This window comes from Lycium barbarum, chromosome 10, assembly GCF_019175385.1.
Source record: "Lycium barbarum isolate Lr01 chromosome 10, ASM1917538v2, whole genome shotgun sequence".
NCBI classification, from domain to species: domain Eukaryota; kingdom Viridiplantae; phylum Streptophyta; class Magnoliopsida; order Solanales; family Solanaceae; genus Lycium; species Lycium barbarum.
The window spans coordinates 69627076-69699164 of NC_083346.1; the positions used below are offsets into that span (position 1 = coordinate 69627076).

Here is a 72089-nt window from a genome sequence, read left to right on the forward strand (position 1 = left end):
TATACGAACCGTATGTATGGCCGTATGTTTGGTCCAGTAGCTGGTGGCCTTCTTGTCCAATTATACGGTCCAACATACGGCTGGTACAATTTATACGGTCCGTAGGTTGGGCCGTATAATGCCCAGTGATTTCGTTTTCGTTCTCGTCGTCTCGTTTGATCTACGATCCTTATATAACCTTCTTGGCACTTGTTTAACATCTCAATATCAATCTTAGGGGTGTTATTACTCTTCTCTAAGACATCATTATGCCATCATAGACTTGTTGCTCGAAATTCTTATCCATCACACCACATATAATTCGCTTTCCTTGGCAACTTTCCTTCCTTGCATTGTATGCATTTAAAATCTCATTGAGGGTCATCTAATACTCTTTCTAACTCGTCAAAAAATCGCATATGCTATGTCCTCCGTTAGCCTATTCACTGTGCATGTACGGGGGATTTTCCAAGGTGTAACACATAACCTGCTGACGGAGTCCTTCAACATTAAGAACACATAATCTAACTCGATACCTGAGTACTCCATCACCTGTAATCACAAAAGGTGTCTTTTCTTTATGAGGTGCTGTATCTCGGTAATGAACTAGGATAGGGTCTTCGTACTGACGTTCTTTTATTTCTGCTACCAGAGAGGGCACTGTTGTGTCTTGAACAGTAACTCCTCCATCACCTGAATCTATCAATCGAACTCCGGGGCTAGCTAATCGATGAACTTCACGGACCATTTCTCTTATCCCCGGCGGCACATGTGACAAGCTACCCATAGATTTATGACTGATGGCATCGACTACTATGTTAGCTTTCCCCGGATGGTACAGAATATCCACATCATAGTCTTTCAACCACTTTAACCATCGACTCTGATGCAAATTCAAGTCTTTATGCTTTAAGATGTACTGGAGACTCTTATGATTAGTATAGATATCAACATGAACACCATATAAGTAGTGCCTCCATATTTTCAAAGCATGAATCACCGCCGCTAGCTTAAGGTCATGGGTTGGATAATTCTTCTCGTGCTTCTTCAGTTGTCTAGAAGCATAAGCGACAACCTTACCGTGTTGCATTAACACACTGCCCAATCCCATGCCTGAAGTATCGTAATATACCACACCGCCATCTGCTCCTTCTGGAAGAGTCAAAATAGGTGCTGAAGTCAACTTATCCTTCAATGTCTGAAAACTCTGCTAACAAGCATTTGTCCATTGGAACTTAGCAGATTTCTAAGTCAACTTAGTCAACGGGGCTGAAAGAGAGGAAAACCCTTCTACGAACCTTCTATAATAACCTGCCAAGCCTAAAAAACTACGTATCTCTATTGGCGTCGTGGGCCTTGGCTAATTCTTCACAACCTCAATATTTTAGGCATCCACTCTAATGCCTTCCTCTGAAATAATGTGACCCAGAAAAGTCACAGAGTTAAGCCAGAACTCACACTTTAGAAAACTTTGCATATAACTGCCTTTTTCGAAGAACTCCAAGCACTATTCGTAGATGCTCTGCATGTTCTGCCTCCGATGGTGAATAAACTAGAATATCATCTATAAACACAATCACGAACAAATCTAGGAAGGGTCTGAATACACGATTCATCAAATCTATGAATACGGCTAGGGCATTAGTTCGCCCGAACAACATAACACAGAACTCATAGTGGCCATATCTAGTCCGGAATGCCGTCTTCGGAATGTCTCCCTCCTTCACCCTAACCTGGTGGTATCTTGATCTCAAGTCTATCTTCAAGAAGTATCTAGAGCCTTGCAACTAGTTAAATAAATCATCGATCCTCTGGAGCGGATACTTATTCTTTACAATCACTTTATTCATTTACCTATAATCAATACACATCCACAAAGAGCCATCCTTCTTCCTTACAAATAACACCGGTGCTCCCCACGATAATGTACTAGGCCTGATAAAGCCTTTTTCGAGTAAATCCCGCAATTGCTCCTTCAATTCTTTCAACTCCGCAGGTCCCATCCTATATGGAGGAATAGATATCAGCTGAGTATCTGGCAATAAATCAATAGTGAAATCAATCTCTCTCTCTCTCGAGGAATGCCTGGAAGTTCGTCTGGAAACACTTCTAGGAACTCATTAAACATAGGAACAGACTGAAGAGTCGGCGACTCTGCTTGCATATCTTGAACTTGAACTAGGTGAAAAATATACCCTTTTCTGATCATTTTCCTTGCTTTAAGGTAGGAAATAAACCTACCCTTCAGCGAAACAGCATTACCCTTCCACTCAAGAACTGGCTCATCGGAAAACTGAAATCGAACTATCTTTGTTCTGCAATCAACAGTAGCATAACAAGAAGCCAGCCAATCCATCCCCAGAATAACAACAAAATTAATCATATCCAACTAAATCAGGTCCGCTAGGGTATGACGATTATAAACTATAACAACACAGCCCCGGTATACTCGCGTGGCTATAACCGGATCCCCAACTAGGGTAGACACCTCAAACGGTCTAATCGACTCAGGCTCTATCCCAAACTTACTAGCAACAAATGGTGTAACATATGATAAGGTGGAACCTGGATCAATCAGTGCATAAACATCATGGTAGGAAACTGATAATATACCTGTAACAACATCAGGAGACGTCTCACGATCCTACCTACCGGCCAATGCATATACGCGGTGCTGAGGACCGCTCGAGCTGGATGCTCCACTCCTCCCTCAACCCCGTCCTTCTGGTGTATGGAAATCTTGCCCTGAAGGGCGTATTGCAGAAGAAGAACAAGCCATAGACCTCGTAGGCTGAACTATACCTGTACCACCCCTCATTGGGCACTCCCTCATCCTGTGGCCTGACATACCACAAGCATAACAATCATCCAATCCTAATCAATACTGCCCAGCGTGTAGCCTACCACACTGAGCACACCGCGGTAAGGGTGGCCTCACCTAGCCTGACTCTAGTTGGTACTGAGAGCCTCATGCTCTCGAACTCTGGCCCGTTCCAGAATAAAGAGACCGATCAAACCTAGGGCCTGAAAATCACGGAGCTACACTCCTTACCGACTGATAAGAATATCTGGAATGCTGCTGTCTCTGTCCTCTCCTGAGCTCACCAACCATATCAACAGATTTTTCCCTCTTACCACGGCCCCGGTCATGCTCACGCTCTGCCCTCCGCTGGCGTTTACGATCCTCCAAATTCTATGCATACGCCTGCATACGAGAGATATCCATACCTAGCTGTAATGAAGCAGTCGTACACTCATCTATCAAGTGTGGCCCTAGACCAGCCACAAAGCGATGAACTCTATTTTCCATCTCAGCCCCCATGGCTGGGGCATTCTAATCAAGGAATCGAAGTGTACATAATACTTCTAAACAGTCATACTGCCCTGCTCAATACGTAGGAACCTGTCTGCTCCGAGCCGTCGGACCTCTGGAGGTAAATAATAATGAAGAAAAGCATCTGAGAACTCTCACTACACAGCTGGAGGGGCATTATCTCCCCTAGATAACTCACATGCCTGATACCACTATACCGTAATATCCCGGAGTCTATATGAAGGAAACTCTACCGACTCAACCTCATTGGCATGCAAAACCCTCAAAGTCCTCTGCATACCATCAATAAAATCCTAGGGGTCCATATTCTACGTCTGTACCAAAAACTCTGAAGGACCTTACCCTAGAAAGGTCTTAACCCTCGAACTACTAGCCTTGTCTGCCTGGTGAACACTAACTCCCCACCACTGAGCCTAGGCGGCTACTAATCTGGTTAATAAATATACAACATCCCGCACATCCTGGCCTGGTGCATCCGACTGAGGAATTGAGGCAGGTGCTGGAGGCGGGGTATGCGATGTCTCATACGGCCCCTCACTCTGAATCTCATCCTGAGCTTTCGTAGCCTACCGAGTATGGCTAGTGGCCTCATCTGCCACTCTCTTGCTCTTCTGGCCAGCTGTAGCTTTCTTGCGGGGCATCGCTGAAATCAGAACAATTTATTAGAAAATGAACTCGTAGCACATGGCTCTATCGCACGATCTAAGAGGGAGAAAGAATGACAATTTCCTAATTGTCCTGTAGCCTCTTGTTTATAAGTGTGGTGCACAACACACCCATAAACAAGACTCCACTAGACATGGTCTATAGACAACCCTATGACGGAACTGCTCTGATACCACTTCTTTCACGACCCAAAATAATGAGTCGTCACGAGTGTCTAACCTCTAGCGACCAAACACCCCTATGCTCATATTTGGATCTTACTGAACATCAATGGCCCATAAAATGACTTAAACTGATCTCATAAATAGGCGACATCATGAACTCCGAATAATCTGTATATACATAAACATGCTGAAAGAACACTGCAAGCCAGCTAGGCTGCTACATATACTGTACACAAAAGAATGGAAGCCGACAAGGCTACATCAACTAACTGATACATACATCTGTCTACAGACCTCTACTGGAATAAAAACTGTAGAAAGGACGGGACAGGGCCCCGTCATACCCGTATACATATACATCTCAAAAGGGTGGCATACCAAAACTGACTGCAGCTCCGGATCAAATGGAGCGCACTGACCATTGTTGGATAGAAGTCCTACAAAGCTGGACGACCTGTCGATCTATCTGAACCTGCGGGCATGAAGACAACCCCCCGAGCAACTGGAGTCAGTACGGATAATGTACAGAGTATGAAAGGCATAAGAACAACATATATATGTAAGAGTCATGAATAAGATCTCAATTCATAAGCTGAAATAACTATCTGCATGTACTTGTATGAACTAGTATCTGTATGTACCTGCATAAATCTGTGTAACTGATAATGCCTCTGTGGGCGCATAATCTGCATTCTCATGCCTATCAATGTAGGTCATACATATGCATATTCGTATATAACGCCTGTTAAACCTCTGTGGCATCCCATCATGTCATATGGGCCTCTCTGCGGTCATCATTATATACATTGTTGCCGTACGTGCATCCCGATCCTTATATCATCATCATGGTGCACCAACTGATCAGATGGTAATGCGTATATAATGCCTATTCATTTCCCCCAGACCCCATATACATATAATACTTGCGTATATAACGCTTTCTGGTCACGGGTCAATATACATACATACATATATACATATATACATACATATATAAATGAATGTAATGCATGAATAACTAAGTACATAAAACTGGACCCATGAACAAAAGGAACAATCATAATCGGGGTATAGGGGCATCAAAGGCTGAAGTACTCCTAATGCTTCTAAGAGCAGAGTAACATGGAAGCTCGTTTGCGTGCTTGTTAGTTCATATCATAGAATCATGCAAAAAGAAAGAAGGGATAGCCTTAACAAACCTCGAACTATATCCAATTGTCCAACTTCTAATCCTCGAGCTCGTAAATCTACAATAAAGATAACGTAGGCATTAATTACTAATCATCCTTAAATACCTATAGGGCCGAACGAATTATGGACAACATTTCCCTTGTAAGCTCAGCAACCCTTCGACTTTCCATTCAATCTAACATCAACTACAATACCCACAACAACAATGACAACACACACACACACACAGATATATATATATATATATATATATATATATATATATATATATATATCGAAATATACTTAAATCCAATTCCAATCATCCCTTAAAATAACCCCAAATCACTATCCTAACCTTTATCAACTTACCACTTCTACAAATACCCTCTCTTCACTTAAATCCACTAAAATCCTTGATAATTAATTTAAATACAAGGGTCGAAATCATTTACATACCTTGTGAGGCCTAAGATTCCAAGGATCAACTTCAACTCCAACTTCCTAAGCTTTCCAACTTGAAAAAAATACTAGAAACAACTTTCTTCTTGACAAGCACGAGTTCCGGGGCTCAAATTTTACCAAATCTCTACTAGTAATGTTGGAAAATGTTGGAAGAGAAAATACTAGGGTTTTTCTGATTTGGTATGGAGGAAAATGAGAAATAAGGTCGTGGATCATATATTTATACTTAGAAGTTAAAAAGTTACGGCGGTGCGATTCGATGAGCTGGTCGACGACCCATCGACGTGCTCCGTCGACTAGCGCCTGCAGATTTAGGGCTACAGAAGCCCATTGATACCACATTAACGACGGCCCATCAACGTGTCGACGATCCGTCAAAGTTCTCCGTCGACCTGCGCCTGCAGATTCAGGGCTGCAGAAGCCCATCGACGCTGCATTAACGCCAGCTCGTCGATATGTCGATGGCTCCGTCGATGATGACTGGTGTCTGCAGACTTTTCCGGTTCAGTTCAGATCGCATCGATTTGATTCTGTCAACTTCTAATTCTGTAAATTGCCAGGAATACTTATTGGTACCTTTATACACGGGGTAAGACACTTTCTATCTCCAAAACTCGATCTCGGGTCTCTGTTCCAAGGGCATACCCGACTAGGAAACCATAGGTTCTACTATAACGCAAACGAAAGGCGTAACAGATTTAGTTGACCAGCTTCAAGATGCATCGATCTTCTTTAAGATTGATTTAAGATCCGATTATCACCAGTTGAAGATTAGGAAGGAGGATATTCCTAAGAAAGCTTTCCGGACCCCCTATGGTCATTATGAGTTTCTAGTCATGTCTTTTGGGTTGACTAATGCCCCGGCAGCTTTTATGGATTTGATGAACGGTGTCTTCAGACCATAGTGGATTCTTTTATGGTTGTATTCATCGATGATATCTTGATATACTCTCATAGTAAAGTAGAGCACAAGCAGCATTTAATGATTGTGCGTGAGATCATGAAGGATAAGAAGTTGAACGCCAAGTTTTCGAAGTGTGAGCTTTGGCTCAGTTCTATAGCGTTCCTTAGGCATGTGGTGACCAAATATGTTATTATGGTAGACCCTCAGAAGATTGAGGCAGTTTGCGATTGGGTTAGGCCTTCTTCGGTTATCGAGATTCAGAGTTTTGTTGGTCCCGCCAGCTACTATCAGCATTTCATAGAGGAATTTTTAGCCATAGCATCTCCTTTGACCAGATTAACCCAGAAGAATGTTCTTTTTTAGTGGTCAGATGAGTGTGAGGGGAGCTTTTAATAGCTCAAGACCCTGTTGACTACGACTCCAATTTTGACTCTTCCCATGGAGGAAGAGGGCTTTACTGTATATTGTGATGCATCGCAGATTAGCCTTGGTTGTGTTATGATGTTGAATAGGAAGGTTATACATTATGCTCCGAGGCAATTTAAGGTGCACGAGAAGAATTACCCCACTCATGACTTGGAGTTAGCGATAGTGTTCTTTGCAATGAAAATTTAGAGGCACTACCTCTATGGTGTGCTTTGTGAGGTGTTTACCAATCATAAGAGTCTTCAGCAAATTTTCAACCAGAAGGATCTAAATTTGAGGCAACGGAGGTGGTTGGAGTTGCTCAAGGATTATGACATATCCATTCTTTATCATCCGGACAAGGCCAATGTAGTGGCAGATGCCTTGAGTCAAAAGGTGGTGAGTATGGGTACCCTTGCATATCAGCAGATTAGAGAGCAAACTTTGTCCATGGATGTGTAGGCCTTGGCCAATAGCATGGTTAGACTTGATATTTCGGAACCTGGGTAGGTTCTGGCTTGTGTGGAAGCACGGTCTTCCTTATTGGAGAAGATTAGAGCCCAGCAGTTTGATGATGCAAAGTTGTGCAAATTTCGAGATAAAGTGTTGAATGGAAAGGCAAGTGAGGCAAAACTTGATGATGAGGGTATTTTAGGATCAAGGGTCGTGTATATGTACCTCAGGTTGGAGATTTCACCAAGTTGATCATGAAGGAGGCTCATAGCTTGAGGTATTCTATTCATCCGGGAGCTACAAAGATGTATTGGGATTTGAAGCAATATTATTAGTGGTGTAGCATGAAGATAGATATTGTGAAATTTCTGTCTCGATGTCTGAATTGTCAATAGGTGAAGTACGAGCACCAAAAGCCTGGTAGGATTTCTCAGAGGATGCCTAATCTTGAGTGGAAGTGGGATCAGATCACTATGGATTTTGTGGTAGGGTTACCACCGCCTTTGGGAAAATTTGATGCTATTTGGGTGATAGTGGATTGTTTGACCCAGTTACCTCATTTCATATAGATTCAGACAACTTACAACTCCGAGAAGCTTGCTAAGATCTATATTCGAGAGGTAGTTCGCTTACATAGAGTGCCCATCTCTATCATTTCAGATTTAAGGACTCAGTTCACATCTCATTTCTGGAGGACATTGCAGAAGGAGTTGGGCACCCAGATGGAGCTTAGTACAACATTTCACCCCCAGACCGATATTCGGTCCGACCGGACTAATCAAGTCCTTGAGGATATGTTGTGGGCATGTGTGATTGGTTTTGGTGGTCAGTGGGACCAGTTATTTCCTTTGGCAGAGCTTTCTTATAAAAACAGTTATCATTCGAACATTGAGACGGCACCATTTGAGGCGTTGTATGGTAGGATATGTTATTCTCCGATTGTTGGTTCGATGCTTTTGAGGTGAGACATTGGGTACGTACTTGTTATGGGTTTCACTGGACAAGGTTAAGCTGATTCAGGAGAGGCTTCTTACATCCCAGGGCAGACATAAGAGTAATGCGGACCGAAAGGTTCGTGACTTAGAGTTCATGGTTGGTGAGCTGGTATTGCTCAATGTTTCACCCCTGAAGGGTGTAATGAGGTTTGGAAAGAAGGGAAAGTTGAGCCCTATGTACGTTGGTCCTTTTGAGATCGTTCAGTGCATTGGTGAGGGAGCTTATGAGTTGTCTTTGCCTCCTGGTTTATTGGGTATTCCCCCAGTGTTTCATATTTTCACGCTTAAGAAGTATCATTCAGATGGCTCTCATGTGATTCAGTGGGATTCAGTATTGCTTGATCAGAACCTGACTTATGAGGAGGAACCAGTGGCCATCTTAGATAGGTATATTTGCAAGTTGAGGTCTAAAGAGATTGCTTCGGTAAAGGTTCAGTGGAGGCAACACCCGGTTGAGGAGGTGACCCAGGAGACATAGATAGACATACGTATGAGATACCCTCAGCTTTCACTGATTTAGGTATGTCTTTTCTCTTTCATGTTCGAGGATGAACATGTGTTTAAGTGGTGGATAATGTAACGACCCGTTAGGTCATTTTGACTGCTTTGCTATTTTGCTTATTTTACCCCTGTGGACCCTCCCCCTAGCTTCTCTAGAGTGTATTTCACTTGTGGGTATGGGTGGCACGAGTCCTGAGGATGTTCGGATGTTTTTGGAGTGAGAAAATGGAGTTTTTGAGAACTCTTAAGTGTTGGGTTGACTAAAGTCAACATCGGGGGTAAGTGAGACTTTTTGGGGATTTTGTCAGTTCCATTAGGTCCAGAATGTCGATTATAACTTGGTAGAGTAGTTGGTTCGGTTTTCAAGGGGCTCGGGTGCATTTTGGTGTTTTGGTTGGAAATTTGGTTTTTGGGCGCTCGGGGTTGACCGGGTCAAGATGATCTCTTTTCGAAATTCCTAGGGTGTGGATAAGTTTGTAGCGTGTTTTTAGTGTGGTTTTCATACTTGATTTATATCCGGGAGGTTCCGAATGAATCTCAGGATCTTGGGGTGCATGAGTGAGACCTAATTTTTACTGGTGTCTGATACGACACATCTGCGATACTTGTTTAGTAGATGCGTGGTCATTTCTGTGGTGTTTGATGTGCATTTGCGGACCTGGGGGAGTTAATGAGTGTAACACCTCGTGCCTTAAAACTAGGCTACGTTCATGATTCGGGACTTAGAAACCAAGATGGAACTGTTGGAATTAAAACATTCCTTCATCACGATGAAAGTACGTTTTACGACCAAAGTACGGGCCGTGCTTCAAGGTACGAGACGTACATGGTAGGGAATACCTCGTTGGGAAATTACAGAAGCCACTGGAAATTGGCATATATGTACGGGAACAAGGCACGGGTCGTACTTCAAAGTACAGGACGTACCTTGAGCCTGTACTTCGCTGTAAAAAAAAATGATGCCCACTGGAAATTCACATCCAAGTACGGGCTGCAAGTACAACCCATACTTTAAAGTACGGGACGTACCTGGTGCCCGTACTTCACCCGCATCGGCCAGATACTATAAATACTTGGGGATAGTTTTATTTCCCCACTTTTCATTCTCCAAGCCCTAGGACGACCTGCTCTTCTTCTCCATTACCAAGAACACTAATGTAAGCAACCCTAACCTATTCCAAGTGGATTCTAAAATATATCTATGAACAGTAAGCAAGAATTCATTGTTCTTAACCTAGGATTTTCAAGAAAACCCAATTAAAGGATATTCAGGATTAAGCTTTGGGATTCTTCTTCAAAGTTTAGATTTTTACTGCAAGTTTGGAGTGTACCAGGTATGTAGGGCTTCTATCCACGTGTCAGAACATCTTTGTTCTTCCCCCCGCCACGTTCCTCCATGATTATACAAGAGTTCACCAAAATTTAGATTTTAGATATTTTCATGATAACCCTAAGTCTATATACCATGATGTACCATGTTTCTATACGTAGTTCGTTATTATGTTTTTGATATTCCATTTTGTTATTAAGAATCTGTTCGTAATCCGTGAAAAACCCATCATTTGCATTCCATGGGTTCTTACGTGCAAGTTATTAACTACTATGTTTATTTTCAAGAAACACTCTACATGCTTACACGTTTTCATGCAAGTATATTATGTAACCACATCGATGTATAATGAAAGTCACATTTTATGAGAAACCATAGGCACAGATGCCATTTATATTATGTTCATGCTTTTGAGAGTTGCACAGATTACCGAGAAGGCTTTAATAGACTGAAACTACGCTAGCTACCATAGGATAAGGATCACTCCGCCCATGTTTAGGACGATTCCTTCGTGCTTTATTGATTGGATCCTTTCATGCCATGTTTATATCTTATACCCCTGGCAAGGTATGAGAGCTCTGCTGGTCGGGTCAAGTACCAGACTCCACGTACCCACTTGGTGATTCATGTTGTCGATTATACTTATGCGCTCCCCACTTAAAATGTTTTTACTCATGATTATCTATATAAATACATATTCATGTTCATGACTAGGTTTCAGTTTCAGCTCTCATCATGTTATTTCATATGCCATGTTTATTTTATTCAGCTTCCTTACGTCCTAGTATATTCAATGTGCTGACGTCCCTTTTCTATTGCCCGGGGTCCTACATTTCACGATGCGGGTACGAATTTACAGGATGACGCATCTGCTCAGTAGGATCATCCACGTATCAGCTTTTGGTGAGCCCCAGCTTCTTCGGGGTTTAGTCATTATTTACATTTATGTCAGTTTTGCAGTTAAGGTATGCTGGGGGCCTTGTCCTAGCAAGTATGTTCTACAGTTCAAATTCATGATAGAGGTTTCATAGACTAGTCAGTTATGTTATGTTAGATATTCGGAGTCGTTTAGCCATTTTGGCTACTTATTATTATGTTTATTCAGACTATTCCGCATTATGATATTATGACATTTTCAGACATATGATTTATGGTCCCACGCTTTACATAAATTATGCATGTTCATCGCTTATTCTGCATCAGTTCATGCCCATGTTGAGTCACCAAGCCATGTGGTTCGCTTGTGTCACGACCCAAACCGATGAGTCGTGACGAGTATCTAACCTCTAGTGACCAAACACCTTTGTACTTAGATCTGAACTATACTGGACATCAAGGGCCCATAAGTGACTTAAACTGATCTCATTTACATATACTCTGTACATTTACATACATACAAGTTGAAAGAACAGTGCAAGCCAACTAGGCCGCTACATATACTGTACACAAAAGAATAGGAGCTGACAAGGCTACATCATCTGATATACACATACACCTGTTTACAAACCTCTAGTGGAATAGAAAACTACAGAAAGGATGGGACAGGGCCCCGTCATACCCATATGCATATATATCTCCAAAAGAATGGCATACCAAAATAGACTGCAGCTCCGGATCAAATGGAGCGCACCAACTACTGCTGAGTAAAGGTCCTACTGAGCGGGACCGCCTGTCTGTCTACCTATACCTACGGGCATGAATGTAGTCCCCCAAGTAATAGGGGAGTCAGTACGGACAATATACTTAGTATGTAAGGCATAAGAGTAACATAAGTATAAGCATAAAAATCATGAACGAAACCTGAAACTCAAAGCTAAACTGGCTGTCTGCATAGATTTGTATGAACAAGTATTTGTATAACTGACAATGCCTCTGTGGGAGCATAATCTGCATGCTCTCAATGATAATCATGGTCATGTATATAAATGTTATATCCCGCATTTTTGTACAATCGGATAATTCAAGGTGATTGCGGGGAGATGACAAGTAAGGACTTACTTTTATTTTGTTAAGCATATGAGTCGCTTATGAAGAATTTCGAAGTGGAAATATTAAGAAAGGCTAGGGGCGAGAAGGGAAATGCGCAGTATGATCCGTGGAATTATGGAGGAAGACGAAGGGAAAAATGGTAATTTCACAAGTGTCAAGAAGAATTCTTGGAAAAATTCCAATATGGCCGTGTGGCATGGGTGGCATACGCCCACATTTTTATTAATTAGTGGGGGCTAATTACACACTATAAGGAAATGTGGACTAAATCTTACAAAGGAAGACATTTAGTCTTCTTTATTTATTTTAAGAAAATCCATGAAAATGGAAGGATCTTCTAGAAAAGGAGAGAGAGGGATCATGTGACCATATTTTTATTTTGGGGGACCTATTTATAAGTACTGAAAATTGGTGAAAGACTTGTGGATATATATGTAGGAAGTCATCTTAATTCATCAAATTTTCTAGAGAATTCAAGAAAACAAAGAACAAGAAAAATAAGGAGAAAAACTTGAAGGCCATTCGGCCAACCTCAAGTTCCACAAGAACTTTGGAAAACTTTTCTCCAAAAAATAATTTCCTACCAATTAAAGGGTCCCTAGCAAGTTGGAGTGTTCATGGGAGCAAGAAATCACATGTTCTTGTGAGTTGCAAGTTCTATTCAAGAAGGAAGATTAGAAAAAAAGGTAAGAATTTATTATCCTTTATATGTTTTGGATGTTTATGTATGATGTGGTGTATGAAAATGGATGAAATTCATGTGATGGAAGAGTGTAGGTGTGTGGCCGTGTGTGTGTGTGTGTGTTGTGTTATGTTATGTGTTGGTTATTGTTGTGAAGTATAGATAATATGGAAATTCATAAAAACATGCATATGCGGTGTGTTGGCCGAATGGTGTAGGTTATGGAAAGGTGTGGTGAATTAATTTTACTTAGCATTGTAATTGTTGTTATGGTAAGTTCCATGATGTAAAATAAGGATTCAATGGTTAAAGAGTGAAATTGCGTTGTTGTGGATACTATGTTGAAAATGAAGGTTTGATGACTTTAGTGAAATGGTTGTAGTTGGAGACTTGTTTTAGAAGTTTATGTAAAATTTAATATAATGTCTTGCATGTATGGAAGATAATGTTGATAGTATGGTGTTGTCGGCATATGAATTATAATGTTGTTAATGTTCTTATGAGAGTTGGAAGGTTTCGAAGGATGTAGTATATTGATTGAGTTATTATAATGCAACTTGGAATGAATATGGAAATTGTTAGTATGGTCGTTGATATTGTTTTGTTAGTTTGGCCGGGTTGAATTCCCGGATTGTTGTTGATTGAAATTGGCCAAGTTGAACTTGGTGGGATGGAGTATTTACAGAGGAAATGCTGCCGAAATTTCGGTAGCCAAGTATTATCTTAAGATTTCCAATGTTAAAAGTTCTAATAGAAGTTTGGTAAATTTGACCAATTTGTAGATTTTGGCGGATTTGCGACTCGAAATTGGAATAACAAAAAGGGCGGAAAGAGGTATGTAAGGCTTCACCCTTCTTTCTATGGCATGTCTTAGACGTAATAAGTCGGGTACGAGCCTCGGGGACAACCCTATTCCCCGGAATCTGCACTTAAAGTTTTCCCTTTTTCCTTCAGTATAATTGAACTAGAAATTGTGCAAAATGTTGAAAAACCTTCTTGAACCTCTAGAACTTGCATAAAGAGGACCCGATTACCTTAAAACCCTCACAAGTAACGCCATGACACGTAACATATGAAAATTTAGTATGCCGCCTCATTTGACCCGAGGTGGGCCCATTGATCCCGGATTCTTCCTTAATGTTCAGTTATTACCCGATAAGTGTTACAATTATTCTAAAGAGAGTATTCTATGATAAAAAAGATAGCGGTCATGTTAAGAAAGAAATATGTCTATGATGAGTATGACAAGAGTGATTCCACGACTAAGAGCCTTAAGTTAAAGACTCAAAATAAGTATGAAAGTGTCAAGCTAGTTATTGATCTTTAATGCTACTCCTTGGTTATGACTCTAATTTCTAAAGACTTCAAGTAAGTGACTTATGAAGATGATGAACTTGTCCTATGTTTTCCCTTAACGCTATTCTTCGTTGATAGTCTCGCCTTATATTACTAGTCCCTTCAAGGCGAGGCAAAGTCATGATGATTATTCCATAATGCAATCGGATGTTTCCGACCTTATGTCACTCCTATAGAGTTGTAGCTTTCACTTGGGCTCTCATGCATGCTTTATACTTATGTATTATTTACTTTATGACACCGTGCCGTCCCACGGGCGGCCGGGCAGATATACACACCACTATAGTGGGCAGCTTATACCCCGGACGCGGGAGGCCTGGACGCGGGCTCACACACCGATCCTACATGGACGGGCAGTCTATGCACCGTTCCTATTGGGACGGGCAGTATTACACCGCACCTATATGGTCGGGCAGTTTACTTACATATTTTTACATATTATTTTTAAAGCTAGCATGCATGGCATCCGCCCTACGGGGCATTCAGATGAACAGCTTATTCCTTTACCCCATGGTATGCTCAGATAAAGTTACACCGTACCTCTATGGTCGGGCAGCACTATGCCGTACCTATGGGGTCGGGCAGTATTACACCGTACCTACGCGGTCGGGCAGTGTACTTGAGATGACTATATGTTATTTCTAGAGGTAAAGTTAAATTGCATAAGTATCTGCCTTAAGAGGCAAACAGAGGTACAGATTATATCCCTCCTTCTCTATGCTATGTTTTATGCTTTCTAGTATGATCTTATTTTACTATTCATGCCTTACATACTCGGTACACTATTCGTACTGACGTCCCTTCCTGCGGACGCTGCGTTTCATGCCGCGCAGGTGAGCAGGTTGGCGGACTTGATCCTTAGGAGCTCCACCAGCGGTATATTGAGAGTGCTCCAGTTCTTTCAGGGCTCCAGCTATTCGGTACTACTTTTGTGTACATGTCCGGACTCGGCAGTATCCGGTCCTTTTCGAGATGCTATGTATCATACTTAGAGGTTCGTAGACAGATATGTACAGTCAGGTGTTTTGTGCTTTTGTGGTTCTCATCACTGTATAAGGTGCTAGTAAAGTTTAATGGCATGTATTTATAATTATGCTGCTAATGCTAATGTTAAGTAACAAAAAAAAAATATATATATATATATATGGTATAGTTCATGTGGCCACCTAGTAATAAGAATATGACACGAGATAAGGGGTGCTCGGTAGAAGTATCGGGTACTCGTCACGGCCCCTAGTCGGGTCGTGACAGAAGTGGTATCAGAGCAGTTCGGTCCTAGGGGTTTGTCTACGAGCCGTGTCCAGTAGAGTCTTGTTTATGGGTGTGTAGCGCGCCACGCTTATAAACAGGAGGCTACAGGGCATTTAGGAAATATGACCTTCTTTGTATTCTAAGATCGTGCGGTAGAGCTAAGCTACCAGGTTCCCATATTCCTTTCCTAATCCTATGTTATGGTTTCAGTAATGCCGCCGAAGAAGAAAGCTAGGGTAGCCTAGAAAGGCGAGACAGTGGCTGGAAGGAGAGTCGAACGGGAGCTAGAAGAAGGAGAATCTCATAATGAAGCTCCCCCTCAGACCTTTCCTGCTCCCCCGGCACCAGCAGAGCAGGAAGGAGTTCCAGCTCCAGCCCCCGCACCTCCAGATCCACCGCCAGCAGCTCCGGGCCAGCAGATGGCAGAGGCCATCCAGTTATTGACCCAGTTAGTCGCCGCACAAGTCCAGCGGCAAGACACAGATGAGGGAGCCAGGGCAGTGAGTGCCAGGGCTCGTGATTTTATTACCCTAAAACCTCCGGAGTTCTATGGCTCGAAACCAGAGGAAGACCCGCAGAATTTCATAGATGAGATGTTAAGGACACTGAGAATAATACATGCTTCAGATACAGAGTCAGTGGAATTGGCATCGTACAGGTTGCGAGATGTAGCAGTATTGTGGTATAACAGCTGCATATCCTCTAGGGGAGCAAATGCCCCTCCCCCAGTCTGGCAGGAGTTTACAGAGGCATTTCTACGACATTTCTTACCGCCAGAGGTTCGACGGGCTCGAGCTGATATGTTTATGAATCTTAAACAGGGAAATATGAGTGTCCGAGAATATAGTCTTCATTTTAACTCGTTGGCCCGGTACGCCCCAGCCATGATAGCTGATATGGGGGATCACGTACACCGATTTGTGAGTGGACTGGGGCCACACTTAATTAAGGAATGTTTGACAGCTTCACTCCAGGACGGGATGACCATTGCCCGTATCCAGGCGCACGCCCAGAATCTGGAGGAACAACATCCGTTCCAGAAGAGCGAGCGTTATGTGAATAGGAGCTCCAGAAAAAGGGCCAGATCTTTTGGAGCCAGCAGTGAATATAGAGGGGGTCAGACACAGGAGCAGTCCAGGATTTCGAGCACCCAGTATGGCAGTGGATCTGGTCAGACGAGGCCGCCCCCACCCCAGTGTAACCGGTGTGGTAGGATGCATTCGGGACAGTGCCGCCTGGGTTCGAATGCTTGTTATTCTTGTGGACAGACGGGGCATATGATGCGTGACTGCCCCTCGATGCGAGGTAGAGGTGCGAGTCAACCCATGGGATCGGTAGCCGGTTCATCATCGTCTGTGCGCCCTCCTGGACAATCTTCCCAGGCCCCAGCAGGCCGTGGCCGAGGTAGAGGAGGGACACCCAGTTCAGCCGGCCCCCCGCACCGTATATATGCATTGACAGGACGGCAGGATCCTTAACCTTCCCTAGACGCGGCTACGGGTACACTGTTAGTATTTTCTTAATTATATGCGTGTGTTAATGGATCTAGACCCTACCTTATCATGTACCGCTCTTACATTATTGAACTTATGGGAAATTTTGGAGTCGGAACAAAGAGTAGTTGTATACGTAAGAAAAAGGTGAGTAATAGTGATTACGGAGGCTAAAATAGTAATTAAAAGGAAAAATTTCGTTATGAGGGCGTCTCGGAAGTTGTTAAACCCCAACCCACCCCTGGTGATGTGATAAAGATAGTCCGGGAGAATGGAGGTATAATACTAATACTAAGACCCAAAAACGCGTTAAAGTTTCGAGGTTAAGCGTGCTAGGGTGAGAGCAATCTCAGGATAGGTGACCCCCTGGGAAATGTGCTGAAATTTTCATAAGTATGGGAACAAGAGACGAATGTGAAATTAGGTAGCCCAACGTAAATTAGAGTGTGTGGAGTGGTTAGGAACCCTATAGAATTCCTGCAGACAGAGGCGGACTAGACTAACAGAAGGAAACAGAGCATGATAAAGCTTCAGGGTTAAAGAAAGCTTGACTAGCTCTTGGGGGTGTCTGTAAGTAAAATAGTGGTGAAAAGGTATATATATATATATATACACATGACCTATTATCGGTGACTGTAGGATTTTAACAAGTAGTGTCACGATGCATAGAATGTGTTAGCTGAATGAAATTCAAAGGACGCAATGAGAGGTATGAGTATGGAAGTCACAGGGTAAGAACGATGCCGAACCCACAAGGCTAGAAAGGCCTAATGCGGTGATGTACGGGAACATATCTAACAAGGGAATAAACGTGACAAACTCTATGAAGAAGGAACTAAAATGGTAAAAGATCACGAAGGAGACGATTATTTAAAGGGCATAGGCGTGTGCAGACCCTCTTAATAAAGGGGGGGGGGGGGGGAGGACATGTTGGACCTAAAATAGATTGTGACGATGCAAGATCCAGTAAAAGGGGACTTGTTAACGCAGATCCAGCGTTCAGAGCTAAATCAATTGACCTACGACTTAAAGGCAACCAAAGCTTCTAAAATGGATATGTTAAGTGATATGAGAAACATCTACAAAGGAGACCTCCCCGAAGTATTATAATACACTATGAGGCTAGTTTAACATTCGAGGACGAATGTTCTAAAGGGGGGGAGGATGTTATATCCCGCATTTTTGTACAATCGGATAATTCAAGGTGATTGCGGGGAGATGACAAGTAAGGACTTACTTTTATTTTGTTAAGCATATGAGTCGCTTATGAAGAATTTCGAAGTGGAAATATTAAGAAAGGCTAGGGGCGAGAAGGGAAATGCGCAGTATGACCCGTGGAATTATGGAGGAAGACGAAGGGTAAAATGGTAATTTCACAAGTGTTCAAGAAGAATTCTTGGAAAAATTCCAATATGGCCGTGTGGCATGGGTGGCATATGACCACATTTTTATTAATTAGTGGGGGCTAATTACACACTATAAGGAAATGTGGACTAAATCTTACAAAGGAAGACATTTAGTCTTCTTTATTTATTTTAAGAAAATCCAAGAAAATGGAAGGATCTTCTAGAAAAGGAGAGAGAGAGGGATCATGTGACCATATTTTTATTTTGGGGGACCTATTTATAAATAATGAAAATTGGTGAAAGACTTGTGGATATATATGTAGGAAGTCATCTTAATTCATAAAATTTTCTAGAGAATTCAAGAAAACAAAGAACAAGAAAAATAAGGAGAAAAACTTGAAGGCCATTCGGCCAACCTCAAGTTCGACAAGAACTTTGGAAAAAGTTTCTCCAAAAAATAATTTCCTACCAATTAAAGGGTCCCTAGAAAGTTGGAGTGTTCATGGGAGCAAGAAATCACATGTTCTTGTGAGTTGCAAGTTGTATTCAAGAAGGAAGATTAGAAGAAAAGGTAAGAATTTATTATCCTTTATATGTTTTGGATGTTTTATGTATGATGTGGTGTATGAAAATGGATGAAATTCATGTGATGGAAGAGTGTAGGTGTGTGGCCGTGTGTGTGTGTGTGTTGTGTTATGTTGTGTGTTGGTTATTGTTGTGAATATAGATAATATGGAAATTCATAAAAACATGCATATGCGGTGTGTTGGCCGAATGGTGTAGGTTATGGAAAGGTGTGGTAAATTAATATTACTTGGCATTGTAATTGTTGTTATGGTAAGTTCCATGATGTAAAATAAGGATTCAATGGTTAAGGAGTGAAATTGCGTTGTTGTGGATACTATGTTGAAAATGAAGGTTGGATGACTTTAGTGAAATGGTTGTAGTTGGAGACTTGTTTTAGAAGTTTATGTAAAATTTAATATAATGTCTTGCATGTATGGAAGATAATGTTGATAGTATGGTGTTGTCGGCATATGAATTATAATGTTGTTAATGTTCTTATGAGAGTTGGAAGGTTTGGAAGGAAGTAGTATATTGATTGAGTTATTATAATGGAACTTGGAATGAATATGGAAATTGTTAGTATGGTCGTTGATATTGTGTTGTTAGTTTGGCCGGGTTGAATTCCCGGATTGTTGTTGATTGAAATTGGCCAAGTTGAACTTGGTGGGATGGAGTATTTACAGAGGAAATGCTGCCGAAATTTCGGTAGCCAAGTATTATCTTAAGATTTCCAATGTTAAAAGTTCTAATAGAAGTTTGGTAAATTTGACCAATTTGTAGATTTTGGCGGATTTGCGACTCGAAATTGGAATAACAAAAAGGGCGGAAAGAGGTATGTAAGGCTTCACCCTTCTTTCTATGGCATGTCTTAGACATAATAAGTCGGGTACGAGCCTCGGGGACAACCCTATTCCCCGGAATCTGCACTTAAAGTTTTCCCTTTTTCCTTCAGTAGAATTGAACTAGAAATTGTGCAAAATGTTGAAAAACCTTCTTGAACCTCTAGAACATGCATAAAGAGGACCCGATTACCTTAAAACCCTCACAAGTAACGCCATGACACGTAACATATGAAAATTTAGTATGCCGCCTCATTTGACCCGAGGTGGGCCCATTGATCCCGGATTCTTCCTTAATGTTCAGTTATTACCCGATAAGTGTTACAATTATTCTAAAGAAAGTATTCTATGATAAAAAAGATAGCGGTCATGTTAAGAAAGAAATATGTCTATGATGAGTATGACAAGAGTGATTCCACGACTAAGAGCCTTAAGTTAAAGACTCAAAATAAGTATGAAAGTGTCAAGCTAGTTATTGATCTTTAATGCTACTCCTTGGTTATGACTCTAATTTCTAAAGACTTCAAGTAAGTGACTTATGATGATGATGAACTTGTCCTACGTTTTCCCTTAATGCTATTCTTCGTTGATAGTCTCGCCTTATATTACTAGTCCCTTCAAGGCGAGGCAAAGTCATGATGATTATTCCATAATGCAATCGGAGGTTTCCGACCTTATGTCACTCCGATAGAGTTGTAGCTTTCACTTGGGCTCTCATGCATGCTTTATACTTATGTATTATTTACTTTATGACACCGTGCCGTCCCACGGGCGGCCGGGCAGATGTACACACCACTATAGTGGGCAGCTTATACCCCGGACGCGGGAGGCCTGGACGCGGGCTCACACACCGATCCTACATGGACGGGCAGTCTATGCACCGTTCCTATTGGGACGGGCAGCATTACACCGCACCTATATGGTCGGGCAGTTTACTTACAGATTTTTACATATTATATTTAAAGCTAGCATGCATGGCATCCGCCCTACGGGGCATTCAAATGAACAACTTATTCCTTTACCCCATGGTATGCTCAGATAAAGTTACACCGTACCTCTATGGTCGGGCAGCACTACGCCGTACCTATGGGGTCGGGCAGTATTACACCGTACCTACGCGGTCGGGCAGTGTACTTGAGATGACTATATGTTATTTCTAGAGGTAAAGTTAAATTGCATAAGTATCTGCCTTAAGAGGCAAACAGAGGTACAGATTATATCCCTCCTTCTCTATGCTATGTTTTATGCTTTCTAGTATGATCTTATTTTACTATTCATGCCTTACATACTCGGTACACTATTCGTACTGACGTCCCTTCCTGCGGACGCTGCGTTTCATGCCGCGCAGGTGAGCAGGTTAGCGGACTTGATCCTTAGGAGCTCCACCAGCGGTATATTGAGAGTGCTCCAGTTCTTTCGGGGCTCCAGCTATTCGATACTACTTTTGTTTACATGTCCGGACTCGGCAGTATTCGGTCCTTTTCGAGATGCTATGTATCATACTTAGAGGCTCGTAGACAGATATGTACAGTCAGGTGTTTTGTGCTTTTGTGGTTCTCATCACTGTATAAGGTGCTAGTAAAGTTTAATGGCCTGTATTTATAATTATGCTGCTAATGCTAATATTAAGTAACAAAAATAAAATAATAATAAAAAAAATATATATATGGTATAGTTCATGTGGCCACCTAGTAATAAGAATATGACACGAGATAAGGGGTGCTCGGTACAAGTATCGGGTACTCTTCACGGCCCCTAGTCGGGTCGTGACAATAAATATAGGTCATAGTGCTGAGGAACTGTCACGACCCAACCCCGTGGGCCATTACTAGTGCCCGAACTGGACACCCATATACGAACCTGTTAAATATAATCTAACTGAATCTATGAACAATATGGAAACTTGCAAAAGAACTCCAACAGTTCATAACGTCATCATATATGTATATTCAGATAAACTGTCTCCTGAGGAGTCACAACTGATCAAATCATAAAATGATACGCAAGCCAACAAGGCTGCCACTACACATCAATATCATGTCATATGCAAGCCGACAAGGCTGCCACTACAGACGGACATCATATCATAACACATCGTGTAGACACACCTGAACAGAACTTATACACAACCCACACATATGTCTACAGACCTCTAAGAGTATCAATAGTGAAATATGACGGGACAGGGCCCTGCCGTACCCCTGGATAAACATATATATATATACATCATAAGCTCTGTACCAAAAGTATAGACTCCGAAACAACGGATTCCTCCAAGACAGCTGAGTAGAAGTCCTATGCTGAAAGGTCACCAAACCGACTATCTGTACCTGCGGGCATGAAACGAAGCCCCCCGAAGAAAGGGGGTCAGTACGGAATATGTACTGAGTATATAAAGCATGAAATACAATAAAAAGGATCATAACTGAAATAGGGAGTACATAAGACAAGTACAATGTTCAGAATACCAAAACACTTGCCCTTTTGAAACATAAATCATGCATGTCAATATCATATATCATACCCGGCCCATTATGGGACTCGGTGAACATGGTCGACACACCATCCTTGGCGCCATAACACAACATAACTCCATAAACACATCATAACGCCATAACACAGCATAACTCCATAAACACATCATAATGCCATAACACAGCATAACTCCATCATATATTAATATATATTCCGGCCCTCTAGTGACGGACTCGGTGAACAATGCAGTGAGACTGTGCACGATAACATACCCGGCCCGGGACTCGGTGAAAGACATATTGAGGCATGTACGAGCAGAGTAGTGAGCAACCATATGCAATTTAAATCATTATCAAGACTTAACAGAATAAGAAGAAGAGATTAACACCCGAGTATCAATAGCGACAATGATATCAAGTATCCCTCGAATGTCAATATAGATCATATCAAAAGAGCCTTAGGAATCATAGACATGTATCAAGATAATATGAAATAGCTTATAGAAGTCAAGGACACTAGTTATCGTAGAGTCTCTAAGAATATGAGCTTATATATATCGACTACTATCCAACGTATAGAAAACTTGAGAGGGACGCTCAATCATTTCAAGAGTTTTAACATCAAGAAGTGAATAGGAATCATGAATCACACTCGAAACTTATGAATGGAATTACCCCAAAGCTCATATCATTCGTCACTTATATCTAAGACATGCCAAAAGAAAGAAGGGACAACTTTACATTCCTGTTAAAGATTAATCGTAATCTCGTTCGCTTCGTCGCCCCTTTAGCCTATTTAATATAAAAGTAACGCTATCGTTAGTAACTATACTTTCTAGTTCGTAAATCTGTAGCCCATCCCTTATAGAACTCATTCTTTAACTTATACTTTCTCGATTAAGGTTTTTCATTAGTTAAGGACTTAATGGAAATCGGGCAGCATTTCCCCTATATATTCGCCTAACCCGAATTTCCAATTATCCTCCTGTTATCACAGAAATACCAATAATAACAGCAATAGAGATATACATACAAAATTCTTACAATTCAGCCCATAAGCAATTCTAACAATCCAACAACCCTTCTGAATCCTTTTCAACCCACAATTTCATATAACAACGATTTCATGCATTTTCTTATTTCCAATTTCGTCCAATCCAATTTTTATAATTCCATTACAACACTATTAACACAATCATACTACAAAACAAGAAAATCTTATCTTAATTTTCTCGGAGGAATTTCTACACTTAATTGCTCCAATTTCACAATTTCTTCTTCCTCAATTTAATATCCAATGTTGCTATCACCTCCTTGAACTTGCAAATCACTTGAAACTTAATCAAAATGGCAACAAAATAATTTCTCCCATTCAGCCATGGCTGGCCGAGAGCAGCCATGGGAATAAAATGTTCTCTTTCTTTTTCAAGTTTGATTTTTTTTTTTTTTGTGAAATGGAAATTTGCCTCTATATTGCTCATCCAATCTTCCATTTATATCTTTCCCCTCAACTTGACACGTGCTACCCCTATAATAACTCACCAATTCAATGTTTTGATATGTATATTTTTTTTAATTAATAAATCGGGTGGGGACCACTTTAATTACCTAATTAGTTACTTAATTAATTTTAATTAGCAACTAATCCCCACTTAATAATCTAATCATAATTAATTAGTTCCTAATCTCCAATAATATTTCTACACTAAATAAAATTTATGAACAATTTGTGTTCTAATTAAAATTGAAAATTAAAAATTCCTATTTCATGTCCGAAAGTAATCCCGTCTTTAACTTGAGCCGATTTTCCTGCGAATAATTCGACGTATAAAAATACGGGGTATAACAGGAATATTCAACCCGATCCATGTCCCATATAATAATGCCGAGGAAAGTACGACCCGATCTTGATATCATATAATAATGTCGAGGAACGTACGGCCCGATCCATATATCATCATCAAGGTGCACCAGCTGATCAGGTAGTAATGCGTATATAACGCCTATCCAATTTCCCATACCCCATGTACATATAATATATGTGTATATAACGCCTTCTGGTCATTCGTCAATATGAATATGTATATGAATGCAATGCATAACTGAAATGTTGACATAGAACTCTCGGAGTGACATAAGGTCATATTACCTCCGATGGACAACTTTTGAGCTAACATCATCAACATAAGTAATCTCAAGACCCATGAACAGAGGGAATAATCATACGGGGTATAGGGACATCAAAGACTGAAATACTCCTAGTACTTCTAAGAGTAGAGTAATATGGAAGCTCATTTAATCTCTTGTTGGATCATGACATAGGATCATGCCAAAATGAAAAAGGAATAGCCTTAGCATACCTTAACATCTCTCTGTAATTGTTTAACGTTCTCCTTGCACGTTCATAAGATCCACATTTAAAAGGATAATACTAACGTTAAGTCTTAAAGACACTCTTAAGTTCAAACTAAAATAGTTAATCAACTAGCGAAAATTGGGAGGCATTTCCCCTGTTTTATCGACTTCCACTATATCATAAAACAGCTCCCAATCAACAATGACATTATAAATTTTGTAATTAAGAGACTTCATTACATGCCCAAAACTTTTTTTCATAACAAACACACAACAACAATTTCAATACAACTCTATATACACTCGTATACCACACTTCCTCATCATCATTACTACCATTCATACATAAATTATACCCACAGTACTCCAACAATTACAACTCAAGTCAATTTATTACCCATAACATCATCAACTCCCCTTTGAACTTCCTTTTTTGCTTTATTTCCCTCAATCAAGTTATTCAACAACTAGATGTTCTTAATAACATGGAAACAAGTATAAAAACTCACCTTAATCACACAAGAGCAAGCTTTGAATCAAATCAATCAGTTGAGTGAAACCCCAACTTCAACACCAAAGAAAATCTTGAGTTCTACAAACCCTATTAAGCCTTCTAACACTTGGATCCCTTGATTCTTGCTATTTGATCTATGATCTCTCTTGGGTTTGTGTGGATATGCTTGGAGGAAGGTTCTAGAGCTTTCAAGACTTGGGCAAATGTTGGAAATGACATAAATGAACAACGGTCGTCCATATATAAAAAAAAATGGCCCGACCTGATTATAAAGCCATTTATACAGTCCATATAAATGGACCGTAAATAACCTTCTCTGGAAGGGTTATACGGACCATTATACGGGCTGTATAGATTTATACGGTCTGTATAAGTGGTCGTACAACTAAAATTTTCCGAAACTCACGCTCGTTGATTCGTTCAACCTCCAATCCTTATGGAAGCTTATTGGCACTTGTATAACACTTCATTAACCATCTAAGGAGCCCTATAGCTCCGCCTCAAGACATTACTAAATAATTATTAACTCAATAGTTACGAAACCTTCTCAACATAACTTACGTTTCACTTTCGTTGACAAACTTAGTTCCACCGATTCATATGACTTCAAAATCTCATTGTACGCACTTAATGTTATCAAATACTCTCCTTTATCTCGTAAGGACTTCATATTCATCTTAAGCTCGCGTTGGTCTACTCACAATGCAACAACTCTAAAATATCTAAGATGTAACATTCTCCCCCCATAGGAACATTCGTCCTCGAATGTTAGACTCTTGGGGATTCTACAAACAATTTGCCAGAGTTTCCCCTGTAATATGGCACTACCATCCTGTCATAACAACCCAAAATATATTGCCTCACAGGGCTACAACAACAACAATAACAACAATGACCACACACGACCAAGAAAACATCAAAGAAAGCATTACATACCTGAGGAAAATGGTGTCTCTGCCTGAGTCTCCTCTGGAGGTGGAAATAAATGTGGGTACTTGAACTTCATGTCTTCTTCCGCTTCCCATGTCATTTCCTCTATATTATTATTTCTCCATAAGACTTTAACAGAAGCTACATCTTTGGTTCAGATTCTCCGTACTTGCCTATCTAGAATGGCAACAGGCGCTTCTTCGTAGGATAGTTGCTTGGTGACTTGAACATCATCTACAGGTACAATTTTGGAAGGATCTCCAATGCACTTATGAAGCATCGACACATGAAAAACCGGATGCACAGACTCCAACGCAGAAGGTAGCTCTAACTCATACGCCACCTTATCCACTGTACGAATAATTCTGTATGGTCCGATATACTGAAGGCTCAACTTACCTTTCTTGCCAAATCTCATCACTCCCTTCATAGGTGAAATTTTGCAGGAAAACCCAAATGCCTACTTCAAATTCCAGCTTGCGTCGTCGATTATCTGCATAGGATTTCTGTCGACTCTAAGCCGCTAACAATATTCCTTGAATTGCTTTCACTTTGTCTACTGCTTGTTGTATCAATTCTGGGCCAACTAACTGATTTCTCCAACATCAAACCATCCTATAGGGGATATACATCTTCGTCCATACAAATCCTCATAAGGAGCCATTTGAATATCGGAATGGTAACTGTTATTGTAAGAAAATTTAATAAAAGTCCAATGGTCATCCCAGGTAGCTTGAAAATCAAGTACACAAGCTCTCAACATATCCTCAAAGGTTTGTAGAGTACACTCAGCTTGTCCATCGGTCTGCGGATGAAAAGCGGTACTAAGACTCACCTGAGTCCTCGATCAATCCTGAAAAGATCTCCAGAAATTAGTTATGAACTGTGCCCTTCTATCTGAGATAATTGTTGTAGGGACCCCCATGAAGTCGTACAATCTCTCTAAGATAGAGCTTCATATAATCTTTAGCTGAATAAGTAGTTCTGACAGATAGGAAATGAGCTGACTTTGTAAGCCTATCAACTATGACCCATATTGAATCATACCTCCGCTGAGTACGGGGGCAACCCTGTAATGAAATCCTTATTAATTACCTCCCATTTCCACGTCGGGATCTCCATAGCCTGTAATAAACCTCCAGGCTTCTTATGCTCTATTTTAACTTGCTGACAATTTGGACACTGAGCGACAAAATCCGCTACATGTCTTTTTCATCCCACCAATAAACTTCTTTTAGATCATGATACATCTTTGTTGTGCCCGGATGGATAGAATAACGTGAATAATCGCTTCCCCTAGAACTTGATGATGAAGGCCTGTAATGTTAGAAATGCATAATCTACCTCGATACCTGAGCCCTCCATCTCCTGTAATCATGAAAGGTGTCTTTTCTTTTTGACAAACTGTATACCGATAATGGACTAGAACAGGATGTTTATACTGACGTTCCTTTATCTCCGCTACCAAGGATGACATCGTTGTACCCTGAATTGTAACTCCTATATCACCTGAGTCCATCAGCCGAATTCCAAGGCTAGCTAATCGGCGAACTTCACGAACTATCTCTCTTTTCTCCAGCTGCACGTCGATTAGATTACCCATGGATTTAATGACTAAGAGCATCAGCTACTACATTAGCCTTTCCAGGATGGTACAGAATATTGACATCATAATCTTTCAACAACTCTAGCCACCGCCTCTGACATAAATTCAAGTCCTTCTACTTAAAGACATACTGGAGGCTCTTGTGATCGGTGTAGATATCAACATGGACACCGATAAATAATGTTTTCACAATTTCAAAGCATGGATCACTGCAGCCAACTAGAGATCATGGGTTGGATAATTCGTCTCGTGCTTCTTCAACTGCCTAGAGGCATAAGCAACAACCTTACCGTGCTGCATCAATATACATCCCAACCCAATACCCAAAGTGTTATATCCCGTATTTTATACGTTCGGATATTCCAAAGTGGTCGTGTCGAAGTAAAGGGAATAATCATTTTCAAAAAATTTATTAAAATGTATAAGTTGTTGTGAATATTATTTACGAACATTGGTAGTATGAAAATATTGAGAAAGGTTAAGGGTAAAAAGGGAAATTCGCAAGTGGTCAATGGAAATAATGTGGAAGGCTAGGGGTAAAATGGGAATTTCGCCAAGTTCATGAAAATTCAAGAGGAGGCCACATGGTCACATAGTGTGTGGTGTATGCCATATTTAATTAATAAGGGTAATTTTGCATGTGTATGGTTGAGGCTTGTAAGAGAAGACAATTGGTCTTCTTAAATTAATTTAAAAAAAAATCAAGAAAAAGGTGGAAAACTCTAGAGAGGGAAGGAAAGGGACATGAGGCCATAATTGAGGGACTAAAACATAAATATGGAAAAATGGGGGAAGGCATATATATATATATATGCAAGTTCATCTTCTAATGGAAGAAAAAAAAAAAAAGGAGAGAAGAGAAGAGTCTGGGCCAACATGGCCAAATTTTAGGCCATGGGAATTGATGAAGAAAAATTATTTTCTCCTAGTATTCCCACTAATTTGAAGGTCCTCTACAACATGGAAGGGTTGTTGGAACAAGAACATCAATCATTTGCACAAATTCATAACTTTAGCCAAGTGAAGAATCAAAGGAGAAAGGTAAGGTTTCATCTTCCTTATGTATGTTATGGATGGTTTATGAGTAGTATAGTGTGTGAAAATGGATGAAATTCATGAAATATGAATATGTATGGTGGTTGGCCGAAAATGTGTTGCATGGTATAGGAATAATGAATTAATTTTATGTAGTATGTTGGTTGTTGTTATAATGTATAGAAATGGATGAAAATTCATGAGGATATGTGTGTAGTTGTTGTGGCCGTGTGCATGGTTAAGGGTGGAATTAATTGTTCAATGATTTTATGTAGTGTTTTAGTTGTTGTTGTTGTGAATTCTATGTGGATAATGAAAGTGCGACGATTTTAGTTGAAGTTGTAAATATTGGAGCTTGGCCGTATGATATATATGTTGTGTAGGAAAAACTGAATGAATTTCTATGTAGTATTTTGATTGTTGTTGACATGTATGCTACGACGGAAATGAAGACTTGATGATTTAAATTGTTGTCAAAGTAAATGTATGGTTGAGGTTGAAGTCGAAGGTCTCGGAAGAAATAGTATGTTGATTAAGTTGTTGGAATGTATGTTGAATGGAATGTTAATGTTGTTGATAAGAATTGTTGGTATTGTTGATAGTTTGGCCGGGTTGAATTCCCGGGATTGTTGTTGATTAGAATTGGCCAAGTTGAACTTGGTGGGATGGCATATTTACAGGGGAATAATTTCCTAACCCTCTAGAACTCGCATAAATAGGACCCGACTACCCTAAAACCCGCATAAGTAACGCCATGACATGTAACATATGTAAATTTGGTACGCCACCTCATTTGACCCGAGGTGGGCCCATGGTCCCCGGATTTTCCTTATTGTTCCGTTTGACCTATTTTGAAGCAGAATCCAAAGAAAACTTCTGATCCTTATCCCGTTCACCGAGTGACAAGTACTGTAACTACGCTAACGAGGATACTTCTATGATGACAATGATAATGATGATGTTAAGAAATGGGATATGCCTATGATAAGTATGACAAAGATGATTCCATGACTAAGATGATGAATATGACCTTATAATGATAACAATGTAGTCCAAGATGAGAAAATGCCTACGGTAGATGTGTTGGCAAAATGTTCTGCTATGAAAAGGAAAATATGGAAACGTTAAACTAATTCTTGATATCTCAACTCTATTACAGGTAATGACTACTCAAAAGGTCCTAGGTATATGAAACTGTACCCTATGACCCTATTTGATGTTTTCCTCATAATGACACTTTTCATTGGTAGTCTCGCCTCATAATACTCGTTCCTTCAAGGTGAGACAAAGCGACTATGGTTGTTCCATAATGTAATCGGAGGCTACCGACCTTCTGTCACCCCGATGGACACATGACTTTCTTTGGGCTCTCATGCATGCCAATTTTATGACGCATGTATATGAATGTGAATATGTATATGTATATGTATATGGGGAAAGGGGAGGGCCACTGTTATATCACCACCTGATTCAGCTGGATTTCGTCCCGGACGCGGGATGCCCGGACGCGGGATATTGGATAGCCGGATACGGCGTCTGTATATGAGATATATATATAATATGTTGGGACACTGTTGGGGAGGGGGGTGGGAGAGCCGATGTACTCGGCGTCTGTGAATGTAAATAAAGAGCACCGTTTTCTGAAATGTTCTGTTTTCTGTATATGTAAATAAGAAGCACCGTTTTTCTGAATAAGAAACTAAGCATGCATGGCATCCGCAGAAAGGTATTCATATGTACAGGTTACATCTGTCCCAGGATAATCTCCATATGTCTATTCCGTTATTATTCATACTGTATATTCCTTTATTATGTTACTATTCATGCCTTACATACTCAGTACATTACTCGTACTGACCCCTCTTCTTCGGGGGCTGCGTTCATGCCGCGCAGGTACACCAGATGAGCCACAACTATCATAGAAGATGTTCCAGCGGAGTTGGCAGGCTCCACTTGTTCTGGAGTGCTGCCGAGTCAGAGTATTTGTGCTATGATGTTTGTTTGATGTTAGAGACTTTGCAGACAGAGTCGTATGTATTGGGTTGTCAGTCTGTAAGCGGCTCCAGCAGCCGATATGTTATTATGTTTCATGTCACGAGTCTTATATGATGTTAGATTTTACTTATGAAAAAAAAAATATATGTGGGGGAGCTTACTATGTATTTCTTTCTTAATTGATTTAAGAGTTTCTATATGTAACAAGAGTCAGCGGGTTCGCTCGGCTCCAGATATGGGGTCGGGTGCCCATCACACCCTAGAAAAGTCGAGGTGTGACAAAGTGGTATCAGAGCAGGTCGGTCCAAGGGTTGTCTGCAAAGTCATGTCCAGTAGTGTCCTGTTTATGGGTGTGAAGCCGGCCACATTTATAAACAGGAGGCTGCAGGGCATCTAGGAAATGTTGACCTTCATTCAGTCTTAGATCGTGCGATAGAGCCAAGCCATAGGAAATGAGATTCCTGGTACTAATCGTTAATTTTCGCAGACGTCCAATAGCGACGAAAAAAGGCGAATGACGATATGGTAAGACACAAAGGTAAGTTGGGATATTTGTTCTGTTACTTGGGACAGGAAGTTCTGAATGGCTGGAATATGTCATACAGCTGTATGTTCTGTAAAGTATCGTCGATAATTGTTACGTACAGACTGTGAAGAGTAGGAATGGTAACGGAGATTCTGTAAGAACGGATACGCCTAACAGGAAGGCACGTGGGAAGGAAATATTGCAAACCGGCAATAGGTGAGATGCGTTGCTCTAGAAAGGTCATGGATTTGGTATGGCAACGGAGGTGTGGACGTTACTATCGAGGATCTGGAAGTCCAGGATAGGGGGTAGTCATATACACAGGCGGGAGGTGAACATTGGAAATCAAGGAGGGCAAAACGGTAATTATAAAAGAAAGGACGTGTTACGAAAATGGTTCGGAGCCTGTAAGACTTCGACTTGCCCCAGAACAGGTAATAAAGGTCATGTGAGGGAGCTGACACGAAAATATCGGCATTAAGGCATCGAATTTCAGTGAAGCTTTTGGGTTAAGCGTGCTCAAGTGGGAGCAATTCCATGATGGGTGACCCCCTGGGAAGTTTATAAGGAATTTTACATATTCGGACATAAAAGACAAATGGAAAACTAGAATAGCCTACGTGAAACTACGGCATATAAGGTGGCTGGAGACCATAAGAAGACACGTAGAACAAGGCAGACTAGCTCGGTGAAAGGACAGAAAGTGCACCACAGTCCCGGGATTAGAATAGGCTTGCACAGCGCTTGGGAGTATCTTGTGAACTAGTTGATAGTAAATATGTATGTATATATGAATGTGTAAGATATCCCGCATATGATTGTATCGGTGGCGTGCGAGCCCCAGCAACTGAAACTACGGGGAGAAAGGTATTGATCACGCAAAGGTACCGGAGTACGAGTGACAACAACAATATATGGTACAAGTGTGGCAAGTGAACTGTTATTATTTTACTATAGGTTGAGGTCGGAAATTCCAGTATAACGATACTCGGAAGAAGAAAGAGAGTGTAAGTAAATGGAAGATAGGAAGCTTAAATGTCGGAAAAGGGGAAAGTTAAGAAAATCTTAGTAAGTGAAACCCTCGCGAGAAACTAATGATAAAAGTGCGAGACCACTAGGATGAAAATTCAAGTAGGCATGTGAAACGAGATATAGTGAGGTGAAAGGAAACAAGGAGAAATGTGGAGAGGTTGAGAGTTAATTTCAACAAGTAGGTCTAAGAGAATGGTGACCAGGGTAAAGGAATGTGAAGTAAGAGAAGAAATGCTCAGGATGGTGATGGTGTTAAGGTGAAAGATCTGTAAAAGGACAAGCATGTAGCTATAGTAATATGCTTAGAGGTTTAAGAAAGTAATGGGACGCTTAAGAAATACGGACGCACAGCTACAACACGAACACGTAGTTAAGAAAGAATTACGAGCAAGAGAGCTAAGCAAGTGAAAGGACGAATAAAGGATAGAAAGGTATGGAAATGTGGACAAATGAGGACCTAGGCAGGAAGTAAAAGAAAAGCTTAAGCTAAGAAGTTTTCGATATGTTAGGTACAAAGCTGGAAAAGAAGGTGAGGGATAAAGGTATAAGCGAAGACTTCATGAAGGACTATGAGCATGTAAGGAACCCCTTAAAGGGGGGGGGGGCATATCGGGCTTACAAGGAATGACGATAAACGGAACGAGCACCAACACATTAAGTCAAGACAAGTGTACCTGTATTGAGAGATACGAAAAGAGACTAAAGAAGAGTTGTAGTAAGAGTCTAAAGGTGTGGCTTTTGTTAAGATATGGTCATGGAGCAGTAACAGAAGAGAGATGATCTGAGAAAGACAAGGATAATACGTTGGCCCAACAAAGTAGAAAGCCCAAGACACGGGGAGAAGATTCATGTAAAAGCCGAGAAGTTCGATTATAAAGGGAATGAGGTAAAGGACATGGAGTGAGCGTGAAGGAAAGGACGACTGCAAAGGGATCCTCCCGAACTATTATGACACCCCATAAGACCAGTTGAACATTCGAGGACGAATGTTCTAAAGGGGGGGAGGATGTTATATCCCGTATTTTATACGTTCGGATATTCCAAAGTGGTCGTGACGAAGTAAAGGGAATGACCATTTTCAAAAAAATTATTATAATGTATAAGTTGTTGTGAATATTATTTACGAACATTGGTAGCATGAAAATATTGAGAAAGGTTAAGGGTAAAAAGGGAAATTCGCAAGTGGTCAATGGAAATAATGTGGAAGGCTAGGGGTAAAATGGGAATTTCGCCAAGTTCATGAAAATTCAAGAGGAGGCCACATGGTCACATGGTGTGTCGTGTATGCCATATTTAATTAATAAGGGTAATTTCGCATGTGCATGGTTGAGGCTTGTAAGAGAAGACAATTGGTCTTCTTAAATTAATTTCAAGAAAAATCAAGAAAAAGGTGGAAAACTCTAGAGAGGGAAGGAAAGGGACATGAGGCCATAATTGAGGGACTAAAACATAAATATGGAAAAATGGGGGAAGGCATATATATATATGCAAGTTCATCTTCTAATGGAAGAAAAAAAAAAGGAGAGAAGAGAAGAGTCTCGGCCAACATGGCCAAATTTTAGGCCATGGGAATTGATGAAGAAAAATTATTTTCTCCTAGTATTCCCACTAATTTGAAGGTCCTCTACAACATGGAAGGGTTGTTGGAACAAGAACATCAATCATTTGCACAAATTCATAACTTTAGCCAAGTGAAGAATCAAAGGTGAAAGGTAAGGTTTCATCTTCCTTGTGTATGTTATGGATGGTTTATGAGTAGTATAGTGTGTGAAAATGGATGAAATTCATGAAATATGAATATGTATGGTGGTTGGCCGAAAATGTGTTGCATGGTATAGGAATAATGAATTAATTTTATGTAGTATGTTGGTTGTTGTTATAATGTATAGAAATGGATGAAAATTCATGAGGATATGTGTGTAGTTGTTGTGGCCGTGTGCATGGTTAAGGGTGGAATTAATTGTTCAATGATTTTATGTAGTGTTTTAGTTGTTGTTGTTGTGAATTCTATGTGGATAATGAAAGTGCGACGATTTTAGTTGAAGTTGTAAATATTGGAGCTTGGCCGTATGATATATATGTTGTGTAGGAAAAAATGAATGAATTTCTATGTAGTATTTTGATTGTTGTTGACATGTATACTACGACGGAAATGAGGACTTGATGATTTAAATTGTTGTCAAAGTAAGTGTATGGTTGAGGTTGAAGTCGAAGGTCTCGGAAGAAATAGTATGTTGATTAAGTTGTTGGAATGTATGTTGAATGGAATGTTAATGTTGTTGATAAGAATTGTTGGTATTGTTGATAGTTTGGCCGGGTTGAATTCCCGGGATTGTTGTTGATTAGAATTGGCCAAGTTGAACTTGGTGGGATGGCATATTTACAGGGGAAATGCTGCCGAAACTTCGGCAGACAAAGTCTTACTTTCAAGAATCAACTTCTAAAGGCTCTAATCAAGTTTTGGTAAACATGACCAATTTGTAGATTTTGGCGGATTTGGAACGTGAATTTGGAGTCGCATAAGAAGCAGAAAAGGTATGTAAGGCTTTACCCTTCTTTCTATGGCATGTCTTAGACGGAATATGTTGGATATGAGCCTCGGGAATAACTCTACCCTCCGGAATTCGCGCCTACAGTTTTCTCTTTTTCAATCAGTAGAATTGAACTAAAAAGTGTGCAAAATGTTGGAATAATTTCCTAACCCTCTAGAACTCGCATAAATAGGACCCGACTACCCTAAAACCCTCACAAGTAACGCCATGACATGTAACATATGTAAATTTGGTACGCCACCTCATTTGACCCGAGGTGGGCCCATGGTCCCCGGATTTTCCTTATTGTTCCATTTGACCTATTTTGAAGCAGAATCCAAAGAAAAATTCTGATCCTTATCCCGTTCACCGAGTGACAAGTACTGTAACTATGCTAACGAGGATACTTCTATGATGACAATGATAATGATGATGTTAAGAAAGGGGATATGCCTATGATAAGTATGACAAAGATGATTCCATGACTAAGATGATGAATATGACCTTATAATGATAACGATGTAGTCCAAGATGAGAAAATGCCTACGGTAGATATGTTGGCAAAATGTTCTGCTATGAAAAGGAAAATATGGAAACGTTAAACTAATTCTTGATATCTCAACTCTATTACAGGTAATGACTACTCAAAAGGTCCTAGGTATATGAAACTGTACCCTATGACCCTATTTGATGTTTTCCTCATAATGACACTTTTCATTGGTAGTCTCGCCTCATAATACCCGTTCCTTCAAGGTGAGACAAAGCGACTATGGTTGTTCCATAATGTAATCGGAGGCTACCGACCTTCTGTCACCCCGATGGACACATTACTTTCTTTGGGCTCTCATGCATGCCAATTTTATGACGCATGTATATGAATGTGAATATGTATATGTATATGTATATGGGGAAAGGGGAGGGCCACTGTTATATCACCACCTGATTCAGCTGGATTTCGTCCCGGACGCGGGATGCCAGAACGCGGGATATGGGAGAGCCGGATACGGCGTCTGTATATGTGATATATATATATAATATGTTGGGACACTGTTGGGGAGGGGGGTAGGAGAGCCGATGTACTCGGCGTCTGTGAATGTAAATAAAGAGCACCGTTTTCTGAAATGTTCTATTTTCTGTATATGTAAATAAGAAGCACCGTTTTTCTGAATAAGAAACTAAGCATGCATGGCATCCGCAGAAAGGTATTCATATGTAAAGGTTACATCTGTCCCAGGATAATCTCCATATGTCTATTCCGTTATTATTCATACTGTATATTCCTTTATTATGTTACTATTCATGCCTTACATACTCAGTACATTACTCGTACTGACCCTTCTTCTTCGGGGGCTGCGTTCATGCCGCGCAGGTACACCAGATGAGCCACAACTATCATAGAAGATGTTCCAGCGGAGTTGGCAGGCTCCACTTGTTCTGGAGTGCTGCCGAGTCAGAGTATCTGAGCTATGATGTTTGTTTGATGTTAGAGACTTTGCAGACAGAGTCGTATGTATTGGGTTGTCAGTCTGTAAGCGGCTCCAGCAGCCGATATGTTATTATGTTTCATGTCACGAGTCTTATATGATGTCAGATTTTACTTATGAAAAAAAAATATATGTGGGGGAGCTTACTATGTATTCATTTCTTAATTGATTTAAGAGTTTCTATATGTAACAAGAGTCAGCGGGTTCGCTCGGCTCCAGATATGGGGTCGGGTGCCCATCACACCCTAGAAAAGTCGGGGTGTGACACAAAGCATCACAATATATCACATAGCAATCCATTACTTCTGGAAGAGTCAAGACGGGTGCTAAGGTCAACTTGTCGTTCAATATCTGAAAACTCCTCTCACATGCATCTGTCCACTAGAAATTGGCTGATTTTTTTAGTCAACTTGGTCAATGGGGCCGAAAGAGAAGAAAACCCTTCTACGAACCTTCTGTAATAACCAGCCAGACCCAAGAAACTACGTATCTCCGTTGGTATCGTGGGACTTGTCCAATTCTTCACTACTTCAATCGTTTGAGTATCCACTCTAATGCCTTCATCTAAAATAATGTGGCCAAGAAAAGCCAAAGAGTTCAACCAGAACTCACACTTGGAGAATATGGCATATAGCTCTCTGTCTCGAAGGACTCTAAGCACTGCTTGTAAATGTTCTGCATGTTCCGCCTCTGACGGCGAATAAATCAGAATATCATCTATAAACACAATCATGAACAGATCTAAGAAGGGCCTGAATATGCGATTCATCAAGTCCATGAATACAGCCGGAGCATTAGTTAACCTGAACGACATAATACTGAACTCATAAAGCCGATATCTAGTCCGGAATGCCGTCTTCGAAATGTCTTCCTCTTTCACCCTAACATGATGATACCCCGATCTCAAGTCTATTTTTGAGATATATTTGACGCCTCGCAGCTGATCAAATAGATCGTCAATCCTCTAAAGCAGATACTTATTATTCACTGTCATCTTATTCAATTGCCTATAATTAATACACATTCGAAAGAAGCCATCCTTCTTTCTTACAAATAATACCGGTGCTCCCCACAGCGATGTACTTGTCACGACCCAACCCCGTGGGCCGCGACCAGTGCCCGAGCTGGGCACCTATACGTACCCGATACCCCAAATTAGCATATTAACAGAATAATAATATAATAATAATATTAGTGGTCGCTACAGAACTTAGCAGAAAAGCAGACTTGGCACACATAGGCCGATAAGGCCATCACAGAACAGAATATCCCAAACATATGTACAGAACCCACACAGATGTATCCACAGACCTCTACAGAACATATCATAATCATAAGACGGGACAGGGCCCCGTCATACCCTGAACAAAGTACATATCCAGATAGCAGTGACAGACTGTACCAAAAGATGGGCTCTGTAGAAGAGAGCGCCCCAAATAGCAGAAATAGGATCCTAAACGTGTGGATCAGCGAACCTGTCGTCAGTACCTGCGCGGCATGAAAACGCAGCCCCCGAAGAAAGGGGGTCAGTACGAAATATGTACTGAATATGTAAAGCGGAATCACATAAGTCAAATCATATTGGTTACAGAAAATGAGTACAGAATCCAGAGTGTCAAATGCATATTTCCAAAACAGACAGAATGCGTACAAAAACATATGTCATATCATATCATATCCGGTCCCTGACACGGGACTCGGCAGACAGAATGTGGCCACCCTCCCGACGCTGGTGCCACTATACAGAGGAATCAGAAAAAGGGGCGTGGCCCCGTATCATATAATGTCATATCAAAATGGCCATACAGATCAGATCAAAATAGGCGGACATGGCACATCATACTCCACAGACCCATGTACGCGTATACCTGCCTCCTCACAACGGGACGCGGCGAACAATGCAGAGAATTACGCTTGACAACATATCCTGGCCCGGGCTCAGTGTGGGAAACATTGGGACATCCACGAATGGAGTAGTGAGAGACTAATGCAATTTAAAAATATCATAAGTATTTTCAAAGACTCGATGAGGCGTAGCGAAGACAAACAAATCAAATGGAGTCGGACGGAATCAGAATTAATACAATTCGGATATCATAATAATTTACAAAAATATAACTTTACTGAAGTCATTCCGAGTGTCAAAATAATTTATAAGATTTAATAGAATATTTAGAATAATATTCGTTAAGCGATTAGTAGGGTAATTAAAACATTTCTTTCAAAAATCGCTTAAAAAGGAATCTTTAGCATATTAGGGGCAAAACCGTAAATAGCGGGCCCGCCTCGGGACAAATAAGGCGGCGGGCTCAAATTGTGCCCTCTAAGCATATCGAGTCACCTAAAAAGGTTCTACAGACATTCTATGACTTTCTGAGTAATTTGGAGCAAAATCGCATAATTTCAGAAAAAGCGTATCAAAGTAGTTCAATTCTATTGAAGGAAAAACTGAAATTTTGTCTTGCGGATTCCGAGGGCCAAGAGGTCCTTCGAGGCCCGGATCCGACCCTAACATACTAGGGGCATGCCAAGGGAAGAATTGGGTTTGCTTTACATACCTTTCACTCTCCTTAAGCCTTTCCAATCTCACTTCCCGTTTCGTCGAAAAACTGCAATTGGTCAAGTTTACCAATTGTAAGCTAATAATACCAAAGTTCCAATTTGATGCATAATTGGCTACCGAAATTTCGGCAGCACCTCTCCTATACATATAGCACCCCGAGAATTCAACTCGGCTATAATTCATCAACAACAACCCAAACAACAACATTAACATCAACAAAAAGCATTAACAACACAATTATCCTTCAACTAGTCATTGTTTCCACAACTTGCCATAACTTCCCTTCTAATCCAAACTTTCAAACTAACATCATTACTTTCACATCCATAATTACTCAAGATCATCACAACATAGATTTAGAGGCATTTCATATCATTTTCCTTAAGATATACACTTGATATACATAATATACAATTTTCCGCCAAAGTCTTAATTTATGCAAAACATCAAATCTTTGGCATATAACTTCATAACAAGTTTCCAACTTCCAAATTGATCAATGATCATCACTATTAGCAATCAAACAACTTCATTTCCTTAATGTCGGAAAATTATACTAAAACGACATAAGTTTCTATATTCCAATTCAATACAAACTTATATCATTCTAACTTCATTCACATATCAAGCATTACAATAACACTCCAATACACTAAACAAAACTCAACAACACAATAAAAAGGTAGAAATTCTTACCTTTTCCTCAAGTCTCCTTCACTTGAATATATGATCACCTTGGAGATTCTAGTGCTCCCCACTCCAATCCAACTATACCAAGATGCAAAGGAACCTTGAATTAGTAGGAATTTAACAAGAAATGAATTTTTGAAGCAAGATTTTGGAGGGTCAATTTTGCCCCTCAAACCCGAAACCCTCTCCCTTTTCTTTCTTATTTTTGCTTTGTTTGGTCTTGCCTTCTAATGTCTTGAATCTTCTTATACATATAATATCAAGACTTGGTCACATGACCAAGCACATGACCAAGTAAAAATGCGCTTGGATCAAGGCCATTATGTTAATTAATCTTATGGAAATTAAATACAAATTTTGGGCTTGGGCCAAGGCCATCATGGCCGGCCACCCCCTAATATTTTGGGCCTCAATTGTTTCTTATTTTACAAGCCCAACAACTTGTGAATCGTATTTTGTAATTCCCGAAACAAATTTCCAAAATTCCAAAATTACCCTTAGCCTTGTCCCACACTTTCATGACTCTATTCTTTCATGCATAACTCCTATGTTCAACAAGATATAAAATTAATCTTATATCTCAAGAATCCCATATAATTCAAGTTTCTCCAAACGTGTGAAAACACGGGATATAACATCCTCCCCTCCTTTAGAACATTCGTCCTCGAATGTAAATTAACCTCATAAGGTTGGAAAATACCTTGGGGGAGGTTCTGATTATAGACAACACATAGGATATACGATTGACATTGAAATAAATTTAAGCAGGAATTTAAGGTTACCTGTGGGCATAGGGAACAGATGAGGATATTTCTTCTTCATCTCCTCTTCGCCCTCCCACGTCATTTCCTCCCTATTATCGTTCCGCCACAGTACCTTAACGGAGGCTACATCTTTATTCCGGAGCCTCCTTACCTGACGATCCAAAATAGACACGGGATGCTCCTCGTATGATAACTGCTCCGTCACCTGAATATCATCTGCAGGGAATATTCTGGAAGGGTCACCGATGCACTTACGAAGCATAGAGACGTGAAACACCGGATGTACCGCTTCCAAATCAGATGGCAGATCTAACTCATAGGCGACATTTCCAACTTTCCGAACAATCTGATAAGGCCCAATATAACGCGGACTAAGCTTACCCTTTCTGCCGAACCGCATTACGCCTTTCATAGGCGATACCTTCAGGAATACCCAATCGCCTACTTGAAACTCCAACGGTCGACGCCGTTTATCCGCGTATGACTTCTGTCGACTCTGGGCTGTTAACAGTCGCTCTCGAATAAGCTTCACCTTGTCCACTGCCTGCTGGACCATATCTGGGCCAATCAACTCTGTCTCGCCAATATCGAACCAGCCGATCGGCGATCTGCATTTCCTGCCATATAAAGCCTCGTACGGAGCCATCTGGATGCTGGAATGGTAACTGTTATTATATGCAAACTCAATCAACGGCAAGTGATCATCCCAGCTGCCTCTGAAATCGATAATGCAGGCCCGCAACATATCCCCCAGCGTCTGTATAGTGCGCTCGGCCTGCCCGTCGCTCTGAGGATGAAATGCGGTGCTCAGACTCACCTGAGTCCCTAGTCCCTCCTGAAAAGATCTCCAGAAATGCGCCGTAAACTGGGCGCCTCTGTCAGAAATAATAGATATAGGAACTCCGTGAAGCTTCACAATCTCCTTAATATAGAGCCTGGCATAATCCTCGGCGGAATAGGTAGTCCTGACGGGAAGAAAATGGGCTGATTTCGTCAGCCTATCAACGACGACCCAGATGGAATCATACTTCCGTGGAGTGCGAGGCAATCCTGTAATGAAGTCCATATTAATAACCTCCCACTTCCAAGTCGGGATTTCCATCTCCTGCAACAGTCCACCCGGCTTCTGATGCTCAATCTTGACCTGCTGACAATTAGGGCACTGGGCGACGAACTCTGCAACATCCCGTTTCATACCGTCCCACCAGTATAAGCATCGGAGATCATGGTACATCTTCGTAGACCCAGGATGGACCGAGTAGCGAGCATAATGTGCCTCGCTCATAACCTGCTGCCGAAGGCCTGCAATATCCGGTACACACAACCTGCCTTTGTATAACATAGTGCCGTCCGGTGAAAACTCGAACGGAGTCCTCTCCTTATCATAGGCTGTGTCCCTGTACCGAGCTAAGACAGGATCCTCAAACTGATGCCGCTTAATATCGTCCCTGATAGATGACTCAGAAACCCCTCGAACAGAAATCTGGGTATCTCCAGAATCGGCCAGACGAACCCCGAGACTAGCCAACTGCTGAACATCACGGGCTATCTCTCTCCTGTCTGGCTGTAAATCGGCTAAACTGCCCATAGACTTCCGACTGAGCGCGTCTGCAACAACATTAGCCTTGCCCGGATGATACAGAATATCTACATCATAATCTTTCAGAAGCTCCAGCCACCTCCGCTGCCGCAAATTAAGCTCTCTCTGTCTGAAAATATACTGGAGACTCTTATGATCAGTATAGATATCCACATGAACGCCATATAAATAGTGTCTCCATATCTTCAGAGCATGAATCACCGCTGCGAGCTCCAGATCGTGGGTAGGATAATTCTTCTCATGCTTTTTGAGCTGCCGGGAAGCATACGCTATAACTCTGCCGTGCTGCATCAATACACAGCCTAACCCCATGCCAGAAGCGTCACAATAAATAACATACCCATCCGGTCCCTCTGGAAGAGTCAGAACTGGGGCTGTAGTCAGCTTCTCCTTCAGCAACTGGAAGCTCCGTTCACAAGCGTCAGACCACTGGAACTTAGCTCCCTTCTGAGTCAGCCTTGTCAAAGGCGCTGAAATCGAAGCAAACTTCTCCACAAACCTCCTGTAATAACCTGCTAACCCCAGGAAACTGCGTACCTCTGTGGGCGTCGTAGGTCTGGGCCAATTCTTCACGGCCTCAATCTTCTGTGTGTCCACCCGGACACCATCAGCTGCAATAATATGCCCCAAGAAGGCCACTGAAGACAGCCAGAATTCGCACTTAGAAAATTTCGCATATAACTTCTGATGCCGGAGTACCCCTAATACCGATCTCAGATGATCTGCGTGCTCCGCCTCAGACCGAGAATAAACCAGGATATCATCAATGAATACAATTACAAACATATCCAAGAATGGCCTGAATACCCGGTTCATCAAATCCATGAATACTGCGGGAGCATTTGTTAGCCCAAAAGACATAACCCTGAACTCGTAATGCCCATATCGGGTCCGGAAAGCTGTCTTAGGGATATCGGCCTCTCGTACTCGCACCTGGTGGTAACCGGATCGAAGATCTATCTTCGAAAAACACTTAGCGCCCTGTAGCTGATCAAACAAATCATCAATCCTGGGGAGGGGGTATTTATTCTTTATCGTTACCTTATTCAGCTGCCGATAATCAATACACATACGCAGCGACCCGTCTTTCTTACGCACAAATAATACCGGGGCTCCCCAAGGCGAAGTACTGGGTTTGATGAAGCCCTTACCCAACAAATCTTTCAGCTGCTCCTTCAACTCCTTTAACTCTGCAGGCGCCATTCTATACGGAGGAATAGAGATAGGCTGAGTGTCTGGGAGTAAGTCAATAAAGAAGTCTATCTCCCGCTCTGGAGGAAGACCTGGAAGCTCGTCGGGGAAAACATCTGGAAACTCACTAACCACGGGGACTGACTGAAGTGTCGGCGTCTCGGCGTCCAAGTCTTGCACCCGAACCAGATGATAGATATAACCCTTTCTGATCATTTTCTTTGCCTTAAGGTATGAAATAAACTTACCTTTCGGCGATGCTGTATTACCAGCCCAATTGATAACTGGCTCCCCGGGAAACTGGAAGCGAACTACCTTATTCTGGCAGTCAACATTAGCGTAACAGGAAGCTAGCCAATCCATACCCATAATAACATCAAATTCAGTCATATCTAACTCTACCAGATCTGCCTTAGTGTCACGGTCACAAACGATCACAGAACAGTCTTTATAAACCTGTTTCGCTACAACAAAATCCCCTATCGGCGTGGCTACCTCAAATGGCTCTATAGGTTCAGACATAATACCAATTTTACCGGCAACAAGGGGTGAAATATATGATAAAGTCGAACCTGGATCAATTAATGCATACACAGACCGAGAGAAGACCAATAAAGTACCTGTAACGACATTAGGAGATGCCTCCTGATCCTGGCGACTGGCCAAAGCATAAATGCGGTTCGAAGGACCGCTAATACCAGAAGCTCCACCACGGCCTCTGCCACGACCCGCTGGTGCCGAAATACCCTGCCCCGTAGGGCGCATAGCCACTGACGAAGATGAAGACCCAGCGGCTGATCCGGTAGGCTGCGCTGCACCACCCGAACTACCCTTATACGGGCAATCTCTCACAGAATGGCCCTGACGGCCACAAGAAAAGCATGCACCGGTGGCTCTGTAGCACTCTCCCGTATGGTATCTGCCGCAAAAAGAACACTGAACCCTGGGTGGCCTCATCTGACCAGAACCCCTATCTGTCCGCGAACCTGAAGCCCTGGAGCTCTGGCCTGCTCCTGAATACCCTGGGCTATCGAATCTGCGACCTGTAGGCTGGGGAGGCGCGCTCTGCGCCGGCTGAGATGAAAATCTGCTAGGCTGCTGCGGCTGTTGGGGCTGTCTGCCCCGAAAATCTCCAGATGACATGGCCCTCTTGGGCTGTCTCCGATCCTGGCCCCTGTCAGGCTGGTGTCCTCCTCTGCCCCGATCCTCCATGCCCTGGGCATGGGCCTGGATACGGGCAATGTCCATACCGGGCTGAGCAGCCAATACTAAGCAGCTATCAACAAAATACCGATCCAGCCCCATAATATATCTGTGCATCCGGTCCGCCATAGTAGCCACCACAGTAGGTGCATATCGGGCCAAGGAATCAAACTCCAAACTATAGTCCCGGATACTACGGCCCTTCTGCCTCAATAATAAGAATCTATCAGATCTGGCTCGTCGCAACTCTGGGGGCAGAAAATGTCCAAGAAATGCCTGAGAAAAATCGCCCCAAACTGCTGGAGGAGCGCCGTCCCCCCTGGATATCCCCCATGACTCGTACCAGTTTGCCGCCACATCATATAACCGGTACGAAGCTAACGCGACTGACTCTGTCTCGGAAGCATTAATCAAATCTAGAGTGCGTCGCATCTTCCTGATAAACTCCTCAGGATCCTCCTCGGGCTTTGTCCCGAAGAACTCTGGAGGGTTACAAGTCAAAAACTCACGGGCTCTCGAACTATCACGCCTGACTGCCCGGTCACCTCCCAGTCCATGCCCCTGAACCTGCCCTGCCACAAGTCTCGTCAGCAACTGGACTGCCTCCCTCATAGACTGATCCTCAGTGCCTGGCCGTGGAGCTGGAGGCTCAGGTACTGGAACTGCGGGAGCTGGCGGTGGAGCCGCCTCCCGATCTGCGGCTGCGGCCGCCCCAATCTCCTCCACGAGTGGCGGTGTAGACGAACCCTCTGTCTGGGGCAAAGTCCCCGGAGCAATATGTGCCTGGGCCCTGGTAATCCTCTGGACCAGGCTAGTCTCTCCCAAGGCTGCTGACTTGGCCTTTTGGGCCGCGGTTGCCTTTTTTGGAGGCATATCTGCAAATATAGCCGCTCGTTAGGGAGGGGTCATCCTGATAACACAGCTCTATCGCACGATCTAAGACAGAAAGAAGGGTAGTATCCTAAATGCCCTGTAGCCTCCTGTTTATAGGCGTGGTGCACAACACACCGATAAATAAGACTCTACTAGACACGGTCTGTGGACATTCCGAGGACGAACTGCTCTGATACCACTTTTGTCACGACCCAACCCCGTGGGCCGCGACCAGTGCCCGAGCTGGGCACCTATACGTACCCGATACCCCAAATTAGCATATTAACAGAATAATAATATAATAATAATATTAGTGGTCGCTACAGAACTTAGCAGAAAAGCAGACTTGGCACACATAGGCCGATAAGGCCATCACAGAACAGAATATCCCAAACATATGTACAGAACCCACACAGATGTATCCACAGACCTCTACAGAACATATCATAATCATAAGACGGGACAGGGCCCCGTCATACCTTGAACAAAGTACATATCCAGATAGCAGTGACAGACTGTACCAAAAGATGGGCTCTGTAGAAGAGAGCGCCCCAAATAGCAGAAATAGGATCCTAAACGTGTGGATCAGCGAACCTGTCGTCAGTACCTACGCGGCATGAAAACGCAGCCCCCGAAGAAAGGGGGTCAGTACGAAATATGTACTGAATATGTAAAGCGGAATCACATAAGTCAAATCATATTGGTTACAGAAAATGAGTACAGAATCCAGAGTGTCAAATGCATATTTCCAAAACAGACAGAATGCGTACAAAAACATATGTCATATCATATCATATCCGGTCCCTGACACGGGACTCGGCAGACAGAATGTGGCCACCCTCCCGACGCTGGTGCCACTATACAGAGGAATCAGAAAAAGGGGCGTGGCCCCGTATCATATAATGTCATATCAAAATGGCCATACAGATCAGATCAAAATAGGCGGACATGGCACATCATACTCCACAGACCCATGTACGCGTATACCTGCCTCCTCACAACGGGACGCGGCGAACAATGCAGAGAATTACGCTTGACAACATATCCTGGCCCGGGCTCAGTGTGGGAAACATTGGGACATCCACGAATGGAGTAGTGAGAGACTAATGCAATTTAAAAATATCATAAGTATTTTCAAAGACTCGATGAGGCGTAGCGAAGACAAACAAATCAAATGGAGTCGGACGGAATCAGAATTAATACAATTCGGATATCATAATAATTTACAAAAATATAACTTTACTGAAGTCATTCCGAGTGTCAAAATAATTTATAAGATTTAATAGAATATTTAGAATAATATTCGTTAAGCGATTAGTAGGGTAATTAAAACATTTCTTTCAAAAATCGCTTAAAAAGGAATCTTTAGCATATTAGGGGCAAAACCGTAAATAGCGGGCCCGCCTCGGGACAAATAAGGCGGCGGGCTCAAATTGTGCCCTCTAAGCATATCGAGTCACCTAAAAAGGTTCTACAGACATTCTATGACTTTCTGAGTAATTTGGAGCAAAATCGCATAATTTCAGAAAAAGCGTATCAAAGTAGTTCAATTCTATTGAAGGAAAAACTGAAATTTTGTCTTGCGGATTCCGAGGGCCAAGAGGTCCTTCGAGGCCCGGATCCGACCCTAACATACTAGGGGCATGCCAAGGGAAGAATTGGGTTTGCTTTACATACCTTTCACTCTCCTTAAGCCTTTCCAATCTCACTTCCCGTTTCGTCGAAAAACTGCAATTGGTCAAGTTTACCAATTGTAAGCTAATAATACCAAAGTTCCAATTTGATGCATAATTGGCTACCGAAATTTCGGCAGCACCTCTCCTATACATATAGCACCCCGAGAATTCAACTCGGCTATAATTCATCAACAACAACCCAAACAACAACATTAACATCAACAAAAAGCATTAACAACACAATTATCCTTCAACTAGTCATTGTTTCCACAACTTGCCATAACTTCCCTTCTAATCCAAACTTTCAAACTAACATCATTACTTTCACATCCATAATTACTCAAGATCATCACAACATAGATTTAGAGGCATTTCATATCATTTTCCTTAAGATATACACTTGATATACATAATATACAATTTTCCGCCAAAGTCTTAATTTATGCAAAACATCAAATCTTTGGCATATAACTTCATAACAAGTTTCCAACTTCCAAATTCATCAATGATCATCACTATTAGCAATCAAACAACTTCATTTCCTTAATGTCGGAAAATTATACTAAAACGACATAAGTTTCTATATTCCAATTCAATACAAACTTATATCATTCTAACTTCATTCACATATCAAGCATTACAATAACACTCCAATACACTAAACAAAACTCAACAACACAATAAAAAGGTAGAAATTCTTACCTTTTCCTCAAGTCTCCTTCACTTGAATATATGATCACCTTGGAGATTCTAGTGCTCCCCACTCCAATCCAACTATACCAAGATGCAAAGGAACCTTGAATTAGTAGGAATTTAACAAGAAATGAATTTTTGAAGCAAGATTTTGGAGGGTCAATTTTGCCCCTCAAACCCGAAACCCTCTCCCTTTTCTTTCTTATTTTTGCTTTGTTTGGTCTTGCCTTCTAATGTCTTGAATCTTCTTATACATATAATATCAAGACTTGGTCACATGACCAAGCACATGACCAAGTAAAAATGGGCTTGGATCAAGGCCATTATGTTAATTAATCTTATGGAAATTAAATACAAATTTTGGGCTTGGGCCAAGGCCATCATGGCCGGCCACCCCCTAATATTTTGGGCCTCAATTGTTTCTTATTTTACAAGCCCAACAACTTGTGAATCGTATTTTGTAATTCCCGAAACAAATTTCCAAAATTCCAAAATTACCCTTAGCCTTGTCCCACACTTTCATGACTCTATTCTTTCATGCATAACTCCTATGTTCAACAAGATATAAAATTAATCTTATATCTCAAGAATCCCATATAATTCAAGTTTCTCCAAACGTGTGAAAACACGGGATATAACAGTACTGGGCCTAATAAAACCCTTCTCAAGTAAATCCCTCAACTGCTCCTTTAATTCCTTTAACTTCGCAGGTGCCATTCTATAAGGAGGAATAGATATTGGCTGAGTATTTGGTAATAAATCCATAGTGAAATCAATCTCACTCTGGCGGAATGCCTGGAAGCTCATTTGGAAACACCTCTAGGAACTTATTAACCACAGGGACAGACTGAAGGGTCAGTGACTCTGCTTGTACATCTTGAACCTAAACAAAGTGATAAATGTACCCCTTTCTAATCATCTTCCTTGCCTTAAGGTAGGAAATAAACCTACCCTTCGGCGAAGCAGCCTTGCCCTCCCACTCAAAGAATGGCTCGCCTGGAAACTAGAATCGAACTACCTGCGTTCTACAATCAACATTAGCGTAATGGGTAGCCAACCAATCCATAACCATGATGACATCAAAATCAATCATGTCTAACTCAATCAAATCTTCTAAGGAACGGTGATTATAAACTATCACTACATAGCCTCGATATATCCGTCTAGTTATGCCTGGATCACCAACTGGTGTCGACACCTCGAATAGTTTAATCAATTCAGGTTCTATCCCAAACTTGCTGGTGGAAAATGGAGTAACATATGATAAAGTGCAACCTAGTTCAATTAGTGCATACACATCATAGGAGGAGACTGATAATATACCTGTGACAACATCAGGAGGCGACTCACGATCTAGCCTACCGGCTAGTGCATATACCCGGTGCTGAGGACCGCTCGAGCGGGATGCTCCACTCTTCCCTCTACTTCATCCTGCTAGTGTCTGGCAAACTTGCCCTGAAGGGCGTGCTGCAGAAGAAGAACCAGCTATAGACTCTGTAGGCTGAACCATACCCCCACTATTTCTCATCGGACACTACCGTATCCTATGACCTGGCTGGCCACAAGCATAACAAATATCTGATCCCAGCAGACACTGTCCTGCGTATAACTTGCCACCCTGGGCAAACCGGGGCAAAGGGGGTCTCATCTGGCCTGACTCCAGTCTATGCTGAGAACCCAAAGCTCTAGAACTCTGACCCACTCCAGAATAAAAAGACCGATCAAATCTCGGACCTGAAAATTGTAGAGGTGCACACCCTGCCGAATGGAATGGATATCGGGGATACTGTTGTCTTTGTCCTTCCCTAGACTCACCCCCGATACATAAAGATTTGGCCTTCTTGCCATGGTCCCGGTCATGGCCACGCTCTGTCCTCCACTGACGCTTGCGGCCCTTCAAATTCTGTGTATATGACTGTATACATGAGATATCCATGCCCGTTTGTAATGCGGAAGTCGTACAAGTATCTATCAAATCGGCCCTAAACTCGCCACAAAACGAAGAACTCTGTCCTCCATCTCAGCGACCATGGCTGGGGCATATCTAGCTATATAATCAAAACACACACAATACTCCCGGACACTCATACTGCCCTGCTCGATACCTAGAAACCTATCTTCTCGGGCTCGCCTGACTTCTGGAGGTAAATAATGGCGAAGAAAAGCATCTAAAAACACTCGCAAAACAGCTGGAGGGGCATTCTCTCCCCTAGATAGCTCCCAAGTCTGATACCACTGTACTGCAATATCACGGAGCCTATACGAAGCCAACTCCATAGACTTGAGCTCATCCGCGTGCATAACCCTCAAGGTCCTCTGCATACCATCAATGAAGTCCTGGGGGTCCATATTTTGCTTCATCACCGAAAACTCTAGAGGGTCTAATCCGAGGAAAGTCTTAACCCTTGAACTACCAGCCCTATCTACTGGATCAACACCAACCCCATACCGCTGAGCCTAGGCGGCTACCAATCTAGTCAATAACTGGATAGCATCCCGCACATCCTGGCCCGGTGCATCTGGCAGAGGAACTGGGCAGGTGTTGGAGGTGGGGTATGTGAAGTCGGAGATGGGCTATCACTCTAAATCTCATCCCTAGTCCTAATAGTCCACTGGGTATGGCTAGTGGCCTCACCAGACACTCTCTTGCCCTTCTGAAAAGCTATAGATTTCTTGCAAGACATCGCTCAAATCAGAACAAATCATTCGAAGGAGAACTCGTAACATATTACTCTATCGCACGATCTAAGAGAGAAGGAATGACAATTTCCTAGATGTCCTGCAGCCTCTTGTCTATGAGTGTGGTGCACAACACACCCATAAAGAAAACTCAACTAGACACGGTCAATAGAAAACCCTAGGACGGAACTGCTCTGGTACCACTTCTGTCACGACCCAAACCGATGAGTCGTGACGAGTGTCTGACCTCTAGTGACCAAACACCCCTGTACTCAGATCTGAACCATACTGAACATTAAGGGCCCATAAGTGACTTAAACTGATCTCATACTGCCTCATGAAGGGGTGACATCATGAACTCTGTACATTTACATTCATACAAGCTGAAAGAACAGTGCAAGCCAACTAGGCCGCTACATATACTGTACAAAAAAGAATAGGAGATGACAAGGCTACATCATCTGACATACAGAGACACCCGTCTACAGACCTCTAGTAGAATAGAAAACTATAGAAAGGACAGGACAGGGCCACGTCATACCCATATGCATATACATCTCCAAAAGAATGGCATACCAAAATATACTACAGCTCCGGATCAAATGGAGCGCACCAACTACTGCTGAGTAAAGGTCCTACTAAGCGGGACAACCTAGCTATCTACCTATACCTACGGGTATGAACGCAGTCCCCCAAGTAATAGGAGAGTCAGTACAGAAAATTTACTGAGTATGTAAGGCATAAGAGTAACATAAGTATAAGCATAAAAATCATGAACGAAATCTGAAACTCAAAGCTAAACTGACTATCTGCATAGATTTGTATGAACAAGTATCTTTATAACTGAAAATACCTCTATGGGCGCATAATCTACATGCTCTCAATGATAATCATGCTCATGTATATAAATATAGGTCATAGTGCTGCGAAACATTCAGCCCGATCCATGTCCCATATAATAGTGCCGAGGAACATACGGCCCGATCCATGTACCATCATCAAGGTGCACCAGCTGATCAGGTGGTAATGCGTATAAAACGCCTATCCAATTTCCCATACCCGATGTACATATAATATATGCGTATATAACGCCTTCTGGTCATGGGTCAATATGCATATGTATATGAATGAAATGCATAACTGAATTATATATATAGAACTCTCGGAGTGACATAAAATCATATTACCTCCGATAGATAACTTTTGAGCTAACATCATCAACATAAGTAATCTCTAGACCCATGAACCGAAGGAACAAGTATAGGGACATCAAAGACTGAAATACTCCTCGTGCTTCTAAGAGTAGAGTAATATGGAAGCTCATCTAATCGCTTGTTGGTTCATGACATAGGATCATGCCAAAATGAAGAAGGAATAGCCTTACCATTCCTTAATGTCTCCTTAATCATTTAATGTTCTCCTTCCACGTTCACAAGATCTACATTTAAAAGGATCATACTAAGGTTAAGTCTTAAAGACACTCTTAAAGTACCGAAATAATGATTGATTTAATGATGTCTTAAGGAAGAGTTATAATGATCCTTAGATTGGTAATTAAGTGTTAAACGAGTGTCAAGAAGGTTCCATAAAGATTGGAGATCAAACGAAACTACAGAAATTATTTCAGGGAAATGGGGTTATACAACCGCTTCTACGGTCCGTATAAGGGTCCGTATAGCACCCAACAGAAATGTTGTTTCTCTTATGGTGAAGTATGGTCACTTATACAGACCGTATAATGTTGTACGGACCATATCAGTGTCTGTGGAAGTCCCGACGGGCTGAGTTAGTTCAAGTATTTAAATGTGATCCCACTTTACTAATTTCATCTCCCACACTTTTGCATCTCTCTCAAGGCTTCTAGAGAGTTCCACACACTTCTCCTACAAGGATTCCAGAGAAATTAATGATCAACTTCATCAAACCAAGAGAATCAAGTGCAAGAAACTCATTAAGGTTCATCTAAGACAAGAAATCTCATTGGAAGTAGAACTAGGGTTTTGGTCAAGAGAAGTATTTCCACTCAAGGCTCATTACCACACTATCTAAGGTAAGTTTTATGATCATTACGTGTTATTTAAAGTCTTGAGAGGTTTGAAAGACTTGGATTATGAAAGGAAGTAGGAGATGGGTCATAAATGTGAGAATAATGATACTTTGAGTAGTAGCTTGGAATGAATCTTGATTCATGATATGTTGTGATTATAATTATGTTATAAATGACCCTAAGAACATGGGATAAACATTATGTGTGAGTAAACGTAATAGTGTACTATGACCATGATTATGGATTAATTGAAGTGAAATTGTGAAATGTGGATAATGTAGGTGAATGAAGATTGTTGGTTATAATATGGTGAATGTTATTATAGACGTTTGGGAGTTGATATATGATATGGGGAAAGTTGTATAAACAAAGGAAATGCTGCCCAATTTTCTCTAGCTTTAGTTGAGCATGTGCATGTGATCGATTAGCTAACGTTAATACGAACTCTCTTGAGCGATAGAATAGCTAAACCAAAAGGTATGTAAGGCTAGTCCCTTCTTTCTAAGGCATGATTCCATGGCATGAATTCTCCGATTTTTCCATGAATTTCTTATATTCCAGAAAAATTATGAGTCTATGTTCATAAAAGGGCTTCCTATGAGATACAAGGTAAAGGATACGTTGCGAACATGATAATGATGATTATGAGTTTAAGTCTAAAGAGTTCTAAAGCAAGATATGATGTCCACGAAGTTAATGATCCTAAATATGATCCATTGATGTTGTTCGTTGTGTCTACTCACCTTACAATGTTATTTCCTTCAAGGTGAGATATGATGAATTTGATCACTGCATAATGCAATCGGGGGTTCTCGACCTCATGTCACCCCGATATAGCTATAGATTGTCTTCAAGCTCTAATGCATGATCAATGACAAATGTATGATGATGATAAGTCTATAATGAGTATATGATGATATGATTACACCATGCTTAGATGGCCGGCCAAGTCACCGCTAAAGCGGGCTGCTTATGATTACACCGAGCCTAGAGGGCCGGGCATGACACCACTAGTGGGCGGCATATTATAGTTACCCGGACGGGGGTAAATGATGATGATATCTGTGACATGTTGATACATGTGATATGTTTAAAATACAATTACTCTTAAAAGCTAAGTAGGTTATATATATCTTCACCTTACGTTTCATGATTTATTATGTTCATTTATTCATGCCTTACATACTCAGTACAATGTTCGTACTGACGTCCTTTTCTTTGGACGCTGTGTTCATGCCCACAGGTAGATAGGGAGGTGATTCAGATTTGTAGGAGCTATCAGTGGACTCTGAGAGCACGCCATTATTCCGGTGGTGCTACTTGATTTATTGTTTTGTGTGTATATATGTTTTGGGCACGACGGGGTCCCGTCCCGTCCATATGTTTAATACTCTAGTAGAGGCTCGTAGATACGTATGTGTGGGTAGTATGGTCTCACGATATCCTTATTATATGTATATTATTTTGATAGCCGAAGGGCTTATGTATATAAAGGTAAATATATTTCAAAGTAAAAATGGTTTTAATATGATTATAAGCATAAGAATAATGAATGAACGCAGGATGAGTATGATAAGTAATAGAATGAGTGGTGCTCGATGGCTAGCTCCGGGTACCCGTCATGGCCCCTAATCGGGTCGTGACAGCCTTGGCCAATTCTTCACAGCTTCAATCTTTTGAGTATCCACTCTAATGCCTTCATCTGAAATAATGTGGCCAAGAAAAGCCACAGAGTTCAACCAGAACTCACACTTTGAGAATTTGGCATACAGCTCTATGTCTCGAAGGACTCTAAGCACTCCTCGTAAATGTTCTGCAAGTTCTGCCTCACTCCTCGTAAATGTTCTGCAAGTTCTGCCTCTAACGGCGAATAAACCAGAATATCACTTATAAACACAATCATGAACAGATCTATAAAGGGCCTGAATACGCGATTCATCAAGTCCATGAACACAGCTGGAGCATTAGTTAACCCGAACGACATAATACGGAACTCAGAGAGCCCATATCTACTTCGGAATGCCATCTTCAGAATGTCTCCCTCATTCACCCTAACCTGATGATACCTCAATCTCAATTCTATTTTCGAGAAATATTTGGTGCCTCACAGCTGATCAAATAGATCATCAATCCTCGGAAGCGAATACTTATTCTTCACAGTCACCTTATTCAATTGGCTATAATCAATACACATTCGCAGGGAGCCACCCTTCTTTCTTACAAATAATACCAGTGCTCAGCGATGTACTAGGCCTGATAAAACCCTTCTCAAGTAAATCGCTCAACTGCTCCTTTAATTCTTTTAACTCCGCAGGTGCCATTCTATAAGGAGGAATAGATATTGACAGAGCATCTGGCACTAAATCGATAGTGAAATCAATCCCTCGCTCTAGCGGAATGCTTGGAAGCTCATTTGGAAACACCTCTGGGAACTCATTAACCACAGGGATAGACTGAAGGTCAGTGACTCTGCTTGTACATCCTGAACCCGAACCAAATGATAAATGTACCCCTTTCAAATCATTTTCCTTTCTTCCTTGCCTTAAGGTAGGAAATAAACCTACCCCTCAGCGAAGCAGCCTTGCCCTCCCACTCAAGGACTAGCTCACCCGGAAATTGGAATCAAACTACCAGCGTTCTGCAATCAACATTAGCGTAATAGGAAGCCAACCAATCCATATCCATGATCACATCGAAATCAATAATGTCTAACTCAATCAAATCTGCTCAGGAACGGTGATTATAAACTATCACTACACAACCTTGATATATCCGCCTAGCTATGCCTGGATCACCAACTGGTGTCGACACCTCAAACAGTTTAATTGATTTAGGTTCTATCCCAAACTTGCTAGCGAAAAATGGTGTAACGTATCATAAAGTGGAACCTAGGTCAATCAGTACATACACATCATAGGAGGAGACTGATTATATACCTGTGATGACATCAGAAGGCGACTCACGATCCTGCCTACCGGCTAGTACACATACCCGGTGCTGAGGACTGCTCGAGCTGGATGCTTCACTCCTCCCTCTACCTCGTCCTGCTGGTGTCTGGAAAACTTACCTTGAAGGGTGTACTATAGAAAAAGAACCAGCCATAGACTCCCAGGTTTGATACCACTGTTGTCAAGACCCAACCGGAGGGCCATGACGGGTACCCGGTGCTACCCCACCCGGGCACCTCTTGACGTGCATACACATTTACATCTAGGTGAGCCACATAGCTAAATCATGCTTTCTAACCATCAATCATACTATTTCCATTGGGCAACAATACATTTATAGCACCATCAACAACTATACCTGCAACAATGTACATAAGCCGACGAGGCTAACAAAATGATATCCAAAACATAAGCCGACAAGGCCAAATACATCTAACCATATACACATGTCCACGAGCCTCTAAAGAGTGTATGTCATATCATATAGGCGGGACAGGACCTCGCTATGCCCATAAATATGTACACAAAAGAATAAATACCAAAAGTTGTAGCTTCGAATGAAATGGAGCTCCACTAAGTAGTGTTACACCTCGGAAAAATTTTCGTTGATGCACAGTGGATTTATTAACGAAGGGCATGAAGTATACGATGTTTCAATAAGTAAGAAATATCATTTGATGATCCTAATTGATATTTCAAAGACATTGAGGTAAGAGAAGAGAGTTGCCACGAAAAGCAAGGTATACTTATGTGTCGAATAAGATTTACGAGTATCAAATTAATGATGACTTAATGATGTCTTGGAGAAGAGTTATAATGTCCCTTGGATTGATAATGAGGTGTTAAACAAGTGTTAATAAGGTTCCATAAGGATTGGAGATCAAACAAGTCGACGAGTCGACGAGAAAGAGTTCGGAAAAACTGGGCATTATACAGCGCAACATACTGGCCGTATGTTCTGCCCAGAACGGGACTTCCACTGGACGAAATCTGCGGCAAGACATATGGCCAGTATAAAAGATACGGACCGTATGTTGGTCCGTAGAACTGAGTCGGGACAACTTTAAAATTTATATAAGGACTTAAACCTCATTCTATTTATTTCATTTTTCACCCAACACTTCAAGAACTCTCTAGAAAGTTCTCCACACTTTTCCCACAAGAATCCAAGAGAAATTTATGATCAACTTCATCAAACTAAGAAAACCAAGTGTAAGAAACTCATTGGAGTTCATCCAAGTCAAGAAACTTCAGTGGAAGTGAACTAGGGTTTTGGCTCAACTGAAGTATTTCCACTCAAAGCTCATTCCTAGACTATCTAAGGTAGGTTTTATGATCTTTCCATGTTGTTTAAGATATTGAGAGGTTGAAAGACTTAGATTATGAAAGGAGAGAGAAAATAGGTAACAAAGATGAGAATAATGAGATTTTGAGTAGTAGCTTGGGATGAGTCATGATTCTCGATATGTTGTGATTATGATTATGTTATAAATGATATTAAGGACATGGGATAAGCATTAAATGTGAGTAAATGTAATAGTGAACTATGACCATGATTATGGAGGAATTGAAGTGAAATTGTGAAATGTGGATAATGTAGAGTAAACGAAGATTGTTGTTTATGATATTGTGACTGTTATTATAGATGGTTGGGAGTTGATATATGATTTGAGGAAAGTCGTATAAACAAAGGAAATGCTGCCCAACTCTCTCTAGCTTTAGTTGAGCATGTTCATGTGATCGATTAGCTAATGTTAATACGAACTCTCTTGGAGGTAGAGACGTGAGCATTGAAGGGGAACAATCAAGCGATAGAATAGCTAAATGAAAAGGTATGTAAGGCTAGCCCTTTCCTTCTAAGGCATGACTCCGATGGCATAAATCTTCTTATTTTTCCATAACTTTCTTACATTCCAAAAAATTATGAGTCTATGTTCACAAAGGGATTCATATGAGATAAAGGTAAAAGATATGTTACGAGCATGACGACAATAATAGTGATGATGATAATGATGACGACGATAATAGTGATAATGATAATGATGAAAATGTTAACAGTGATAATGTTAATGATGACGACGATAATAGTGATAAGGATAATGATGACGACGATAATAGTGATGATGATAATGACAACGACGATAATAGTGATGACGATAAAGATGATGGTGATTCAATAATAGAAATCGGGAGTTTATAGACTTTGTGTCACCCTGATAGTGTCGAAATGTTTCTCTCGGATACATATGTATGTTATAAAAGTATGAATGCTATGCTGTGACACCGAGCCTATATGGCCGGGTATGATATCTATTGCGCGCACACCACTGCAGTTGGGTAGGTATAACACTGAACCTTGGTAGGGCCAAGTACGTATAACACCAAGCTTTATTATGGCTGGGTACGTAAGACACCGAACTTAGAAGGTCAGGTATGATACTACTATGTATTCAAATGTATGAAAAGGAAGTTTCCTAGTAGAAAGAGGATAAGTAAGTATAACGAGCATCGCTAGAGGTATACCTAGCTCTCTCTCATTTCATAACTCGTCCATACTATGTTATTTCATATGCTTTCATTATGCTATTGATTATGCTTTACATACTAAGTACATTATCCGTACTGACGTCCCTTTGCTTGGGGGCACTGTGTTTCATGCCACACAGCCCCATATTGCTTTGCAGGATAGTTGTCCAGGAGTTTGACTATAGGATGTTCCAGGCTGTTAGCTGGATTGGTAGACTCCATTCGGTTCGGAGTGATACCGCGTTAGAGTATGTTCTCATGAGCTGAGTCACGCACATTTTGGGTATATTGGGGTCCTGTCCCAACTTAGGTTTAGATATCATATCTTATGTTAGAGACTTTTGCAGACAGAGTCATGTATACAGTACATTATCCTTGTAAGAAGCTATGCAAGCCGATGTAGCATTATGTATTTCTTTACAGATTCATACTATTACAGCTTTTTACTTGAGTTAAGAAAGATAAAAAGAATGTTTTGAAAGGCCTTCATTTTGCACATCATTTCACAATTAAGAGTCCAGTAAGACTATGAGTACATTGAGAACTAGCGGGTTCACTCGGTTCTAAGTGAGGGGCGGGTGCCCATCATGCCCTATCAGAATTAGGGTGTGACAAAGTGGTATCAGAGAAGTTTGTCCTCAGGGTTGTCTGCAAAGTCGGGTCTAGTAGAGTTTTGCTTACGGTGTGTTGCGCGCCACATCTATAAAAAAGAGGCTACAGGGAATTTAGGATGGTTACTCTTCTTTCATATCTAAGATCGTGCAATAGAGCCAAGTCATAGGAAATGAGGTTCCTTATACTAACCCTTGATTTCAGCAAAAGAACGGTATCGACAGAAGAAAGTGATTGATGATATTGAAAGTTACAGAGGTAAGTCACTTCGTTAAGGCAATGTTAACAAAATATATATTTATATGATAATGAATTGATTTTTATAGAGGTAAGTCAGTGCTCGTACAACAGAAGAATTGATTAAATGCATCTTTTGATGATAAGTTCAGTTAAAAGTTGTGAACTAAACCAATTGAATGACTCAGTACAACGGTAAGCCACGACACGAAAGGATGAAGGTTGGATAAGGTAAGAATATTGAGGTTTGATTGAATACAAAGCTGAAGGATGGAAGGGAAAGTAAATAGAAAGGCATAACAAGGCAGATCGCCAAAGGATCAAGTACATCTCGAGGTGTGATATATGAGGTAAGTTTTGACATCCTTGTATTTTACTTGAAATTGGGAGCGCTGTGTGGCTGAGATATGTTGTGTACATACATACTAGCCCTGTGAGGCGTTATTGGTATTTTCTGCGTGCAGGTTTTGGATAGTAAGAAATATAGAGGAAACTCTGCCGAAATTTTTCTAGAATTTAAAGGAGATAGGATGTAAGCTTGTAATATGTCCTAACGGGAAAAAGGTGTTGGGTAAAAAGAAGTGGAAGGACGGGATTAAGTTAGGAGTATCATTGACAACTACAAGAGATGAGTTAAATTTTGTTGAATTGATAGTAACGGTAATTATGAGATCAACATTGATATGGTAAAGAGATATACTAGAGTAAATTTGGGAGACTAGTAGTACTAAAACATGACATAGAAAGAGAAAAAGGTAGCTCCAATAGAGTGTGATACGGGAGTATCAATTGGATGGATAAGCACAAGTAAGATACGACAAGTTTATTAGCAAAATAGAGTAACAACATGATTGAGACAAGGGTATGAAGTACGAAGGGTTATAACGAATGTGGATACCTGGATAAGATAACTTATGAGGTGAGTGTAATAGAGCTGATTAGAAAGAATAACAGGTTAAGTACGCCTACTCCACGAGGTTTATTCCATTTTATACGCAGGCTTGAAAACGAGATTAAGAAATGGCACTCTATAGAGATGGTTATGATCAGGATATAATGAGGACATCGCAAGAACTGTGATACAAAGTAAGTAAAGTATAGCGAAGAAACGACTGAAGATGCGGCATGTTCTATACGAATAACTAACGAATGCAAGTGTGAAATAAATTAGCTAGCCATGGGGCAGTAGATAAGAAATCTTATAAACCCTGTTAAGGGAAGAATCCATCATAGAGGGGTCGTAATGAAAAAAAAGGAGAAGGTCAACTTGAAAAAGAAATCAGAGAAAAGTGATACGGTAAAGTAGTAGCAGTTCGTGATTTGTATAATCGAGAGCAAGAGTGATATCTTTTGCTGGATGTAAAAGACCAAGACTATGGGAAGATGAATAACGAAATAAAATGATTGTTAGGAAGAGGATCAACAAAATAAGGATGGGGGGGGGGGGGTGATTAGAATGAGCAGAATAAGTTATGGGAGCGAAGAATGGATTGTATAAAAGTAACATATTCTAAAGGACAAAGTGGTGCTGAGTTAAGAATAGGGTTCACTGTACGAGGAATAAAGGATTGATTATCGAACGGGAGATAATAAGATAAATTGAGGAGGAAAGAATGTAAAGGAATAAGTATGGGTATAGAAAGAAAAGGAAATATGTGAATTATGCGCGCTTAAGAAGTAGTCGTATTATGAGAAAAGGAAGATGCATCTCCTACGAATATCCTATACCAAGACAGAACGAGTAAAGTATATATAAAGGAATAAGTTGGAAAACAAAAGGTGACCATGAGTTAAGAGTATACCGTACGACGATAAAGCGATAAAGCCAGGCGATCATCAACGAAAAATACGATATGATCATGATTGGTTTTGAAATCAATGTTTAGTACAACACGAGGGTAGAACAGTATAAGACATAAAAGGTATTAGTTGTGCCTGAGACATAGATCCTTCAAAACGAAGATGGCAGGTTTAAGGGAAAGATGACGGTATAAGTGAACTCTGAGTATCGAAGAATGGAATAAGTGACATTACATGGATGGTATGTGTTACACCCCGCACTTTTAGAAAATGAGAATGACATGTACATCACCGTAGCAACGAAGTATCGGAGATGTCCCATGATGTTTTGGAAGATACAGGCCATGGGAAGTATGTAACAACAAAATAAAAAGACAAATTACGATCTCGTAAGTCGTAATCGGGAAAGAGTATTTTGAAACACGAGAACATGGCCATTATTAGTATAATAAGTGATAAATATCATGTATGGAGAGTTTCGGAATATTTCGAGATCGAGCGAATTGAAGAAAATAAGTTCGACAAAAAATTGAGAAATGCTGGAAAGATTTTTAGTCAGATTTGGAGGGGTATATATCCATGTATATTTGGAGTTTTAAGGCGTTTCAAAAGCCTAAAATGAAGTTCGTCGAGTCTAGTTTGTAATTCAACAAACCTCTTGTTGATAAGACCTCAGAGTAGAGAATTATAGACGTTACAAACTGAACTGTCGCGCAGAAACAGCACTGCTACAGGCTCTAATCAAGTTTTGGTAAACATGACCAATTTGTAGATTTTGGCGGATTTGCGACTTGAATTCGGGATAGCATACGGAGCGGCAAGAGGTATGTAAGGCTTCACCCTTCATTCTATGGCATGTCTTAGGCATACTAGGCTGGATACGAGCCTCAAGGACAACTCCATTCTCCGGAATCCGCACCTAAATTTTCCCCTTTTTCTTTCAGTAGAATTGAACTAAAAAGTGTGTAAATGATGGAAAGACCTCTCAAACCCCTAGAAGTTGCATAAGTGGGACCCGATTACCCTAGGACCCTCACAAGTAATTACATGACACGTAATATATGTAAATCATATACGTCACCCCATCCGGCCCGAGGTGGGCCCGCTACTCTCGGATATTTCCTTACAGTCTTGCTTGACTTACTTGAAGTGAATCCAAAGGGAACCTTTGATCCCGATTTCGTTACCAAATGATAAATACTATGACTCCTCTAACGAGGGCACTTCCATGACGATAATGATAACAATGATGTTAGATAAGAGAATATGCCTATGATACGTACTACAGGAACGACTCTATGACTAAGATGACTAAGCTAAGTATCTTATGTAAACATGAAAATGATAAACTAATTTTTGAATCTTATTTATATTTCCTAGCTATGACTTTATTTTCTAAAAGATTTCAAAGTCTATGAACTGTCATCTATGATGCCCCGATTTCATTCTACGTTTACTTTAATATTATTCCCCGTTGGTAGTCTCACCTTAAAATACTCGTTCCTTCATGGTGAGACAAAGCGATCACGAGTATTCTATAATATAATCGGAGGTCACTGACCATTACGTCACTCCGATGACTACATGATTCTTCTTTGGGCTTTCCTGCGTGCCTATGAGACATATGTATATAGGATACGTAAATGCATATAAGACATGTAAATGTATGTAAGATATGTGTATATATTTTTAAAACATGCACATGACGAAAGAGCTAGAGCGCTATAGACGCTGATACATGCACATGATACACGTATATGTATATGATAAAAGCACCAGAGCGCTATAGACGCTGATGTACCTACACGACACACGTATATGTATATGATAAAAGAGCTAGAGCACTATAGACGCTGATATATATACATGATATATGCATGTGTATACGGGGAAAATGGAGGTAAGGGCAGAGCGTTATGAACGCATATCCACCTGATCAGTTGGCATTACATGATATGATATCGTCCCGGACGCGGGATGCCCGGACGCGGGATGTGTATATTTATGGTTAAATGGATCGATTGCCGACGCCTCGGCAATATGAGATGTCCTATTTTATATGTATATGTATATGAACAAGGAAAGATTCTTAAAGGAAAGCTAAGTACGCATAGCACCTGCCAAGGGTATATATATATACAGGTTATGTTTCTACCTCAGGACATGTGCTATTATTCTCTTATGTCGTTATTTCCGTTTTATACTTTCTGTATGCTACTATTCATGCCTTACATACTCGGTACACTATTCGTACTGACGTCCCTTCTTGTGGACGCTGCGTTTCATGCCGCACAGGTCAGCAGACAGGCGGATTTGATCCTTAGGAGCCTTACCAGCAGTGTTGACAGCGCTCCAGTTATTCCGGAGTCTCACTTCTGTGGTACTATTTTGTGTATGTATATTCGGGCACGGCAGCACCCGACCCTTTCTATGTATAAGTGTACTATGTCTAGAGGCTCGTAGACAGATATGTACAGTCAGTTAAGTACAGTTAGGTAGATGGTGTTTTTGCATGCTAATGTTGATGTATAAGTGATAACGAAGTTTATTAGTCTATGTTCAGAATGACGCCGCTAATGTTAATGTTAAAAAAAAAATGGCTCTGTTTACATGGCTTGCTAAGAGGTAAAGGTAAAACGATAGACAAGGGGTGCTCGGTAAAAGTATCGGGTACTCGTCACGGCCCCTAGTCGGGTCGTGACAGTATGGATAGCTAGATATACTACTATTTCCAGTATCCCTATGGGACAAAAGTTATTACTTGGAGCAGACGTAGACATTGACTCATAACTAATGGTTGAGCTAAGCAAAACACATCCTTGTTTGGATTGCGATGTCGGTTGTATTACTTGATTACAAAAACTGCGAGATGATTATGTTAAGATTTCACACTTGAATTACCGTGGCTATAAAGTATGGGAAATGACATGAGTATAAGGCGGTATAACGAGGGAATTGAGGAAAAGGATATATGAATTCAAGATTTGAAAGTGAGGAAATGGATTATATAATGGTAGAAGTAAGACCCTTAAAGGGGGGAAACGAGTGAGGAAAATACCAGTATACAGATTGAAACGATGAATCTTAAGCTGTGATAGATATAGACTCTAAAACGAAAAGTGAGAGTTATGTGGAAAGGAGTCTAATAACTAGTGAATAAATTAACAAGAATTGAGCGGGTATCTAAGACTTTAGTGTAAATCATTCGTGAAGACCTTGAACAATGTGACAATGAGAGCAAATAACTCAAGGGATATTGTAATAGATAGCGATGCTATACTAGAAAAGAGGCAAAGGCACTAACGGTAGAGTCGTTGTTAATGATATTGCTATTTATAAGTGACAATTAAGAAGGGACCTAAAGTTTTCTATAGTAGGACATAAGATGTGATAATCAAGGGACAAATAAAGGAAAGAAAAGAGTATGACGAGATAAGTTACTACAGATAGGCAAAAGAGTTCTGGTATGTATGACACCGAGCCTTGTCATGGCTGGGTATACGAAACCACCGAACCTTCAAGGTCGGGTATGCTATGGATATGATTATGGACATGAATATGTATACGAATACGGATACGAAAATGGATACGGAAATGGATATATGTATTTGTATAGATATATATGTACACAAATCACCCAAGAACGATTATGTAACTTGCAAGTATTTATACGTCGCAAATAAAACCAATTGGGTACTTAAAAAGAGGAGTAAGAGGTAGACAAGAATAGTGTGGACATGATACTCCGGGTCAGTTGAAGGAAAATATATGGTGAATTGAGTTGAAATGTTGAGTTGGGATTATCGTTAAGGATAAATAGGACAATTACTTGGAATATGATATAAGTACATGCTATATGCTTCCTACGGTAGCCCTAGGGTGTGACAACTTACGAATGCAATAAGATCATTGCATGAAGGAGGGGGGGAGGGTGTTACCAAAAGAATATTACGCCTTGGAACTTTCATTTTTGTATCATTATGGTTATAGCAAATTTCTAACAGTTTACCAAAGGGTTATGAAATTCTCAAAAATTATGAGGCCTTTGATGAGTCGACGACAGACACCTATGACAGGACCCCTCAGATTAAATTTATCTAGACTTTACAGATGTGAATCACTACCATTATCATGGTTATATGGAGGAAAGGAACTGGAAAATATTTTCAAACCATGTGAAACTTAATATTATTATTGAGCAAGAAAAAAGACTGATGAGTCCGAGTATCAACGAGGGTAACATTAGGAAAGTGACTCACTTATATCTCTTGAAAGGATATTTCTGAGGAATAGGGGAAGTATTGCACTCGCGAGTCATTACTAAGAAGAAAACTCATTTTCAACTATTCAAAGGGAATGTTATAGATAGTGCATGCTAGAGGACTAAAAGGATGGCTCCCAAAAGAGGTTCAAGATGAAACGCTGTTGCCCCAGGTATGGAATGCAATACATTACTTTTAATGCTTTTGGTTGTGTATGGCCATATTGTGGGTTGTGATGTTGTAGCCCTGAGTGGCAGTGTATTTTGGACCTTTGCGACAGGATAGTAGTGTTATATTATAGGGGAAACTCTGGCGAAATTTTCGTAGAATCCCCGATAGCTTAACATTCGAGGATGAATGTTTTTAAAGGGGGGGGGGGGGGGAGAATGTTACACCTCGGAAAAAAATTTGTTGATGCACAGTGGATAGACTAACGAAGGGCATGAAGTATACGATGTTTCAATAGGTAAGAAATAGCATTTTATGATCCTAATTGAGATTTCAAAGACATTGAGGTAAGAGAAGAGAGTTACCACGAAAAGCAACGTATACGTTATGTGTCGGATAAGATTTACGAGTATTGAATTAATGATGACTTAATGATGTCTTGGAGAAGAGTTATAATGTCCCTTAGATTTCTAATGAGGTGTTAAACAAGTGTTAAGAAGGTTCCATAAGGATTGGAGATCAAACGAGTCGACGAGAAAGAGTTCGGAAAAATTGGGCATTATACGGGCCAACATACTGGTTTTATGTTACGCCGTATGTTTTTCCCAGAATGGGACTTCCACTAGATCAAATCTACGGCCAAACATACGGCCAGTATAAAAGATACGGAACGTATGTTGGTCCGTAGAACTGAGTCGAGACAACTTTAAAATTTATATATGGACTTAAACCTTATTCCATTTATTTCATTTTTCACCCAACACTTCAAGAAATCTCCAGAAAGTTCTCCACACTTCTCCCACAAGAATCCAAGAGAAATTTATGATCAACATCATCAAACCAAGAAAACCAAGTGTAAGAAACTCATTGGAGTTCATACAAGTCAAGAAACTAAATTGGAAGTGAACTAGGGTTTTGGCTCAAGTGAAGTATTTCCACTCAAAGCTCATTCCTAGACTATCTAAGGTATGTTCTATGATCATTCCATGTTGTTTAAGATATTGAGAGGTTGAAAGACTTAGATTATGAAAGGAGAGAGAAAATTGGGTAACAAAGATGAGAATAATGAGATTTTGAGTAGTACCTTGGGATGAGTCATGATTCTCGATATGTTGTGATTATGATTATGTTATAAATGATATTATGGACATGGGATAAGCATTAAATGTGAGTAAATGTAATAGTGAACTATGAACATGATTATGGAGGAATTGAAGTGAAATTGTGAAATGTGGATAATGTAGAGTAAACGAAGATTGTTGGTAATTATATTGTGAATGCTATTATAGATGTTTGGGAGTTGATATATGATGTGAGGAAAGTCGTATAAACAAAGGAAATGCTGCCCAATTCTCTCTAGCTTTAGTTGAGCATGTTCATGTGATCGATTAGCTAATGTTAATACGAACTCTCTTGAAGGTAGAGACATGAGCATTGAAGGGGAACGATCAAGCGATAGAATAGCTAAATAAAAAGGTATGTAAGGCAAGTCCTTTCCATCTAAGGTATGACTCCGATGGCATAAATCTTCCTATTTTTCCATAACTTTCTTACATTCCAGAAAATTATGAGTCTATGTTCATAAAGGGCTTCATATGATATAAAGGTAAAAGATATGTTACGAGCACGACGACAAAAATAGTGATGATGATAATGATGACGACGATAATAGTGATAATGATAATGATGACGATGTTAATAGTGATAATGATAATGATGACGACGATAATAGTGATAACGATAATGATGACGACGATAATGGTGATGATGATAATGATGACGATGATAATAGTGATGACGGTGAAGATGATGGTGATTCAATAATAGAAATCGGGATTTTATTGACTTTGTGTCACCCCGATAGTGTCGAAATGTTTCTCTCGGATACATATGTATGTTATAAAAGTATGAATGCTATGTTGTGACACCGAGCCTATATGGCCGGGTATGATATCTATTGCGCGCACACCACTGCAGTTGGGTAGGTATAACACTGAGCCTTGGTAGGGCCAAGTACGTATAACACCAAGCTTTATTATGGCTGGGTACGTAAGACAACGAACTTAGAAGGTCGGGTATGATACTACTATGTATTCAAATGTATGAAAAGGAAGTTTCCTAGTAGAAAGAGGATAAGTAAGTATAACAAGCATCGTTAGAGGTATACCTAGCTCTCTCTCATTTCATAACTCGTCCATACTATGTTATTTCATATGCTTTCATTATGCTATTGATTATGGTTTACATACTAAGTGCATTATCCGTACTGACGACCCTTTGCTTGGGGGCACTGTGTTTCATGCCACACAGCCCCATATTGCTTTGCAGGAAAGTTGTCCAGGAGTTTGACTATAGGATGTTCCAGGCTGTTAGCTGGATTGGTAGACTCCATTCGGTTCGGAGTGATACCGCGTCAGAGTATGTTCTCATGAGCTGAGTCACACACATTATGGGTATGTTGGGGTCCTGTCCCAACTTAGGTTTTGATATCATATCTTATGTTAGAGACTTTTGCAGACAGAGTCATGTATACAGTACATTAGCCTTGTAAGCAGCTATGCAAGCCGATGTAGCATTATGCATTTCTTTACGGATTCATACTATTACAACTTTTTACTTGAGTTAAGAAAGATGAAAAGAATGTCTTGAAGGGCCTTCATTTTGCACATCATTTCACGATTAAGAGTCCAGTTAGACTATGAGTATAAAGAGAACTAGCGGGTTCGCTCGGCTCTAAGTGAGGGTCGGGTTCCCATCATGCCCTATCAGAATTAGGGTGTGACATGTAGTCCCTGAGTAATAAAGCTATGGATCAAGCCTGTCTCCCTGACCACCGGCGGGCATGACGCAGCACCCACAAACCAAAGGATGTCAGTACGAAAAATGTACTGAGTATGTAAAGCATGATCAAAATCATTATAGAAGCATAATAAGCAACATAAGAAATAGGATAAGTTGGGAGATAGTAGTATCATCGTCACAAACACTTACTTTCTTTTCATAGGGACTTTCCATTTCTAATGCGTGATTTTGTACATACATCCGTATCCGTTTCCGTACTCATTTACATTTCGTATCCATTTTCGTATTCATATTCATATACATATCATTTACATAGCATACCCGACCATGAAAGTTCGGTGTTTCACATACCTGGCCCTACCAAGGCTCAGGGTCATACATACCTATCCCTACCCAGGCTCATGGTTGTCCGTACCCAACTGCAGTGGTGCGCGCGCAATATATATATATTCTTCCCGCCCATATAAGCTCGGGGTTTCATAATGGCCATACATATGCACATATACATAAAAGCCCATAAGCGTCTTTAGCATCATTACTATCGTCGTTCATTACATCTATCCCTAGAGGATTACTCATCGTAGGAGGAATTTAGTACAATCGTAACATATCGAGAATCATGAGCTTAGTAGCTTTTAAAGATAGAATCATTTGGAGAACATCATAGGCTTATAGAAGATTAGATATTTGGCCAAGGAACCATGCCTTATGAAAGAAGGGTTAGCCTTACATACCTTTTCGTTCAACTATTCTATCGCTTGCACATTCTCCTTCAACGCTCACGTTTCTACCTTCATTAGAGTTATACTATCATTAGAAAATCGATAGCTTAGCATACAAGACTAAAGCTTAGAGAAAATTGGACAGCATCTCCTTTATTTATACGAAGTTCTTCATATCATATATCAACTCCCAAACATCAATAATAACATTCACAACATCATAACAATGGTCTTTATTCACCTACATTATCCATATTCCTCAATTCACTTCGAGTCATCCATAGCCATGGTCATAGCACACTATTATATTCACTCATATACAATGTTTATCCCATGTTATTAATATCATTTATAACATGATTATAATCATAACATATCAAGAATCATGACTCAATCCAAGCTACTACTCAAAAATGCCACAACTCCCACATTCATGACCCATTTTCTATCTCCTTCTACAATCCAAGTCTTTCAACATCTCAATACCTTAAATAACATGGAAAGACCATAAAACTTACCTTAGATGGTGTAGGAATAAGCATTTGGTGGAAATAATTCACTTGAGCCAAAACCCTAGTTCACTTCCAATGAAATTTCTTGACTCGGATGATCTCTAATGAGTTTCTTACACTTGGTTTTCTTAGTTTGATGAAGTTGATCATAAATTTCTCTTGAGTTCTTATGGATGAAGAGTGGAGAGGGTTCTAGAGAGTTCTTGAAGTGTTGGGTGAAAATGAAATGAAATAATGAACTTGGTCCCCTTTCTAATAACTTAAAAATCTGATCCGTCGGGAAAATATACGGACACTTATATGGTCCGTATAAACTTATACGGTCCGTATAAGTGACCGTGAAATCACCGCTTCAACATCTCGCTTTTGTGACCATTATACGGCACATTATACGGTCCGTATAAGTGACCGTATAATCCCATCAGCGAGGGACCTTCACGGTGACGATTCTGCAGACCATTATACGGACCGTATAACATTATACGGATCATATAATCGGCCGTGTAACCCATCTTTTCTCTGATCTTCTTCTCGTCACTTCATTTGATCTCCAATCCTTATGGAACCTTCTTGATGCTTGTTTAACACCTCATTAACGATCTAAGGGATGTTATAATTCTTCTCCAAGACACTACTAAATCATCATTAACTTGTTACTCGTAAATCCTTTCCGATACACATCGTATGCCATGCCCTCTCTTGGCAAACTTTCTCCTCTTACTCCGAATGTCTTTGTAAATCTCAATTAGGGTCATCAAATGTCATTTCTCACTTATTTCAATACCATATACTTCGTGCCCTTCGTTAGTCTATTCACTGTGCATCAACGGGCAATTTTTCGAGGTGTAACAACTGTACTGTAATATCACGAAGCCTATACAAAATTAACACCACACACTCGACCTCATCCGTATTCATAACCCTCAAGGTCCTCTGCATACCTTCAATGAAGTCCTGGGGGTCCATATTTTGCTTTATCACCAAAAACTCTGGAGGGCCTAATCCGATGAAAGTCTTAACCCTCAAACTACCAGACTTATCTGCCTGATTAACACTTACGCTCTGCCGCTGAGCCTGAGCGGCTACCAATCTAGTCAATAACTGAACAGCATCCCGCACATCCTGACTCGGTACATCTGGCAGAGGAACTGGGCAGGTGCAGGAGGCAGGGTATCTGAAGTATGAGATGGGCACTCACTCTAAATCTCATCCCGAGTCCTAGTAGCCCGTTGGGTACGGCTAGTGGCCTCACCAGACACTCCATTGCCCTTCTGGACAGCTGTAGCTTTCTTGCAAGGTATCGCTGAAATCAGAATAAATCATTAGAAGGCGAAATCTTAACACATGGCTCTATCGCACAATCTAAGAGAGAAGGAATGACAATTTCCTAGATGTCCTACAACATATTGTTTATGAGTATGGTGCACAACACAACCATAAACAAGACTCTACTAGATACGGTCTTTAGAAAACCCTAGGACGGAACTTTTCTGATACCACTTCTGTAACGACCCAAATCGATGAGTCGCGACGAGTTTCTTACCTTTACTAACCAAACACCTTTGTACTCATATCTGAACCATACTAAACATCAAGGGCCCATAAGTGACTTAAACTGATCTCATACTGCCTCATGAAGGGGTGAAATCATGAACTATGTACATTTACATATATACAAGCTGAAACAACAGTGCAAGCCAACTAGGCCGCTACATATAATGTACACAAAAGAGTAGGAGCTGACAAGGCTACATCATCTGACATACACATACACCTGTCTACAGACTCTATTGGAATAGAAAATTGTAGAAAGGATGGGATAGGGCCCCGACAAACCTATATGCATATACATCTCCAAAATAATGGCATACCAAAATAGACCGCAGCTCCGGATCAAATGGAGCGCACCAACTACTTCTGAGTAAAGGTCCTACTGAGCGGGACTACCTGTCTATTTACCTATACATGTAGGCATGAACGCAGTACCCCAAGTAATAGGGGAGTCCGTACGGATAATGTACTGTGTATGTAAGGCATAAGAGTAACATCAGTATAAGCATAAGAATCATGAACGAAATCTAGAACTCAAAGCTAAACTGACTGTTTACATTTATTTTTATGAACAAGTATCTGTATAACTGACAATGCCTTTGTGGGGGCATAATCTGCATGCTCTCGATAATAATCACGCTCATGTATATAAATATTGGTCATAGTGCGGAGGAACGTTCAGCCCGATCCATGTCTCATATAATCGTGCCGAGGAACGTACGGCCCGATCTGTATATCATATAATAATGCCAAGGAACGTACGGCCCAATCCATATATCATCATCAAGGTGCACCAGCTGATCAGGTGGTAATGCCTATATAACGCCTATCCATTTTCCCATACCCCATGTACATACAATGTAGGCATATATAACTCCTTTTGGTCATGGGTCAATATGCATATGTATATGAATGCAATGCATAACTGAAATGTATACATAGAACTCTCGGAGTGACATAAGGTCATATTACCTCCGATGGACAACTTTTGAGCTAACATCATGAACCAACTTTAAGTAATCTCAAGACCCAAGACCCATGAACAGAAGGAACAATCATACGGGGTATAGGGACATCAAAGACTGAAATACTCTTAGTGCTTCTAAGAGTAGAGCAATATGGAAGCTTATTTAATCGCTTGTTGGCTCATGACATATGATCATGCCAAAATGAAGAAGGAATAGCCTTACTATACCTTAACGTCTCCTTAATCATTTAACGTTCTCCTTCCACGTTCACAAGATCTACATTTAAAAGGATCATACTAAGGTTAAATCTTAAAGACTCTCTTAAGTTCAAACTTAAATAATTAATCAGCTAGCAAAAATTGGGCGGCATTTCCCTTGTTTTATCGACTTCCATTATATCATAAAACAACTCCCAATCAACGATGACATTATCATCAATTTCGTAATTAAGAGACTTCATTACATGCCCAAAACTCTTTTTCATAACCAAAACACAACAACAATTTCAATACAACTCTATATACACTCATATACCACACTTCCTCATCATCATTACTACTATTCATAGCAAGATTATACCCAAAGTACTCCAGCAATTACAACTCATGTCAATTTATTACCCATAACATAA

The 72089-nt window shown here is 40.7% G+C and overlaps 1 long non-coding RNA gene across 1 annotated transcript; it reads right to left on the minus strand.

The window, feature by feature from the left end:
* Window positions 1–37597: 37597 nt before the first annotated feature.
* LOC132613721 (uncharacterized) lies at window positions 37598–39704 on the minus strand. Its single transcript, XR_009572062.1, has 3 exons — window positions 39631–39704; window positions 38930–38980; window positions 37598–37859 (listed from the first exon to the last, which is right to left on the minus strand). It is a non-coding gene; the product is annotated as an uncharacterized LOC132613721 (long non-coding RNA).
* Window positions 39705–72089: the final 32385 nt, after the last annotated feature.